The sequence below is a fragment of the Mangifera indica genome, chromosome 6 (genome assembly GCF_011075055.1).
Source record: "Mangifera indica cultivar Alphonso chromosome 6, CATAS_Mindica_2.1, whole genome shotgun sequence".
NCBI classification, from domain to species: Eukaryota; Viridiplantae; Streptophyta; class Magnoliopsida; order Sapindales; family Anacardiaceae; genus Mangifera; species Mangifera indica.
The window spans coordinates 4085488-4156424 of NC_058142.1; the positions used below are offsets into that span (position 1 = coordinate 4085488).

The following is a 70937-nucleotide window of genomic DNA, read 5'->3' on the forward strand; positions in this document are numbered from 1 at the left end:
GTTCCGGTTCATGACCCGGTCTGAAATCGACATTGAACCGTCAATTCTGATACATGATCTTGATTTAAATTTTAAATTATTAATTACAATAATTAAAAATTAAAAAAATGTTTGGATTTAATTTTTCAATTAAACTTCTTACGTATCTTCTTGAGGATTAGAAGAATTAAAGTCTACGTAGTTCTTTTACCTTTGCATAATAAAAAATAAATTATATGATTAATTATGAAAAATAATAAAAAATAAATAAAATTAATTATAGGAATAAATTCTATAATTAATTATGAATTGTATAAAAAAAATAGAAATTGAAAGTAATAAAAAATAAAGAAAGAATTTAATTAAATTTGAGAGAATTTGATTGAAAGATTAAGAGAGTATTAAAAATTGAAAGAATGAGAATGAGAGTAAATGAGAGAGTTTGAAGGATTTAGTGTGGAAGAGTTGAGATATTGAATGGATATATATAGGAAAAAATTTTATAAAAAATTTTAAAAAAAGAGGGGTGAAACAAAATTTACAAAAAATTTAAATCTTTTGCAGGGTCCCTACATATTTGTAAGGAACCAACAATTCCTTGCAATCCTTTTTTTTTTTTAATTGAAAAAAATTCAAAATAAAATAAAATAAAACTATCGGTTCAGAAACCTTAAACCGCCAGTTCATAAACCGGATGTAAACCGGTGGTTTACGATTTCAAATTATATATACCAGAATCGAACCGTCAAAATCCGGTTCCGATTTCGATTTCGATTCTGATTCTTTTGATTCTGATTTCAGTTTTATCCAGACCAGTTTCGGTCTGATTCATGGGCCAAACCAGCCTGTGACCAGGTCTATCTTAAAAGCTTAGAAGATAAACATCATTATATGATATAACATTGTCCAAATTCTCTCCATCATATTAATTGCATGTCTCCGTCAAGTTATAAATTGACTATGAGACTAAGTATTTTCTGAATTACACGGCTGAAAAGCCGACCGCTTTTTCTCCATCATGTTAATTGCAGGTCTTCGTCAAGATACGTCTAGTGTTGATTCTTTCTTCATCCTTTGGCCTACATTTGAGAATAAGAGATCTTGAATGTGAACAAGTCTTTTTGGCTATTGCTGGATACTCTTGACTTTGAAAAAATACATTAATAATAATAGCTAATGACTTTTTCAAAATTAATATATAAAAATTTGTAAATAAATTAAAACGTTTCGGTGTATAATGCTCAATAATTGATCATACCCAATGCACTCCGCCTTCTTTACTTGAAAAGATAGTGCCGGCTCTCGTTTCTTCTTGTTTGGGTGGAATTTCATGAACTTATCAGTCTTTTATTTTTCTAAGGATTGAAATTAAAAAAAAAATCGTGATTGTTTTCAATAATATACTACGATTATTAAAACATTATATTGCAGTCATTTTAAAAAGTTAAAAAATTCAAAATAATTTTAAAGGTTTATGATTTAATTTAAAAATACCTAAATTTTGTCAAAACCATAAATCTTTTATAATTATTAAAATCTATAAGAATTGTTAAATTTTTAAATCTATAGAAAAAATGTGATAAATTTATTATTTTTTAAATATTTTTAGGTAAATAACATTTTCATTTAATTTTAACAATATATTTTAATAAAATAATAAATATTTAAGTTTTTGAAAATTAATGGGTGGAATTTGGTTTCATCAAACCTTGGGTGGGAAAGTCTTTTGGCCTAATGTGAATGTTATTATGGTAACGCGTGACGTTTCCAAATTGATCTCTCCTTAAATCAACAATCAGTCTACATTACTTTCTCTTAGTAATTTGATCTTGAGATAAATGGGAAAGGAAAAAAATTACTTGGGTGATATTTTAATGCATGAAAACAAAATAGTGACCTATATTTTTAGGCTAATTAAATTACTGTCTTCAAATAAGAAGGGCAGCATTTTATAAGCAGGCAAATACCAAGAAAAGAAATGCTACATTAGAATATTTAAAGCCGCCCAAATCCCACCATCGTTTGGGAACAAATTAAATGTTCTTGACGAGGCAGTTGCACGGCATTCATTGGGTTGGCTGGCTGGCTGGCTAACATCGCTATTTCAATTTTCATATTGCTTTGGCATTATTTTTCAGGAACTAGTTAAATCAGTTATAATGTCTATCTGTTTTTTGTTTTTTTAAATAGAAAATCAATAAATAGAACGTGGGCATTCATAAGTCACTTCACATGAATCTGTATGGATTAATTTCTATTTAAAAATGATCATATTGACACTCATACTTGCTTACTTGTATTTATTTCAATCAAATCTATCTGTTTTTTAAGTCTATCTTTATCTTGAAATGTAGAGAGAAGAATATAAGTAACAAATTAAGCTTATTATAATCTTATCGAGAAATAAAACAAATTTATTTCTTTCATGCACCTTAGCGTTATTTTCACGCAATTAGTTAAATAATTATTTTTCACACAAAAGAGCATTAGTTTTCACGCAACTAGTCAAATCATTTATAATGTGTGGCAACAAAAATGTCCCTTTTTCAAAAGAATTTACTCTACGTACCATATACTATGTGAATGCTTATTACAAGTTGGAAGATGGTTATCAATATTTTATATATAATATATATTATATAATATAATATAATATAAGTAAAAAATAATATATATTTTAATATGTATAAGATATAATAAATATATCATATAATACGATATATATCTTATAATATAATATATATTATCAATACGGATTGATATATCTTTTTACAAAAAAGAAAAATGATGATGATAAAATATCATCAAAGGGTGGTTTGAGTGGTAAATAAATGTAAATCCAAGGTGAAGAGTTTGGATTCAATGTTTTTCTAATGATATACCAAGATTACTCGGTTGGACTTAGTTGAATGATTACAAGTATACTCAATTATTTTATGATACGTGATACAAAAATTTAAATTTTTAAACTAAAAAAAAGAGAGAGATGGCAATAGATGATGCGTGGTCTCTTAAACATTATCATTTAACGTGGTTACTCAAACAACGACATATTTATCTCTTTATGAATATTACGATTCTCTACATAAAGTTAGTGGACTACATTCATTCAAATGTCGAAATACACATCAAAATCGACTGGAGATTTTTAAATACCTATATACTTACAAAAATGCATTAATATTGTACGTCTTCATAAGAGAATAAACGTAACAAAGTATAATATATTAGTATCTGACTTTGTATCATTGCCTTCCATAGTATCTTTGTGAGTAGAACTTCCTTGTACGGATATACAATAATGAAGCTAGAAAAGTCCCGAAGGAACAAAGAGAACCCCAGAAAATGAAAGTATTTCTGTAGCAGTGAGATCCAATGCATCGGCCATGTCCATTGCTTTCCTTATGATAAATAAGGGCGGCTAAGTAGCCATAGAGAAAGGAGCCAATTGGGATATTTGCCACCACAACGTTATGGTTCACACTGAAATTCTTTGTACCAAACAGCTCGGTAGTTGTCGCTACAGATAAGGTAGTAATGGCTCCTGTGCAGATGCCTATAATGGCGGTGCTCATACAGAGAGCAAAGTTGGTTGTGTTGAGAAGTAGAATGAAAGCTCCTGCCATTGGCGCCATTAATGCAACTATTGAAGCTGTTCTTGAAATCATGTACTTGCTCCTGAAATAAACAAACAAACGAAAACATATTAAATTACTATGCCTTTAAGTCTCTAGCTAACTGGTATTTTGTGTATAAATGTATTCAAAAAATGAAGAGCAGAGGGGAAAGATATACCTTGAGAAAAAGTACTCGAAAAGGGATGGCAAGAGACGGCCAAAGAAGCCGAATGATGAAGACAAAGAAACCAGAGAAGAAATTCCTGAGAAGCCACGAGACTCGGCTATTTGTCCCAAGTTGTTGAGAAACACAAGACCAAGGGTTGCACCAAATAAATACACAAAAAAATACAACCAAAATTCTACTCTCTTCACCATCAACTTCACCCCAATCTCCTCCATGACATCTATCTCATGATTTTCGATCTCAGCTTCATCTTTTTCATCTTCCTTTACTCCATTTTCTACTCTCTCCACACTCGTGTTGTCGTCTATGGTAGAATTATGCACCTTTGGCTCTCCATTTAGCCACCATTTTGTTGCGAAAACCTCCCTAATCTTTTCTCCAAATGGAATCACTAGTGGGATTAATAGGCAAACTATCATGCCAATCATATTCTTCAGTGGCGATAATACTTTTGACACCCTATCGAAGCTGCCAATAATGGCGTAGATTCCAGTAACTATTGTTATCACAAACATAACAATGAACCCTCCTCTCATTCTTTTACTTTTTTCAACTTTAACACCTCTAACAAGAGGCGCAGTGACGACACAAGTGATTAAAGGAAGGATGGAATTAAGAAGAAGATAAGCTTTACCTCTTTTTATAGGGGAAGAATACATAGCACCGACAATATCTGTATAGATTTTTGCACTTAATCCTAAGTAACTGGTTGTTATTCCTACAGCTACTTGACGATTTGAAGGGAAATTTTTAATGGTTACAACATAACAAACGGTGTTGATCCAACAAATGCTATTTCCTGCTACAACAGTGAGTAAAAAGATATAGCCATATGGAAGAGAGGAGATATGGTTTGTTATGAAGAGATATTGTAAACCATAACCAACACAACCAAGAGTGGCGCCAATCACGAGAACTACCCAAAGGGGCAAATAAACTGTTGCAACGCCGGAAATCCACCCGAAAAGCTTGCCGGCGTCTGAGGCGAAGGCAAGATTGTTGAGTTGGAACTGGGACATGGAAAGAAGAGCTTTGAGTTGGGATGAGTAAGCAGGGAAATTTGTATTTGTTCCGTTTATGGATTGAAGCCATACTGCCCCCACCAAGCTCAACCATTGAAGAAAGGTTTGAGGCATCGTTGAAACCATGTTTCAAGTTCTAAATGGTTTGCATTGCAGTGACTGCAGTGATGGGTATTTAACAAGGTGTAAATTGTTGTGCATGTGAAAAAAACTAAAGGCCACTAGGAGAGCAATTTGTAAAGAGAAATTGAAAAAGTCAGCGATATTGTGCATAGAGAATGACCTGTAAGATGATATAAACCACTTAATTTGCTTAATAAATTAAGAAAATTAAAAAGAAAGGAAACTACCTTCATAATTTTTATTCTATTGTTTTACCCTAACTCGATTACATTGTTGTTAATTTCCAAAATTTGAGGGTTTATTTAATAGAAAGGGCAAAAATTGTCTCCCAACACATGTATATTAATATTAATGTGGCTATGAACATCAAAATGTGGTTTTCTGTCGACCACCAGTTCTACTTTGAGAACATTAATGTTATGGTTGCGTGTACTGATGTTGGATATGATAGATCAAACCCCCTAAAATAATGTTATTAATTTGAATATGAATTTCACCCTACTTATAAATTATGAATCCAATTCATTCACTAGTTAAAATTTAGTGAATGCAATACGAAAACCATTTGTCAAAGATAGTCAGATTGAAGAATTAATATCAAATTAATTTGAATGGTAAATTTCATTTATAAATAACGTATTAGATATTAATTATCAATAAAACTATATAAAAATATTTTTAAGTATATAATTGAATTCACGAATCATATATCATTATTTAATTTGATGATTTAAAATTAAAAATAAAATAACATCTAATCGTATGATAATAAGTCATTGATATACTCAATTATATTATAAAATATATATATATATATATATATATATATATATATATATAATATTACCCATTGATTATTTCTCTATAATATTATGAGTAATATTATATATATATTATTATATGGTTAAATATTATTTATATTTAATTTAAAATTATTAATTATGTAATATATATTTATATTATCAAAATGGGTTGAAATAATTTTATTATAATATTATTCATCGTCTAAAAAGGGTCTTGCAATTTGACTAGGTGAGAGAATGAAGCTGGGCCCTGCAGGTTATAGCATTCGCATGCATGTTTACCTCTACTCAGGTGTAATTTGTTTAGCGAGGATAAACATAAAAATTTGTGAAATAAATATCTAAAGCTGACATCATGCATGAGATCTAGGAAGTGCCCACCGGATAATTTTGAACCACACAGTTGATGGGTCGGGTCCACTTTGAAATGAGATCATTTAAACCTTCAGGTTAAAACTCAAAACAATTCTTTAAATAAAAAATAAATAAATAAATAAAATTATAAGTGTAATTAAATTGTAATTTTTTATTGAGTAATGGTATATGATTATATTTTTTTTATATATAATTTAAATATATAAATAATATATTATTATGTGATTGAATATAATTTTATATTTAATTTAAAATTATTTAATTATAAAATAATATATTATTTGTGTATATAAATGATGTATTATTTTATAATTAAATATTATTTTATTTTTAATTTAAAATCATTCAATCATAAATAATATATTATCTATATATAAATTATGTATTAAAAATATATACAAATAATTTTATTATTTTTTATTAAATGATATAATTATTTATTTTTTTATTTTAAAATTATCAAATTATATATTATTATATTAATTTATATAAATAATTAACCGTGATTTATTTATATAAGTATCATTACTCTAATATGGCTACACTTAAACCTAATGGGTGAACTGGTTTTGATTTCTTTCCCTGTACGGTAGGAAACTCACAATTACAGGCTAAATGAGTCAGGCCATTTTGGACGCTTTCAGCCTTCACCTCACGGCAAATAAAACAGCAAGCCGTCTACATCACAGAACTATTTTAGTGATGAAATCTCAACTCAGCTATTTCATTTAGGGCATGTGCGTTGTGCGAATTGGTATGAAAATGGGAATAGGTATTAAGAATAGAAATGAATGGTATGAAAATATTAAACGAGAATGATTTGGGATCACATGGTTTGTTTGTGGTAAAGAATCTTGAAAGGATAGAATAAAGTTTGTCGTTTTTGTAACCAAAAAAAAAAAGCTTATTATATATAAAGATTTTTTATCATTTAAAAGAATTTTCTAAAAGTCTATTTGTTGGATAAAGATAATTTATTTTCATTTGACAGAAAAGGTAATTGAAAAGAGAAGATCGATCAGCTTTAAAGATGGTGAGAAGTCAGCTAATGGTCGAAGCAAAAATAGTCATTGGAGAAGGAAAAAAAAGTCGTAAAGGTGAAAAGATAATTTTTCAAATTTTAGATAAGGAAAAATTATTAATTTTTTAAATTAAAGATAAAAAATATAATAAAATATTATTTTTTAATTTTTTTGTTAAATAATATTTTTATTTTTAATCTTAACAAAAAAATTTAATAGAATAATAAATATTTAAGTTTTTTAAATTTTGAGCAATACTATGTGTACCCACTTTGGGTACACAAATATATACACACTCATATGTGTCATCATATGATTAGTTATTATTTTATTCTTAATTCAAAATCATCCAATCACATGATGACACATATAAATGTGTATATATTTGTGTACTCAAAGTGGGTACACATAGTTTTATTGTTAAATTTTATAAGTGAGAGTTTGAAAATAAGTCAAAACTTAGATGGAATAAGTCTTTGAGCAATACTATGTGTACCCACTTTGGGTACACAAATGTATACACACTCATATGTGTCATCATATGATTGGTTATTGTTTTATTCTTAATTCAAAATCATCCAATCATATGATGACACATATAAATATGTATATATTTGTGTATATATTTGTGTACCTAAAGTGGGTACACATAGTTTTATTGTAAGTCTTTTGGCCCAAAAAAAGAAAATTAGCTCATCAAACGCAACGCCACACCATTGATTTCAACAATTAGGATCAACCCAAATTAGCAAATCAACAATCACAAGTCCTCACGTATAGACAATTAATAGTTCGTAGTTATTGGTGATTAAGGTTAAATTTAAACTGACCTAATTTAAATTTGAGTTCGAATTCGATTTGAATAAACCTAAAAAGGGTTAACCCCAAAGCTTAAGCCCGAGCTTTGCAACTTCAAGCTTGAACTGTTCGTCAAGTTTGTAAGCTAAAAATTTTGATACAAAACGATATCATTTTGATCAATAAGTATTAAAATGATATCGTTTTTATAATGAGTTAGTTAAAACTCAAATATAACCCTAGTGACGATTCGCCTAGACACTAATGTCAAAGATAGGGGCAAAAACGTTAAAACATTTGAATGTGTTAAAATTTAATATCTCATATATTATTTATATTAAATTAATTTCCTTGTGAGTAAAATTTGAAAGAAGAATTCACATAGGGATGAAGTGGACTTTTTCTCACGCCATTGCTGGTCACGGATTGGATTTTAGAATGAAGAGAAGGCAAGGAACATTGGGTCAGCCCACAACAGGCTACTGGTGGAGACTTGAACCTTACTTTGGGCGAGACTGAATTAGCTCTTAACAACACAATCCACCTTTTGGGGCCACTTCCATGGTTTTGGGTTCAAAAAATTACTAGAATTTAAAACCCACAAAATTTGCCACGAATTTGGATATAATGTGTAACATTATATTTCTAAAGTACAACTTTGAATATTAATAGTGATGTCTTCTGATTAAACATTATTGTATTTTTAATTTAAAATTACGTAATTATATAATAATATATTATTATTAATATTTATCATAAGTGTATATAGATTTATTATTTATTTTTCTTTTAACAATTAATTTGATAAAGCCAATGTTGTCATCTACATAGAATGCAACGAAATTGTTAGACATTTCGAGACATAAGAAGGGTACAATTGACATCAATTACATCTTCAACCAAAAAACTAATGCAATTTCTTAAGGACAAACATCACGTGCACCTTAATACATATGCATGTTTATTTATTTCGAATATCTTTTATAAATTATAAAATTTTTTATCTCGCTATTATTACAAATTGAATTTAAATTAAGTTCACTCAAACTCAATGTCAAATTAGTTTAATCAAGACTAAAATAAGTTTTCATGACTTAAACTCTAGTTTAAACTATGGTTTTAAAAATTATTAAGCTTAACCTCAAAAAAATTTTAGACAGTCAACTTTACCTATTATAAAAAAAGTTAATTTTACAATTTATTTAATCTTATTTTAACTTTTTTAATATTTTATTTTACTAAAAAATATAAATTAAAAAAAATAAATAATAAATTTAATATTACTATAATGAAGAGCAGTATTTTTTCCCCAACAGAAGAAAAATAATTTTAGCCTTCACCTAGGTTCAATTGAGAGACTGAGGTTAGATAAACAAATGGATTCTTCAAATTCTATACAGACGGCAACTGCGCCGATCCCCGTCGATCTGTTCGTTTCCAAGAAACATCCTGGCCTAACGCGTGGAGAGATCGGCTTCGCTGATTCTTCTGGTCATATCATTTTCAAAGTCAACCGCCAATCTTCTGTTAAAAAAGTTGTTCTTAATTCAGCGGGGAATCCTCTCGTTTCCTTGTATCACCAAGACGTAAGGCTTTCTTTTTTCTTCATTTTAATACTGTTACTATGACTCGCGTGTATTCACCGAGTATTTGTTTGTCGTTGACATTGTTAGTTAGCTTGACTGTTGTGGAATCTGATTGAATTTTGGCTTCAATGTCTCATAACTTTACCAATTTTGTTAGAATTGCATCATTAAATAACTTCTGTCTAATTTTTTTAAAATAAATGATGCCAAAGTAGGTGATCATGCTTTGCAGATAATGGTTCGTTATTTCCATGTTAATGTGTTTGGGTAAAATGGAAGTAATGGGATATGTTTCCTGGTTGTAGAAAGGATTGTGGCAAGGTTTTAAGGGGGATGACGGTGGGGAGAAGGATTTAATGTTTAGAGTGCAGAGGACCCTGAGTAGACTTACTAGAACTGAATTTGAAGTATTTTTTGTTGGTGAGAACCGGGAAGAGTCCACCTCTGATGTCAAGCTCAAAGGTTTTCCTTTCCGAAGATCTTGCACCATCTACAAAGGCAATTCTATTGTGGCTCAGGTACTTATATCCATGTTTTATATAGCATCAAGCCTTAATTTAGCACATATAGAGTGAAAAAAATTGAACCATATGAGTCATTTTGTCGGTTATTAGCCGAAGCTACATTTTTAGGACTCGTCATAGTGGAAAGCTCCTTTCTGTGCAGTGATCTATTTTGTCGGATAAAAAAGGCCAAAAGCCTTATTCCACCCAAAGTTTAGTCTTTCCCAGTTCCCACCTATCATCTTTCAAAAAACCAAACATCCACCCATGAGCAGTTAAGTCGGTTAGTTTTAGGGATAAAATCGTTATTTTACTATTAAAAATAAACTAAAATTTTATCTCATTTCTCTCCCAAAACCCTAAAAACTAACATTTTTTTCCCTATGTCAAGTTTTAAAAAATAACATTTCCCCCCTAAGATTTAGTTTTCAATTTTCTGCTTTATCTCCGACAACTGCTCCCTCTTGATGCTTTCTCTCCCTCTGACAGTCTCTCTCTCCCCATGTCTCCCTCGACCGGCCATCTAAGCTTGGAAGACGAGACTCTTTGTCTTCCCACTTGTCATCTTCTAGGAAGACGTCATCTTCTCAGACAAAGTTTTTCATCTTCTTGGCTTGGATAACTAGGAATTGATAACTAAACACTAGGGAAAAAATGTTATTTTTTTAAACTTGGTATAGGAGAAAATTGTTAGTTTTTAGAGTTTTAGGGGTAAAAGAAGATAAAATTTTAAAATTAACGGATTTAATTAACTTTGACAGCCCATAAGTGGGTATTTATTTGAATTTTTGAATGATAATAGATGAGAACTTGGGAAAAGAGTAATCTTTAGATAGGAATAAGTCCTTTGGCTAATAAAAAATAATATAATTTACAAGTTTGAACCTTCGGTAACTTGATATCACGATAAGATGTTTTGTGGATTGCAATGGCAACCCAAATTGAATTCCAAAATTTTAGAATTTGTACAATAAGCTGGTTAATTGGAATCCTTTTTGTTTTCTATATCCATTTCAGGACTTTAATCTTACTGTAATTCAACTGAAAGTTTTTGGTCTTTTTGCTATCATGGATACTTATTTTATGTTTCTCATTCATCCATCTTTGCTTATTCCTTATCACCTTAGTTGCTAGTTATAAGATGAAGTCAGTGTGTTTCCTTCAAGGATTTGCATTAAGATGTAATTGTAGGTTTAATATATTCTACTTGTGTCACATTGTTTTGCTGTCATCCATTCTAGAAATTCATTTCATCCATCATAGTTTCTATCAATTCTTACTCCAAATTCATTTCACTCCATCAGATTTAACTCCCATTATTGATTTTCTTCATTGATGCAGACTAGTCTTATGTACAAGCTTCATCAGATTTATGTGAGACGGAAGAAATTTCGACTAACCATTTTTCCAGGGTCTTTTGATACAACTTTAATTGTGGCTTTGGTTGCAATATTCTTTGATTGACAATGAAAATAATAGAACTAAGAAGTGTTATATTGTACTTTTTCCATATGCCACTTAGTCACTTTGTTAAGGAAATGTATGCATTTGTTGTTATAAACTATATCAAAATGAAACTTATGATAGCCTCTGGTTTTAATCTTGAGAGGGATATGAGGCAGCATTGAAAGCTTTCTTGGTAGCTCAATTCCTTTCCATGGAGATTTCAAAAAGATAGATAATGCCATTAATTGCAGCTAAGAGTAAAACAAGATAGATTAGTTATTTAAATAATGATAGCATTTTAAATAAATCAATAACATATGGCCTAAATTGTTAAACTTTCTCATAACAGCTGAATTGCTTTGAACAGACTGTGAAGGAATTGAAGTAATTTTATATACTAAACGGTAAACCTTCAAAATTATTTTTCTTAAACAAAGAATGGTCATGAATTCAGAGATTAAATAGAAGGTGAAATCATTGCAAATTTGTGTTATATTTTAACATTTTAAAATGGTGAACCTTAAAAAAATATTGCCTAAGTACTAATAATAAAAGAACCCTTTCAATTTTATCTCATGGTCTCCTGCTGTAATAACCCCTGTGGCAAAAGCTTATAGATTGTAAATAGTTAGGCAATGGATTAGGCTATGGGAATTAAGGGTATTATAGTCTATAACATACACATTTGGTGTCATAGCTTCTTGTTCTCGAGGGATTGTGAAAGTTTTATTCTCTCTCTAAGTACTCCTAAGAATGTCCACCAGCGATGATAGTCTTACTGCACCTCCTATGTTCTCAAGAGAAAACTATGATTTTTTGGGCGGTAAGGATGAGAGCCTTTCTTATTTAGCGTAAGTAGGTTCACATATCTTGCTAAAAAATTGAAACAGAAATATATTGGTTCCTAAGATTTAAGGACCAAAACTAAAACCTATCTAATTGGTTTTGGTTTGATTCAAAAATGTTTTAGGTAGTGTATTTCATTGATTACCTCATTTCTTTGATCAGCTATTCAGGTCTTATGCCCAAGAAGTACATAAAGATGAAACATGTTTTAAAGTGAATGATATATTCTCAAATAAAGATTGTTTGTAAAGTGCATTTAGATGGTATATAATTGAGAATGGATACATGCATAGAGTTTATAATTCGATGAAATCTAAATTAGAGGTTAAATATCTCAATGAGCAGTGTAAATGACATGCACAAATAATAAGGTTGGAAGTTCGTAACTACTTCCAATTATGTCGTATGGAAAACTAGCCAAAAACACCTACGGATATGCATGGATTCAAAAATAGTAAATACCTATCTTTATAGTGACTATGAATAATGTATAGTAATTAAATTATCCTAAATCAACCATTTTTAAACCTGATTTTATTATCATTCGATTCTACATATATTCTAACACAAACGCATAAACAAATTTCATCAAAATTGTAAAAGATTTAAACTATTTCACACAAATATAATTGGGAAAACTATAACTCAATACATCCTAAATTTATATTGAAGTTCCTAAATCTTTAGGCTATAAATTATTAAATATGATAAGAAATGATTTATTAAATATTTTTTTAACCATTTTTGTCACTAGAAAACAAGCGAAATCGTTGGATCTTGGGAACGAAATTTGAAACGTGCGATCAATTTCAATATACGGTGTGAGAATGCGAAATTCAAAACTTAGAAATAAATTTGAGGGTTGTTTATATGTATATGTATTTTCGTCCAATTGTAAAGTTTTGATTATGTCCATTTAACACCCCAAAAGTTGGTGTATTGTTTTTAAGTCCCTTGAATTTTAATTATTTTATTTAATTTTTTAAAAAAAATCTTAATATATTATTAACATTGTGAATATTTTACAAAATATACCCAAAAAAAATATTTTAACTTAAAACATGTTATTGTAACTAAATACAATATTAATATATAACTAATAATTTCATTAAAAACATTTAAGTAAATAATATCAACTAAATTTAATAATTATTTATACATGTTAATATTATCAAACAAAATATTAATTTAGACTAAATAATATTTCAAATAAATTATTACTCAATTTGCTGATAAGAAAGATTAGGTTGTGTTTTATATCCCACGGTGGCAAGCAGGAATTTTGGAAGTTCGAAATATCCAATGACAAAATTACCCCTCAGTGTATTTATATGGCTCCTATTTGGTTTATGGTTGATTGTTTTTCAAGTCTTACATTAAACTTAACTGGAAAAGCAATAGTAGGCTTCCCTGTTCAGTCTACCTACGCCTGCGATTCAATTTCTCAGAAAACTCGCTCCCTCTGACGGGCTGTGTTTGAACAAAGCGGTTTCGTTTTTAGAGAGAAAAACAGTATGGGGAAACAGAAAGGAGAAGGAGGTAGAACCAAAGCTCGTCCTTCTAGCAGCAGGTAAAATGTTTCATTTCTTGTTACTTGTCACGCATTAATCAATTTTTCTTTGAAGTTTCGTCTCTCTAATTTTTGTTATTGTTGTTATTTTAATTAGTCTCGCTGCCTCGCTATTGCCGTCTGGTTCAACTCCGGTCGCCGTCGGATTCGGCGGCTATGTCGGCAATTCTCGCTTGGATCATTCTCTCGCTACCGAAGACTCCAGCCCCTATTTGGTAATTTTTGTTAATTTTGATGCTTCTCTTTCATGTTTAGTTCATATCGTGCTCGTTGCTGTGTATATTGAATCGAAATTAGATCATGTAACTAAGAATGAATTGGACATGCTTGTAATTTTTGTATGTTTGTACTGAATAAACAAAATTTGGCACATTCATATTGCGAGATTGTGGTGTATATTGAACCAAAATTAAAATATGTAACTAAGAATGATTTGAACAAGCTTGTAATTTTTGAATGTTTGTAATAAATAAGCTAAATTTTGATCATGTTTTTTGAATTGGCAGGAAATAGATAGTGAAGTGGCACAGCACTTGAAGAGGCTTGCTAGGAAGGACCCTACCACCAAGGTAATAATATGTTGTGTGAACTCTGTCTTGACTCCTCCATGACTGTAATAACTTAGTGGTTGGTGTGTTTCTTCATACATTCTTACTTTATTTGCAGTTAGATTTTGAGGCATAAGCTTGTTTAGGTGATGTAAATACCTTCAATCTGTCTCAGTTTGTCAGAATGGAATATTAACAATAACATAGTAGAATTTTCAAGAGTTTAAATTCAGTCTGCTTAGGTGTTAGTTGGTGTTTTTGAACTTGTCCAATCACCTACTTTCTTTGCTATCAATAGTGGCGTATTGGCATTTCCTATGGGGTGTGAATTTTCATTAGCAGCTAAATCCTTAAAATTGATTATTTGTTAAAGGATAAAACTATGTGTACAAACAATGACGTGTCACCATGTGATTGAGTGTTGTTTTATCTTTAATTTTTAATTATCTAATCGCATGATGACATATTGTTGTTTATGCACAAAGTTGTGCACATAACACTACTCTTTGTTAAATTATATTTTTGTAAAATGATTCAAAATATTATATAATGATATCATTAAGGCTACGTCCTATAATGTGTCGCTTAAAGACAAGTTATCTGTGATTTTTGATAACATGGCTGTGGTTGTTGGTTTACAGCTTAAAGCTTTGACATCTCTATCTGTGCTGCTCAAGGGAAAGTCTGGAAATGATGTAGTACCGATTATTCCACAATGGGTATGCTGTGTTTGTTTGCTTTTATGTGGATGTTGTTTATACAAGAATATGATAACTGAAACACTTTACTCTTCTGCCTTTGCTGTGATAGAAATAGTTGTTTAGATGGTCATTTTCTCATCTTTCTTCTTTACTTTAATTTTGTCCCCTAGTTTAATTCTTATACATGGTGATGTATATTACAATTAACAATCAACATGCCTCTTAACGTATTGAAGTTACTGTATGGTGAACATTGGAGGAGATATGAACTAGAGGAAGTTTTAAGGGAATAGGGAGAGAAGCTATGCATTCTCAAGGTTTAGTGCTATTATGTAATTATGAAACTAATGAGAGAGAGAGAGAGATAGAGAAATAAGCTATGCATGTCTTTTGCTTTTTGATGTTTAATACGTTTCTCAAAGTTTGATTTAATACCCATTGCTTCATTAGAAATCTTTTGACAGTAGTTGGACCTTTATGTTACTCTGATCATCAAGTAATTATTTTAAATTTAGTTGCTACTGTTTTGTATTTATGTTTCAATTGATGAAAATTTACTCAAAGAAATATTGAATTACAGTTTCTATTGCTACACAGTTATGCTTAATTAAGTCCATTTTATTATTGAATCTTGGTATTTTTGCTATTATTATAATATTTTGGTATAACCCCCTGTCTTGTAGGCATTTGAATACAAGAGGCTGTTGTTAGACTATAATAGAGACGTTCGGCGAGCAACTCATGAGACCATGACCAATCTTGTTATTGCTGTTGGGTATGACTAGATTGTTGCATTATGCAAGCTAATATTCTTTTTCCTTTAATATGATACAATCTTTGGAAAATTGACATCTTTATGCAAAAGGTGTTCTTAATTTTATGGTATTTATTTTCTAAAAAACAAAAAAAAAAAAAAACTTTGCTCTTGTACTAGTCCTACTTTTTTTTAGAATATTTTGGCTTGTTGGATGACTGAAATGTCAAAACACAAAATGAAACAAGAGAACTAATGCAGAATCTCTGAGAATAAAATAAAACTATTGATACTTTTATTGACAGCCTTCTGAAACTAATGGAGTTATAACTGTATTTACAGGAAACTAATCCACCTTTTTTAAACTAAAGCAAATATTGAAGGAAAATAAATCAAAACAATCATAGAAAGAATTTGTATTAAAATAAGGAAAAAAATGTATTTGATTGAATTTCTTAATATCATTTTTCTCTAACTTTTTGTCGTAAGAAGTATCTATTTTGGAGTCAATATTTTATCTTGAAATATAGAATAATTTATGTAATTACTCCCTAGTTCTGCTAGTTATAAGATTTTAGTCTTCTTAGGCCTAAAAGTTTATTGTAAGTGTTTCTGTATCATATATGGATGTGCAAGCTTGTTTTGTTGAATTTAACCTCTAAAAAATCTCCTGTTTTGTTGCTTTGGCATGCTTATCTATGCCAAGAATTTTCTCACTAAAATTCTTGTATATTTTCTTAGGAGGGATTTAGCTCCACATTTGAAATCTTTCATGGGACCATGGTGGTTTTCTCAGTTTGATTCAAATTCTGAAGTTTCTCAAGCTGCGAAGCGTTCTTTACAGGTCTGATGATTGCTTTCTTCTGCTGCAGAATATTAAGACATTGCAGCTGAGAAAATACTGTAATTAATTTTGTATGAAAGAGTAAAGCATTTATTTTTTTCATTTTGGATACTGCATAGCAAAACATTTTTTCTGCATTAGAAATTCTGGTACAATATTGACTGCAGAAGCCAGTACAGAAATTGTAATCAGATTATGTGTTTGTGTGTGTTTTCAAAATATGCATAAAGATTAAGATCATTTTTGTCCTTTGCCATTGGATTATTAGATGTGGATATATGAAACTCTAGGTGCAATAGGCACCCAAAGAGCAATAATAAGAGTTGAGCTCTTAGGAGAAAATCCTCTCCATTATTGTGAGCCAAAGCAAAATTTGCAATATTCCTAATAGTGTAAGAAATCCAGCCTTGTAGCAATTATAGAATCTGGCTTTTATAGTCATTACATGGTATATCTGAAAAAAAAAAAAAAAGAAACTTTCATCAAAATATAGTGACCTTACATTTCTACAAGTATTAAAAATATATTATATAAAAATAAAGACTAGGGTGCAGGGATATCGGATATGGGAAAATTTGGCAAGGCATTAGATACTTTGAGTAAAGCTAGAAGTAGGCAATAGATCATCTGTGAACATAGTCTGTTGGAAATAAAAGTGTCCAGAACAAATAAGTCAGAGGCTGTGCTCATTTTATCTTTGCTACTGTCACAGTGGTCTGAGATCAATTTATGGATAGTTTTGATGTTCATAAAGTAATTGGGTGGGGTTATAAGCTCCTTAATAATACTGTCCACACCCCTTATTCCAAGTAATTAATAGTGTAGTTAGAAAAAAGGGTTTGGAGAGTATATATATGGTGCATATGGACCAATACAAAGTAATTTCATTCTTCTTAAAATATTTTTACAATTTATGATATGTAAAATCCCATTCCCATGTCAAATAAACTTCCATGTATCCTGGTTCCTGTGCTGTTGTATTTTGTCAACTTGGTTCTTCATTTTGATCTCCCTGTTTGGTGGTTATTGATAGGCAGCCTTTCCAGCACAAGAAAAGAGATTAGATGCGTTGGCTTTATGCACAAATGATGTGTTCATGTATTTGGAAGAAAACCTGAAGCTTACACCAAAAAATTTGTCTGATAAAGCTGTTGCATTGGATGAGTTAGAAGAGATGCACCAGCAGGTTTGTATTCAGGGTCTTCCATTGATAATATAAATATTTTTTTTAACCTTTTTTACGTTAAGAGAATAGAATAGCAATCTGTGTCAGGAAATTCTATTTTTCAAGCAAGGCCTTTTTCCTGGTTTGCCTATTAAATAACAATAAAACTATGTGTACTCACTTTGAGTACACAAATTGGTACACACTTATATGTGTTATCATGTGATTGGGTGAAGTTAAATTAAAAATAAAGTAACAACCAATTACGTAATGATACATATAAGTGTGTACCTATTTGTATACTCAAAGTGAGTATATATAGTATTGCTCATTAAATAATAATCGGAATGCTTTCAAATGTGTTTACTAAATTGACAATTGTCATGTCTATGATTTCCCATGTAATTTGTAATTTCATTTAATCAAGTCATGAGTTTGTGTATTCTATTGCTTGGAAAGCAGGTGATATCTTCTTCACTGCTGGCACTGGCCACACTTCTTGATGTTTTAGTGTGTGAACAAATAGGAAGACCTGGTTTTGAAAACATTTCTGCTGAATCAAAACATGGTTCTAAGGCTAGGGTGACTGCTGTTTCCTTTGCTGAAAAGTTGTTCTCAGCTCATAAATGCTTTCTAGACTTTCTGAAGTCCCAAAGCCCTGCAATACGATCAGCTACATATTCTGTTTTAAGGAGTTTTGTTAAAAATACTCCTCAGGTTTTCAATGAAGGGAATATGAAAGTTATTGCACCATCAATACTTGGTGTTTTCCAGGAAAAGGATCCTATTTGTCATTCTTCAATGTGGGATATGGTTTTACTATTTTCTAAGAGATTCCCAGACAGTTGGACTTTGTTGAATGTTCAAAAGATTGTACTAAATCGGTTGTGGAATTTTCTTAGGAATGGGTGCTTTGGGTCTCAGCAAGTTTCATATCCAGCTTTGGTCCTATTCTTGGACATTCTGCCTCCTAAATCAGTAGTCGTTGATAAATTCTTGCAAGATTTTTTCCATAGCCTGTGGGCTGGAAGGAATCAGCCACATTCATCAAACACAGATCAACTAGCATTTTTCCACGCTTTTAAAGAGTGTTTTCTTTGGGGAATACTTAATGCATCAAGGTGAGGTCATTAAGATTTTCCCCTGTAACTCTACTCTATCTTCTTGCCACCTCTGCAGTTTTGTTTTATTTATTTATTTTGAGTTCTAATCATTCACTTTTCTTGGGTGCCAGATATTTTGATGGTGATGACTCTGTAGTGCAATTTCGACTCTCTCTGATTGACAATATTGTTGTGAATCTTCTGTGGCAAGATTTCATGCTCTTTACTGGCTCAAAAGATGAGAAAAGAGAAATCTCTGGAATGTCTGTGGATTTGTCTGAGGATAACAATCCTTATTTCCTTAAAAAGACTGTGGAAACAATGAATATAAAGCATCCAATGAGTTACACTCACGAGTTGGGAAAATGCATTATAGGAATTCTCTCAGGCATGTATCTGCTGGAACATAATCTGCTCTCATCTTTCTGCGTGGCATTTCAGGATGACTGCCTGGAGGTGTTTAAGCCAGGAAAAAACACAGAAAGACCTACAGGGAATATAGAGCAGATCATAACATTTCTATTGCTGCTAGAGCAACATGCAATGAAGAAAGGTGAAGCTTGGCCTGTGTATTATTTAGTGGGACCAATGTTGGCCAAGTCTTTCCCATTGATAAGATCACTGGTAAGTTTTTAGTCTAAGCTTTATCATTTTATTCCATAGGTTCCTCGAATATATACCTTCATATTGATTTTAGCTCCAACATATTTATTTCCTTTTCAGAATATGGGTTTTACCTCCTGTTTGTTTGTTTAATGGACACCTTAAAGATGGCCCCCTTGCTCTCATCCTCCACATGGCATTCTGGCAGACATTTTATAAACCTGTAAATTGAATGTGTTCTGGGAGGCCCCTTCCCTGCCCTTTCTCCCAAACAAAAAAACCAAGATGATAATAATAATTATTATGGTGTTAGAGTCTGGAAGTACATAGGATGAAGTAAAAAAATTGTTCTTCTGGAATTATATCTGATCCTATTATGTTGTTTTAGGGATTACTTTCTATACACTTGTGATGCATTTTTAGTATGTGCTCACTTTATTACTCCTTCTTCTACTTATCTTCTTGGTATCAGGATTCGGTAGATGGTGTAAGACTTCTAGCAGTTTCAATATCAGTATTTGGAGCCCGAAAGATTGTCAGAGAACTTTTTATTGAAAATGAAGATGGTACTAGTATTCTTTCTGATGATAGAGACAGAGAGTTGGATCCTGGGCATTTTATGCAAGTTTTTAAGGAAACATTTGTTCCTTGGTGTTTGCATGAGAATAATTACTCAACAAGTGTTCGATTAGATCTGTTGCTTACATTGCTTGATGATGAATGTTTCCATGAGCAGTGGCAGGCTGTAATTTCTTATGCTGCTAATTCCAAACATTTTGGATCTGGGGCTGGCTCCGTAGACTCTAACCGTTTAATTGTATTAGCAATGCTCTTAGAGAAAGTAAGAGATGAAATTACAAAGAGGAAAGTAGGAAACCATTCCAGTTGTTGGCAAGGCTCTCAGCCAGACCATTGGCATCACGAGCTTCTAGAATCTATTTCTGTCGCTATTGCATGTTCATTGCCCCCTTTTGGAACTTCTGACGCACAGTTCATGCGGTATGTTTATAGAATCTTGAAACACTTTCATCATAACAAACACAGAGAGATGTAATCAATACTTATTCAATACTTTATAGGCACTATTAAGTTCATTCTCATCATTTCCACACTGTGATATGTGCTGTCATGTTCAACTCTCAAATTCTATATTAAATGTTACTCACAGTACCAGTTTGGTGCATCTCCACTTCAACTATGCATGATGTGATGCTAGCCAATTGCTCATTTTTGTCAAGCATGTCAGCAGTGGTCCAATACATTGCTTTCGAGGAAATCCATAGCTCCCAGAAATATGTCCATACTGCATCAGTTGTAGATTTTATTTTAATTGTCTGTTAACATGTTCCTTCTTTTCTAGGGTTAACTTTGATAACATTGAAACAAATCGTTTATCTATATAACTAATAAGTTGAATGTACATGGAGTCACTTGTTGTCTATAATGGAACGCATTAAAATAAGTTCTATATCCCTTTACCATGCAAGCATATAATTGCATAATTCAGTGGATTGTTTCCTGCTTTTATATATATATGATCTTCACTTGTCTAAATTATTTATTTGTTAATGATGAAGTCTTATTTTATGTAAATTGCAGTGCCCTTCTTGGTGGCACAGCAGTGGGCAATCAATTTTCTTTTGTCTCAAGAAATGCATTGATTATTATATTCAAGGAAATTTTGAAAAAGTTACTCACTTTTCTTCGGGTGTCCCCTTTCACTTGGGTTAGAGAGGCAAGCTCTTTACTTACTACTGAAGTTAATGATTTTACCATGGAAGTCGAAAATTCTGTGAACTTGATTGAAATGGCTCAATTTGCTATGGACATACTAAATGGTACCTTATTCAGCTTAAAGACACTGAATGATGAAATAGAGCTAGTATCAAGTATTTCAGCTGCTGTATTTATAATTAACTGGGAGTGCAGCATGGTTATGGCTCTAGAGGATACACTTGATGATGAATTAAAGAAGAAAATCAAGGCACGGTTGAAATTATGCGAATCTGTAAATGCTTCTCATTCTAACATAAACGGCCAGTTATGGGGAAGTCTCAGCATTGACAACCAGAAGAGATTAGGAAGTATCTTGGTTCACTCTATTAGAATTGCTGTTTTCAAAGATAATACTCTAAAGACAGATGAAATTGTGTCTTTCTGCTACACATGGATGATTGAAGTACTTGAATGTCTTGGTCATAATCAATATCTAGAACAAAATTTGTTAGACCAGCTTATGAGCAAGGGAGACATGTGGCCTTTATGGATCACTCCAAATTTCAGCATGCCTACCTTAAATAGTGAAAATGTTCCCATCAATAAATATGTGAGTAACATCTCATCCTTTAAGTTTAGTATTAATTTTTTCTGATATTAAATTGTCTAGTTTTAATGTTAATTACTGTGCTATGTCTTTATGCATCTGATTAACAACATTTTCTAATTTGTCACCCAAACATCAGGAACATAAAAATTTACATTAAATTAGGGATCTGGCTTCGGATGCTGTAAAACATAATAGCCCTGCTTTTTATTTTATAGCTTTATTTTCATTTTCTTATTTGAACTGGGATGGTCAGTTTTGATGGCTTCCCATAAACTTGATTTTGTCCCTGTGAAACTCTTTAAGCAGCAGAATGTCTTCTATATGCTCTAGTTAATCTGTACCGAATTGTTTCTACTTAAAAGACAATTTTTCTGTTTTCTGTTTAGTCTGTTCTGCTAACTGTATTCGGGTTATCCTGTCATGATTCTAGGCCTTCTGATTGCTTTACATCATTGATAGTCATTCAATCTACATCTGTTTGTTTTCTTTGTATGCAAACAATAAATAAATGAATAGATAAATAAATAAAATTCTGCTGTGTTCTGCCCTTATGCAAAGTCTTTTTTCGAGACCCTTACATGTTAAGCACCAAGACTGCATGAAACAAGAATAATTGGCTTAATGTTGGTAAAAAAAATGCAATGCTCTGCTAAGTTAGAAAATATGGTATTTGATTGTATTTGGGGCTCTTAACTTCATTATTAGTGAATTTTAAATTTTAAGGTGTGTTCTCAGGGATTGGTGCAATGGCATGTGATTGCAATAAATAATAATCCTGCTCTTCTACATTGGTTTGGAAAAAGAACCACACCGTTATAATTTTTATGCTTCTTTATGAAATGGATCCTGATTCCTCAAACTTTGTGTTGTCTTGAAATAAATATCTGTGTTCATGAAAGTTGGTACAGTTGCATAGTTTTGTAAACTATATAAATTGAGTCCAGTCTTTCATATATAAGATTTAAGAGCTCCATGTACTCATACTGCAAATAATTTGGGTGCAGGCATCTGGGCATCACAAATTTGTTTCCTTAATTGACAAGCTTATCTCAAAAATTGGGCTCGATAAAGTTGTTGCTGGTTATGCTGCAAATGATTTCCCATCTGTACCTGAGGAAACAACAAATAACGGAATTACTTCTCGAGCCTGGCTTGCCTCTGAATTATTATGCACATGGGAATGGCCTGGAGGCAGTGCTCTAACTTCTTTCTTACCTGTACTGAGTGCATATGCCAAGAGCGATAAATATGTTTCTCATGAGAACTTCTTAGATTCTGTCTTTCACATTTTACTTGATGGTGCCCTTGTTCAAGGAGGAAATGGTTCACAGGGTCAGCTTAATCTCTGGCATGCCTTAGATGATAAAGTGGAAATTGAAGAACCCTTCCTGAGAGCTCTTGTATCCTTGCTTATCATTGTGTTTAGGGATAATATTTGGCAAAGAGAGAAAGCTATGACTCTGTTTGAACTGCTTGCCGATAAGATTTTTATTGGGGAGGCAATCAATATGAATTGTTTGAGGATTCTTCCTCCAATCATGAGTGTTCTTATACGAAGCATCAGTTCAGGTGAACGTACTATAGATGTTGATTCTGATACTTCTGAAGGAAATCAGATTCTGGATACCATCAAAAGCTGGCTCAACAGAACTCTAGTATTCCCTCCTTTAATTTCATGGCAGACTGGAGAAGGTAAATGCTATTTGTTTTTAGATGGTATGAAGTTATCTGCTGACAATACATGTGTTTGGTTGTTTTTCTTCTCTTTCTCTTTTTTTTTTTTTTCTTCTTTTTCTTTCTTTTTAAATTGGACACTGAAAAATTTTATGAGAAATAAAATTTTAGTTCTAAGAATAAAGCCAGAATTCAATGAATTATAAATTATCAACAATTTATTTAGAAGACATGCCTCAAAGAGGACAATAAATAAAAAAATTTAAAACCCTAGGACTGTCTAATACCTTTGAATAAAGAGAAAAGAAATTCCTTCAGATTGCTTTGTAATCAATGCCAACAAAGAAGCTAGAATATGAACTCTTTTACAAAGTATCCCCAGGTCGTTATCTTTACCTTCTTCAATGTCATGTCTTTATGTCACTGTTTATGTTAACTGTTAATTTCACTTAAAGATGGTATTATATTAATTTCACTGACACCACATTTTGATTTCTTGTAGATATGGAAGAATGGTTTCAGTTGGTTATTTCATGCTATCCTCTGAGTAGACTGCAGGGAACAGAACCATTGAAGCTGGAGAGGAGTATAAGCAGTGCAGAGAGAACACTCTTACTTGATTTATTTAGGAAGCAGAGGAATGTAACTGGTGTAACTAATCAGCTTCCAGTGGTGCAGGGGTTACTATCAGAGCTGATGGTTATTTCAGTGGGTTATTGTTGGAAGGAATTTAATGAAGATGATTGGAGCTTTTTGCTCTCGCACTCGAGTTGTTGGATTCAGTCAGCAGTTGTGATGATGGAGGAGTTCACTGAAAATGTGAATGATACTGATGCTGACAGCTCTATTTCTAACAATTCAGATTCTATTCTTACGAAGTTTGAACAAATTGTTTCTAATTCAGACCCGTCTCCTATAAATAATGCTAGAAATGCCCTTCTATCATTTTCTGTGTGTCGTGGGCTTTTAGGAAACTATACTGTTGAAGATTCAGATAATTTAAGCTCCTTGAGAAGAGAAAAATGGGGCCATATTAAAGATCGGATTGAAGAAGGTATTCTTCGCATATTCTTCTGCACTGGCATTTCTGAGGCCATTGCAAGTTCTTACGGTCTTGAGGCTGCATTGATTATAGTATCATCACGGTTTGAGCATCTTTCTTTTTGGGAATTGGTGGCATCAAGTGTCTTAAACTCATCACCATGTATCAGAGAAAGAGCAGTTAGGTCTATTGAGTTTTGGGGGCTAAGAAAAGGGGCCATAAGTGCCCTGTATGCTGTTTTGTTTTCTTCAAAACCAATTGCTCCACTGCAGTTTGCTGCATATGTTATTTTGTCTACAGAGCCTGTTTCTCGATTGGCTATTTTCCGTGAAGATGCTGCATTTTGCTTGGATGAGGTTTCTAGTGCTCACCAGGATCCACACAGTCGTGATATGCCATCAGAAGAAAACATACACTTGAAGGATGAAATCTCTTGTTTGATTGAGAAGTTACCTTACGAGGTTCTAGACATGGATTTGGATGCCCAACCGCGGGTAAATTTGCTCTTCATTGCACTATCATTTGTCTTTAGTTTCTAAACTAATTTTTAGATATCTAACGGCTGTCTTTTTTTAATCTCTAATGCACTCCTCTTCAATTACACAGATAAATGTGTACCTTGCATGGTCTTTGGTACTATCTCACTTGTCGTCTTTGCCATCAGTAGCAGCTTCAAGGGAGAGATTGGTCCAGTATATTCTAGATTCTGCTAATCCAGTGATATTAGATTGCATTTTCCAGCATATTCCTTTGGAAATGTGCATGACACAAGGTCTGAAAAAGAAAGATGGGGATCTTCCTCCTGAGGCTTCAGCAGCTGCAAGTGCTACAAAACGTGCTATCACAACAGGTTCTTTATTGTTTTCCATTGAATCACTTTGGCCTGTTGAATCATTGAAACTGGCTCCGCTTGCTGGAGCATTATATGGTTTGATTCTTTGTGTTCTTCCTGCTTATGTTCGTGGATGGTTTAGTGATTTACGTGACCGCTCCACATCATCTTTGGTTGAATCCTTCACCAGAACATGGTGCAGCCCTCCTTTGATTGCTAATGAATTATCTCAGGTGCGTGAGGACCAGAACGGTAGTTAATTTTAGTTCACTGCTTATTTACAAACTTTGCCTCAGCAAATTAATTGATCTTAGAATTGTTAACCTATATTCTCTGTCTAGTTAACTGATACTTGTGTTGTGAATGTGACTGACTTGATTCTATGAAAAAAATTGGAAATTTATCTTTTTTAATTCAAATCAGGCTTTTTGAAGCTGACTGAATTGTTTATTGCAGATCAAGAAAGCCAATATTGCTGATGAAAATTTTTCACTTACTGTAAGTAAATCAGCAAATGAAGTTGTTGCCACCTACACAAAAGATGAGACTAAAATGGATCTAGTTATTCGTCTTCCTGCTTCCTACCCCTTACGACCAGTCGATGTTGATTGCATGAGAAGCCTAGGTATTAGTGAAGTGAAGCAGAGGAAGTGGCTAATGTCGATGATGTTGTTTGTTCGGAATCAGGTACTTTCTATAGCTTATTTCTCTGTTGCTTTTTGTTTCTTCATCTTACATCTGGTGGATGATTTAATCATTCAATGATATACACTAAAACATAGACCTCTAGATGGGGATTTCCTTATATGTGAAACCCCAAGAGATTGGCTTAGGGGGTGAAAAGAAGCCAAAATTGGCATAAATAGTATTCGTTTAGAGGACATCTGGAATAGGAAATAAGTAAATTTCCTTCACTTGTGATGCAGAATGGAGCTTTAGCTGAAGCTATACGAATATGGAAGCATAATTTTGATAAGGAATTTGAAGGTGTTGAAGAGTGCCCTATTTGTTACAGTGTCATCCACACTGTGAACCATGGTCTTCCTCGTCTTGCTTGCAAGACATGTAAACACAAGTTCCATGCAGCTTGCTTGTACAAGTGGTTCTCAACTTCTCATAAATCATCATGCCCGTTGTGCCAGTCTCCATTCTGACGTAAAAGTCAATTTCCATGTGATTGTGGATACTGAGTTTCTGGTTGCAATTGACTTCATGTAAACAAAATATCTGACTTCCACAAAATGAAAGCCAACTCTATACTGCATATAGAGGATGAGGCTGCAGTTCCTGTGTGAAAGACATAGGAAGTGGTTCCAATTAAAGGCCTGGACTGCACATCTAAGTGCAGAATTGTTTTCCTCTCTACCCTCTGCCTCTGCTCCCTGAACGCAAGTTTATGCTTTATGTATTGTGCAGCCTCTTTAGTATGATTTTGAAGCTTTTCTCTGGGAGCATAAACTATGCCTGCCACTAGGTAAGCTCTCACTACCCTGTGTATTTAGCTAACATTGCAAAGGCTATTTTTGTTCCATCAAATTTTATAAAATTTGGTTATACGTGCGTGTTTCAGATTCTTGGTTTTATCTTTTGATCTCAGGGGAAGTTAAGAGAATTGGGCACAGCTCCAAGTACATAGTTCTTCTGTTTGGTGTTAAATGTTTGTTTTGAGATCATGGAACCTTAATTTTTAATTTCTTTACTCTTTAAAGTTAATCATTTCTACTGTTACTGGGATATCCAAATTAATATTGCAAATTGCCATTCCTCATGCCCTTCAGTCTTGTCATTGGAGGGCTGTCACCAGTCTTCTGGTGTTGTGTTGTTTCTTTCTGGATATGTAGCATTGATTTTGTTTGGTTGCGGATTATGCAAAAAAGATTATTCTGATATAGCAAACCTCACGTGTGCATGAGATCCTTGACACTAAACCTTTCGGTGCCTGTTTGCAAAACACGAAGTTATGTTTTATATTTTGGCATTTCCCAATTGATTCATTTGCTGATAATCTAATCATTTGTTCGGTATTTTTTCTTCTAATTCAGGCAGTGCAATAGCTGTTTTGTGATATACAGAGCTTGATCAAGAAAGCATGACAAAATTGTGTAAAGCAGTCGAGGTAAAGAGGGTTCCTGAAATCAATATTTAAGGTTGTCTATAGAGCAGAACTACTTTCTTTAATTTGCCTATTTTTTTTAGTAATATTGTTTTTATAAATTTATAAACTAAAATAATACAAGGAAATTTCGTTTTCTTTATTTGTTTGTAACTCTAGGTAAAAGACCAAGGGTTTACAATTTCGTTGAGTTCAAAATGCATAGATTCAATACTATTATTAAAAACTTCGCCGGCCCATATTGTTTCAAATCGGTTAAATTCAGAGATTTCTGGAAACTTTTAAGAAACCCTGATCGGGCTTGGCCTGGATTTTTAAAATCCAAACTCAGGCCTGGAATAAAAAGGCTCATATTTGCACCCTTGCTTTATGGCTGGGTATGGATGACATAACTAAGAGTTTTGAGAAATCTTTTATTACTCAAAGATAGATTGTTATGACGTTATTAAATATAAATTATTATTAAAAGATTATTAAATATAAGTTATTATTATTATATTTAATAAAAAATTATAAGAATGTTTAATTATTGTATTTTATTAGATGTAAATAAAAAATTATTCAAATATATTTTATTAAAATATTATTTGATATAATTATTCGAAATATTATTCATATTACTTATTATATTAATTAAAAATAATAACAGTATTTTTAATTTTAAAAATTAATAAATTTAAAATTATAATAAAATTAATATCATTTTTATAATTTTTTAATAATTATAATAAAAGTGATAATCAAATTATTTTTTATATTATCTATTATATTATTATTAAAGATAAATTATTAGAATAATTTTCTTTCACATATTCAGAAAAGTTTGCTTTATTGGGCTAGAACATAGTATTTTATATCATTAAAGGATGAGTGAATATAGTTTATCCGGCAATCTGAAATAACATTTCGGGGACTTTAGTAATTCTATGTAAGGTTAATCACAACAATGCAAACAAAACCGGATAAAAAATGGTTTATCTTATGGTAAGAATACCACTAAATGTTATGACATATATTTATTTGTAAACAATTTCCCCATGTTATCACCTCCAGGATCAATCCATTATAAATAACATCTTACATCAAAATTTCCGATGAAAGGGAGAATACAAAATGAACAAGGCACATGGCTTCACGTGGGCCTATAGCCGTCTGAAAAAAAATGATCTCAACCAAACAATTAAACCGAATATTAGAATCTATAATCACAGAGGTATCACAGCGGTGAAGGAAATTAGAGAAAGTTGTGGGAGCAAATGAACAACATTTCAATGCATTATAACAGGAGCATCGTCATTATCATTGTCATTGCATCATCGGAACCAAAGATCTCATCTCTACTCCATTCCCATTGGATATATAGTACACCTTCTTCCAATTTTCCTCTGTGAATACCTCCCTGCTTACTAGTCTCTGTCTGCACAAGGAGAGAAAAAGAAAATAAATGCATACTGACTGAGACCTCAAATTATTATTGAAGAGGTAAGAATTTGTACTCCTTAGGTAGTAAACAACATAAAAAAAAGAAACATTCTTCCTAAAACAGTAGTAATTGATTCGGCAATTATAACATAAATTTTGATACCCACTGATGTTCTTTAACAAAACATGTCATCAGACATGACCTAATGACGTTAAGTTCTAAACGGATATTTCTAAACTATAAATCTATGGTAGAAATTGCATGATCAGAAAGATGGTAACAAAGAGAGACAACAACCCTTTTATGTAATCTGAAATCTAGAAAAGTCTGTGACTCCTTAAACATACCTAAGGTAGTAATGGCAAACTGCTGCCGCTTCATCAATGCTGTAGCGAGGCAAATTATAACGAGCATCCACAGGAACATCTGGTAAGTCTTTGCGAAGCTTTCCAACAGCAGTTGAGTGAGAGAAAGCACCAACCATCATTACATCATGCATCATAGACCTAAATGCATTCACCTGTTGAGAAAAAAAAAAATCGGTAAGCCTAAAACAGTGAACAGAAATCGTACAGATGAGGGACAAAAATGCATAGAAGATGGAAAAACAAAAAATAAAGGTACACATATCATCTAAAGATGTTTTGAATAGCCATAAGATCTTAATATTGTTTTAAAAAAAGAGCTTAAATTTAATACAGTAAATCTTCTAAAAAAGTATTATTAACCTAAACACAACAATTTATGAAGAAGAAAAGGGGTACTAACCATTGTCAATTCTCTAGAATGCACGGGTCGACGAGAATGCATAGTGACTGGCTCTCCATATTCACTGAATGTAAACCAGTTGTTATACTGCAGATAGGTGAAATGAATTAATTCATTTAAACAGAACGCCACAGCAAACTGCAATAGAGATATTAAAGAGGAAAAAGAAAACTGACTACAATTTTAACTAAGAAATATGGAGCTGGTGCTCACTTGATCAATTGCAATAAGAACAGGGATATCTTTCACAAGTGCTAACTCTTTCCTTAAACGAACAACTGCACTAACAGCCGCATGTGTTTGCTGAATTCCCATTTGAACTAGATCATATAGAGTTGAACCTTCGGGGATTTCCTTGGAGTCAACTCCTTTCATATATCCAATACCAGCACCCTCTCCCAATGAAATAGGATCAAGTATTTGGCATGGCAATTCTCTTAAGCGGGATTCATTGTATTTCAAAAAATCCTGTAGAACCAGCTATGAAAATACAAAAACAAAATGAACCATAGACATGCCTGAAAAACAGAGAAATCCTTCTAAATTTGTTTCCATTAAAAAAAAGCAGTGACATCTATCAGCATAACTTACAATCCAAAAAATCAAACAGACATTGTAGCCATAAACTCAATAAATATTTTATAATAGTGCAAGATTATGGACAGGGCTTCTTATACCACATGCCTCCAAACAAAATTTTCTAGTCTTATGCATCTATCATGACATTGTCTAGCAACTTGCACATGTAATTTCTGATGTTCACTATAAAAAGAATGAATATTTGCAAACACCTATCAGCAATATTAGGTTTAGTCAATATGAAGCGACATACCAACGGCTGGTAAAAAATGACTAACAATTCATCAAACCATAATGGAAAGAATTCTTGCCTTTAGAACATTTTCTGCCTGAAGAGGAGTGTCCCAAAGACCAGTTTGAGGGTTTTTATTAAAGTATCCACCATGAGTCCACTCCCAACCCTTAGGAACATATAATACCAGCCAACCTTCATCACGAGCCCAATGAACAAGCATTGCAAGCATAATGCTCTTCCCACAACTACGAGGACCATCCAAGACAATCTGCTTTCTAACTTTTGGACCTGAGAGAATTAAGTAACAAAGTAACTGTAATCTGTTCAATATCACCCACCATAATCTCACACTCAACTCTCCATCCAATAGTTATCACATTTCTAAGATTTTAGGTGTATGTCTCCGTTATTATTAAACAATTCATAACAGCTAAATCATAAAGAACTAACAATTAATCTGATCGATATCATCAGAAAACATTAGAAACAATAAAAGTTCTTGATGATACAATGAACTACCAGCAACATGATATTTTAAAATCAAGAATAAATTGCACAGCATTAACATATAACTTCCACATTACTAAAACTTAATAATTATTTTTTAAAGGTCATGTTACAACCAGGTGACTCTCATGCTCAAACATATTATAATTTTGACATGCTACATGATATATGTGTCATTTAACAAAATTGACATCACCTTATCAAAACACGATATAGTAGAAACAACAAAAGCAACTAAAAAACACAGGTAGTTTGATACCATTAGAAGACAGCATTGGAGGATCAACTATTCGCCTGAAATTGTCACGAAGATCCAAAAAACTTTGTCTCACAAGCAAAGCATTCCTCATTGATTCTTTAAATTCTTCCAACATCCCCATTGGCAACCCCTCAGGCAATACCTCATTCAATTCTTCTTCACTACACATAAACAATCCAATCAATAAATAGTACTACGCTTGCAAAATGCTACATACCAAGATGCAAAACAGAGACAATATTAGCAGATTCTCGTTACATTTACAAGGAAAGCCAAGGGCTTGCTTTGTAAAACATGAATTGGTATTGAATACCAACTTTTCTAAAGTACAATCGCATTAAATTCAATAGTCAATTATTAGTGTTATAAATACTTGTCACAACAGCCTAAACACGAATATATGTTGTGATAGAATTTGTTAAGCTGTCGAGGGAACCTTGCCCACTACCGTAGGACGACTCATATGATACAAGAATCTATTATATTAGAGGTTCAACTATAATGCACGCCCGGTAACGTTTCAGCGAAAACAAAGAGTTCCTTTTTATTTCCGTTTCATTTCAACGAATTTCCGGTAACATAAACCGTTATAGTAAGGAAACATTATACCTGAATTTGAAGTAAGTGCAGGTGTCTTTGCGCGTGAGCAAAGAAAGAGTAGGAGTTTTAGTGAAGAGAGGGCAGTTGTTGGGGCCCACATCAAGGGAGGGATCTCGATCATCTTCCGCTAAGCGGCGAGCGCGCGCCTTAGCCAACTCCATTTCTTCGGATGACATGGCAGACTCCGATTGAACGGCGGCGGCGGAGGCATCGGAGGGTTTGGACTTGGATTTCTTGTTGCCTTCCGGCTGCTTTACCTTGTTTTTTGCTTTTGATGAGAAATGGTTATGGTGATGGGGATTGACAAACGATGTCACAACAGCGTAGTTCTGGGGCTTGGAAAGCACAGTTCGAGAGATGATCCGCAACATTGCGCTGAGCTGGAGAAGAGGATTTTTGGCTTTGGTTTTGTTTTGGGGGTTATGAGGTTTTGTGGATGAAGAGGTAATTAAGATTCCAATTTTAGGGCATTGTGGTAATTTACTACTGCTTGATTGGGTCTGCAGCCTTATTATTTATTGGCCCATTTGGATAGCCTTTTTTGGGCTCTTGATTCATGTTTGATCCAAAAATATTTCAGAAAGCGTAAGTTGTATCAATTTTAAATTTAATTTAAAAAGTAAAAAAATAACTGTAACTTCCAAATAAAAAAACAATATATTTTAATAATTAATAAATAGTGGAAAAAATTGTAACAACATTGTTACTCAAAAATATAAGACGATATATATCAATATTTAAAAAAAAAAAAAGAAATACTATCCATTTACTTCAATTATACTCCTAAATTTAAGTAATAAAACTATATATATTTTAAATATATAAAATAGATATACAGATAATGTATCATCATGTGATTGAGTGATTTTAAATTAAAGATAAAATAATATTCAATCACATGATAACACATTGTCTGTACATTTATTTTGTATATTCAAAACATATACATATAACATTGCTCAAATTTAAGTGTTTTTTTCATGTTGCAAAGTCAAGGAAATTCAATTAAGAAAAGGGAAAAAGACTATTTCCTACCTAACTTTTAGCCCAATCTTAAACCCACACCTACGGGAGATGAAAAACCCAAACTTCCACCCATGACCAAATTTCTGTTAATTTTTTCTATTAAAGAGAGGGGTAAAATAGTTATTTTACTATTTATATTAAAAGTTATAAAGTTTATTACTTTTCGCTTCACCAAGGTTTTAGAAACTAATATTTCACCTTTACCTAAAGTTTTTAAACTTTTAAAAGTAACATTTTCACCTCCAAATCTAGGGTTTCCATTTTTTTTAAAACTCAACCACCCCTCCTAACTTTCAAAAATAGCAGTTTCACCCCACTCTTCAACTTTATATTTCGGCATCATTTTGACCTCCTCCTTCTCTCGGTGCGATAAAGAGATCTTCATCTTTTCGTCGCATGATGCGATAAAAAGACAAAGATCTCTTCGTCGCACAACCCAGATGACAAAGGATGACACTTCATTGCATTGTCTAGACACTTCATCGTCCTTCATCTGTTCTTTCAAATCTGGACAAGGCTTCGTAGTCCAAATTTGGGTGACGAAGGTTTGTCCTTTGTAGTCGAAGAAGGGAGATCGGTGGAAAGCGTCGGCCGTCGATGGTGGCCAGAGAAGGAAGAAAACCCTAGGGGTGAAATCTAAACTTTTCAAACTTAGAGGATGAGTTGAAGTGTTAGTTTGTAAAACCTAGATGGGGAAAATGATAAATTTTAAAGTTTTAAAGTTTATAGGTAAAATAACGATTTTACCTTTGTTTGTAACTGAAAATTTGAACAACAGTTTGGTCATAGGTGGAAGTTTGGGCTTTTCATCTCCTATGAGTATGACTTTGAAATTGGGCTAAAACTTGGGTGGGAAATAGTCCTTTTCCCTTAAGAAAATGTTTTTTTTTTTTTTGGGATTCCAGTTACAAAATTGTGAAAGCACAAAGAAATTTATTTAAGGTTGGGCTATTAATTAAAATGACCAAAATTAAGGGGTGTATAAAATTGTTTAACTCTTTGAGGGTTACATGGATATAACCACAACCCAAAATTAAATACCTTGTCCCCCTTCCATACTAACCCTAGTGCTGTATGCAAAGCAAAATCACAAGCAAACCCTAAAAATTTTAGAAAATCTCATTTTCATACTTTTACTTAAATTTCAACATTGTGATTTAGAATTTAAATGCCGGAAGTTACTTCCGGCATTTATACGAACATTGATTCAAGGATTCTTTTAAATTACAATATAATTTTAAAATAAAGAAAAATAAAAATAAATCTTTTAAATACCTAAATTACATAGATATGAATTTTAATAATGTATAATTATATGTATGTAATTTTTTAAAATATTATAAGTGTTAATAATTTTTTTTTAGGGTTTCTTGAAATTTAAAATTTAATATCTTATTATTAGTTTCAAAAATGACAATTATACGCTCAAAGAATAGAATATAACAAATTAGAAGTATAAACGTTATATTACAGATTATTGGAATCATATAGTATTTTTAAAATATATGAAACAAATATGATAATTTTCAAAAAAAGTGACGCCAACTAGGGTTGCCAAAATATTTTAGGGATTGATTGTGAGCTTTTAAACTTTTTAAGAGTTGAATATCATATTGAAAATATTTACGTCTATATGTGGAAGAGTTATTTTTTATTTTTTTTTTCAAATAAATGGATGATAAAATTTATATTTTGCTCTTGCTTTGTTAGTATTTTTTCAATCAGAGTTTGGTTTTAAGTGAAAAAATGTTATCTATGTTATTTAAGGGTGGAAAAGGATTTAAAGGCAAACGCTGGGTGAGGAAATGTAATTTACTCAATTAATAATTAGTAGTATTATATACATAATTTTTGTACATAAATAATATTGTGTCCCTATATGATTAAATAGATAAAAATTAAAAATAAAATAATATTTAATCACAGAATAACACGTTATTATTTGTGTATAAAATTATATATATAGTTTTATTAATTAATAATTTATCTTATTAAAGATGCATAGACATTAGAATGATTCTTCTTGGACACGTAATTGTAGGCATGACACCACCACATTAATTAGGAATGGCAACACTTGTTTTTGTTAATTTTTCTATTATTAACATTAGATATAACATTTAAGATACGATTTCTTAGTAGCAAATTATAGAAAATAAGAATTATAGAAAAAATGATCGAACATTTACTCTCCATCTAGCGATGGCCTAGAGCTGACAGAAAAAATTCTATTACTTAGAGATAAGGAATTCTGCATGATAGCATATACCTTTAGCATCTATAAGATTTCTCAGAGATCACGTTGCCAATACAATTATCCAACTTTGTACAAATAAATCTCTTAATTATGTTTGAATTCAGAATACTTATTATAAAAAATTATCACAAAAGTAAGAAGGGAGAGAAGGAGAAAAAGAGAAAGAAACCGTCCAACAACTAAACTTTTCAAAGCTCTTCTGTTAGTCATATGGTGTTTTCTTTTATCCACTATAAAATAATAACACAACTGTGGAAGTAAATTTTTTTTTTGTCTTTATTATTCTCATTTCGAACTTTGAATTATATTTAATCATGTTATATGGTGGATAATATGATTATTTAATTAACTCTAGTCTTCTATTAGGTCATGTAATCAACATGATAATGCTAAAGAATTTCAATGGGCAGCTGCTGTCTCATTTGTCACTAAACTGAAGAGAAGCAAACTAAACTCAGATATTCACTCATAACCTAATATAAGTATCCAGGGAGATCCATTTAATTATTTGACCTAATTAACTATGAACAATAATAGGCTCGAAGAGTGGAAATATCGTAATTAGTGGCTGCGGCTGACTCATCCCCACACAAAACAAGCAACTCAACCCACCAATAACCAAAATCTCTTTCTCTATATAAACCCTTCAAATCCACATTCATTTGCAGGAAAACTTCAATACTCTTCCTCCATTACCCTAAACACAAAGTATTCTTTTAAAACAACATCATTTGATGTGTATTTCAGCACTGGAGAAGCGTCTGGAGCTAGAAGAAATAAACAAAAGGCTAGTCACAACCCTATACGATGCCTTGAACGCTCGTGATGTTGATACCGTGCATCGCTTGTTAACTCCTGATCTTGAGTGGTGGTTCCACGGCCCTCCGAGCCACCAGCATTTGATGCGCATACTCACTGGATCATCGTCAGACGACAGTTGTTTCATTTTCGTGCCTCACTCCATAGTTGCCTTCGGATCAACGGTCATCGTCGAGGGCTATAACAAAGAACTCTCGGTTTGTTGGGTGCATGCATGGACTGTAAGTGATGGGATAATTTCTCAGGTAAGAGAATACTTCAACACTTGGGTTACAGTCGCTCGTTTTGGCGACACAGGGGCATCCCCGGATTTGAGCATATGTAGTTACCAAAGCGTCTGGCAAAGCAAGCTTTGTGATGATAAATCTGTGCCTGGTCTTGTGTTGGCACTTTAAGTTAATAAATCTGAAGGCAGTGATATTGTAATCAAAATCCTGGACTATTTTATATAATATTGTACTTGTGTTACTCCATACCACAAATATTATATATATAAATAAATTATACTAACTTATTTATATAAATTGAGGTAATTATATTTGATTAGATAATTTTAAAATGAAAAAAAGTAAACAACCGTATTATTTAATCATAAGCTAGCATCTCAATGTGTACAAATGAGTTTGTATAATTTGTTTATCCGAATAGTTTTGCTCAATGTTTTTAAAATCGGATCAATGGTTAAACTGATGGTAAATTGAAATTTTTAGCCTTTTTTTAACCATGTATACATATATGTCACTTATTATAAAGCTTAAACAAATATATCACAACAGTAATCTATTTTCTCAAAATACCCCTCTTTAATATTTCATGCAGAGATTCTCTCTTTCTTAGCAATTTTCTCTCTCAACTGAGGAAGAAACCCCTGTAGCATGAAAAAGATAAAATAAAATATTGATGGAATAAAACATGTGATTGAACAATAAAACCTATGAAAAATCTATTATAAAAAATTCAATTTAGACATAAGGCAGAGAGAGACAAAAAACTTCAGTTATATGATTTTGCTTCAGTTGAAAAAAACTTCAATTTTTTTTTATTTAATTGAAAAAAAAAGTTAAAAAAGGCTGGCTCAATACGCCAACCTTTTAAAAATAAAAAGAATGGTTGACGTTGACGTCAACCCTTAATTTTCCCCAACCCCTTAAACTTTTACCGCCAACCCCTTATTTTTACACCAACCCCCCCTTTCAAATCTTTCCAGCCAAAATTAGTTTTTTGACAATTTTTTTATTTTTAAAATTATTACACTAATAATTCCTTGCAAGTCAATTTATTTCCTGCAAGATTCTTCTACAATAAAAATTATTCTCTCATGCTTTTACAAATTTTTCCTTCCAAGATTCTACAATTCATTTTTGCTTTGATTCTTCAGATATATATATATATATATATATTCTTTGCATATTCAATACCAAGTATACATAAATATAAATTTTATTTTAAATATTGATACTAAATATTTATATATTTTCTCTCTCTACAGTGTATTAAAAGTAAGTAATACTGAAAACTTAGTTTTGGTTTCTCAAGGTTGAAGATAAGGGCAATTTAGACATCTTATCTTATAAAATGGTAAAAATGTTTAAAGTGTAAAAAATGTGGTATAAATGTATATGTAAGCTCAAATAAGGGTAAAAATTTCAATTTTCCTTAGTTGATTATATCATTGATTCATAGTTCAATTGATACAACTTATTCAGTCAAGTAATTCTATCATATACTGATTAGGGGTGTTCAAAACCGGTTAACCGAACCGCTTTGCCCATTTTTTAAACCGAACCGAATTTTTGGTTTGAAAAAAATCATGAACCGAAATCGAACCGATTTAAAAATTAACCGATTTTGAATCGAACCGAAAATATCAATTAACCAAACCGAATTTTGAACCGAATTTTAAAAAATCATCATATTTTATTATTTTTTTCTAATTTTTTGAAAATTTATTCAATATTCTATTAATATTTTATTAAATTTTTATTCGATTTTTTAAAAACCGGTTCGGTTCGGTTAACCGGTTTTGAAAATTTGGCAAACCGGTAACCGAACCAAAAATTCGGTTTTTATATATTTTTGAACCGGTATCCGAACCGATTTTTCAAATAACCTATTTTTCGATTAGGGTTTCGGTTTAAAAATCGGTTCGATTCGGTTATCGGATATTTTTGAACACCCCTAATACTGATTGAATATTTACCATTTGACCTCGGACTAGATATTGTGAAAAATTTATTTTCATACTTATCTATCAAAATTAAAAATTATTTTTACCACACAAAGAATATTTTAGTTTCTTTTACACTTTTAATAATATATACAAATTATATTTTCATTTTAACTACTTCGTATCTTTTCCTCTTTTCTTTATTTATTTCATTAATTATTCTCTTTTCTCTCTTTTTATCATCTTAAAACACCGAAAGGGAGCGTGAGAAGTCAACAATGAAATAAAAGAGGAGTGAAGGCAGGGCAATTGACAAAATCTAATAGGGAGAAGTCATTAGAGCAAGAGAAGAAATCGGCGGAAGAAAGTCAACAATGACAAATATGGGCAAGAAATCAAGGGAGGAAAGTTGCATGCCGCCAGGAAACGTAAGGAAGAAGTCGAGAAGCGAGCAATGGTGGTGGCACGGTGGCGTGGTGGTTGCGAAAGTGTGATGAGGATGTGGTGGTGATAGTAGTTTGGTGTTGGGTAGTCTAGTGATATTATTCTAATTTAATCATCCGGGACTTTGTTTATTAGAGATGAAAATTTTAATATAGTTTTTGCGGGTAAATTGTTATTTAATTTTAATAAAAATAATAAAATAATATTTTTATTTTTTTTCTTTAAATCTATCAAAACCCTAAAGGATTTAATTAATAAAATTAAATAATAGATAGATAAATTATATTGTCTAAACTTTAAAATTGGGAAAGTGTCTTAAGATAAACATCGGATGAGAAACACGATCTAATCAGTATTATATTTGATAATTATTTATTACAAAATAATTTCAAAATGAAAAAGAAAAAAAATATAATATAATATAAATTTACTAAACAATGGTGTGATTTAAATAACAAGTTATATTCTAGATGTATTTGAACGAAGATTATTCACTTTTAACATTTTTATTCTTTACGTTTATAGTTCAAGAGTGGGAATGAATTGAGAAAAGTAGAAGAAGACAAGTGAAGTGTGATGAGCAAATGAGTAGTAAATCCAATAGCGAGTAGAGTGGAAAACAGCTAAGAAAGACCACTAATTTTTAAAGTGCCAAAAAGATGCATATTACGTGCACCAATTAAGAATTAGGGATGCATATAACAAGGGTTAGAGCTTTGCTTTTAAGTATATAAATTGATTGAATCCGCAGGCTCGTATATTTTTAATTAACTTGTTTCATACAAGATGACATAACAGTTTATATAGGTTGGATTTAAACTGAATCTATTCGAGTTTGAATTCGAATTTGACTCAAACAAACTAATCTTATATAAATTTGTTCGAGCTCGAGCTACTCACTAAATTTATTAATTAAAAATTTAGATATAAAATAACATCGTTTCGATCAATATGTAATAACGAAATAGTTAAAAATTTGAGTTCAAAATGAGCTGAGTTAAATTCAAACTAAGTTCAAGGCTAGCTTCTATGAGTTTGAACTTGACCTCTACTACATATAAATCGAGCTGAGCTCGAGCTCAATTCGTCTCGAATCTAACCCTAAATATATAATAAAATAATGTAATTATTTGCCTATCCTTATCTTGATTTACATGAATAAATTAATAACAAAGATTTTTAGTCTGATGTTATTGTATTCATATTGTGGGAAATACAGCTTACTTATGGCTGCTATTTGAAAAAGTTGCTTACTTATGGCTGCTATTTGGAAGAAAAATGAAACTTTTGGGGGAAATGTTAAGTTTTTAAACTTAAGATTGGGAGAAATTATTAATTTTTAAAAATTAGATGAAAAAAGAGATAAATTTTTAATTTTTTTAATATTATATTTTTAGAATTAACGAATTTTTTTAATAATAATAATTAATAGATAAGTTTTTAAAATTTAATACACGTGAGTTTGATAATAAACTAAGACTAAATCTAGATGGGAATAAGTTTTTCGGCCTATATGAAATAAACCCAACACATCGTCAATTATCATTCTTCACAAAAATGGCCTTTAAAGCGGTGTCATCTCTCCCCGAGATAATGGCAATGCAGCGCAAAACTCCACAGCTTTGACAATATGGGCCAGACTTTCGTAATGAAAAGCCCAACAAAATCTGCGTAACGTTAGGCTGGCACGAATCAGAGTTTCTCCATTTCTTTCCCTCCCTCATTTCACAAAAATTTCTCTCACTCTGGTTTGGTGGGGGATTCTAAGCTGTCACGAATGGCCGTGATTTTCTGGAGACATCCTCCCAATCAAACTATTTACATTAAAAATCTCAATGAAAAGATTAAAAAAGAAGTAATTGTTCCACCCGTCCGCTTCTTCTTCCTTTTTTCTTTTTCTTTTTTTTTTTAAGAAAACCAGAGCTACAAGAGACTATACATTCTTGAACCTCGTATTTTGAATCTCTTAATCATCTTAAAAACTCAAGACTTAACTTATCCGAGTGGGTGTAATATTTTTTGCTTTTAGGGTTTTAGTTTTTTTTTTCTTCTTATTATTTTTGTAAATGCATTGTTTGACAAGTTCTGTTTGTGTGGTTTTCCCAGTTTTATTGTGCTGTAAAGAATAGAATTTTAGTGGTGAATCGTTGGTGAAGCGGAAGAATTTGAAAAAAAAAAGGAAGATTTATGTGGGTATAAATTTATGGTTTAAGTTTGGTTTTCAAGGTATTGAGATATTCTTGTTTTGTGATTTGATAGATTTGAAGAGGTTCATATATTGTTTATTTTCTCAGTATGGAAGGATTTTGGATGTTGTTGCTTTGAAGACACCTAAACTTCGAGGACAAGCGTGGGTTGTGTTTAGTGAAGTAACAGCGGCAAGTAATGCAGCGCGGCAAATGCAAAATTTCCCCTTTTATGATAAGCCTATGGTGAGTTTTAGTGATTCCATTTGGTTATGCACTTTGTATTTACTGTGGTGTTCATGTATGGTTTGTCAATTTGCTTGTTAGACTCTTTAACATATTGATAATAGGTCCAACCTGGTCTTCTGTCTCAGTCATGTAAATTGAATGAGTAGATGTTTCATTATTTGTTAAGACTGAGAGAGGATGCTGGTAACTGAGTTACATAGTCTTATTTTTATCTCTTCAGTTGCCATTCCTAATCATTGTACTTACTCCTGTTTAAATTAGATTGGGTTCTCAAGGAGCTTTCATACTTCCATTGTGCAAACATTTATGCGCTGAATACCTTGGTTAGAAATTTGGAGATATAACTGCAGGAAATCAATTTAATTCTGTTGGGTGATTATGTGTATGTGAATAAAAGTCATGTTGATATGTTTGGCCACTAATTTGAAATTATCTTTTGCTTTAGGATTGTGTATTTACATAAAAATAATGGAAGTAGCCATTTGGTATCTTGTGATTCTTCTTCACATAGATCTTGCTACAAACAATGATTTTTGAGTGATTCAGTATACTAATACATTTGATTACTTGATTTATGGTAATGGCTAACATTGGTGCAAAACCTTCTTTCAACTCCTGCAAGTACTACTAGTGGGAGCTGACATTGTGGAAGTATAAGGAAGAAAGCTTGAACATAGCAGCGCCCTCAGTTATGTTCAGAGGACTGATCTTCACAAAATAAGTTACCTTCTGTAATTCTCAGTGGTATACCAAACCTCTCTGAATTAGGTACTTGAGCTATCATATGAGTGGATGGAATTCCTTATATGATTGGAAACTTGCAATCTTGAAAGTACTCACTCATGTCTTTCTGAACATTTTTTATGCATTTGCACCTATCTGATAACAACTTGAATCATCTGTAGGTCAGCTTCAGACACTATTAGCAATGCATCCATCTGTAAGGGCATCTTTGCAGTAATAGTGGTGTGATTTGTGCTGAATTTCATATGCAAAAGCTTTCTAGACTTGATATTTGAATTTGACGTTGTACTTGAAATGTGGTGCAGAGAATACAATGTGCAAAAACAAAGTCAGACTGTGTCACTAAGGCAGACGGAAGCTTTGTTCCAAGAGAGAAAAAGAAGCAAGAAGAAAAGGGTATGTATAACTTGATCTTCTATTTTTATACGGCGCTGATATTTTCACTGACATTTAAAATGTTATTATTAAATGTTCAGTAATACTTCTCTCTGTTCTTGCGATACTGAGTAAATTTGTGTGGTGGTTTAACTTGTTTAAGGTTTAGTGTTCAAGATTACATGATATATGGATGAATTGACTTGAAATTATATTATGGTTGTAAGAACAAGGATATATATTTGGATGTTCCTTTTGAGATTTCTGATATTTAGTCAAATTACAATGCTTGGTTGGCCATATTGCCTAATTGATGGTATGCCAATATGCAACAAAAGAGGCTTTAATGGGCTTTCTTTTGTTTGGACATCATATCTTATAAGGCAATTCCTTTACTGTTTTTCATCCAGAAAAAATTTATCATGACTAATGGACCTTTACATGCTCCAAATATGTGTTTGAACTGCATAATTCACTAGAAAAAAAAAAATTATATTTTTGTAACAAACCTCAAACAAAGTAGTGGTGTACTGATATCTTTCTTCTGGGAAAACACATCTTTGTTAATTTTGATATCTTGAAGTAAAAGGATAAACATCTGTTAATTTCTTTTCTATAGTTTTAATGGCTTTTACATGTGCAATTTTCTTGAATCAACTTGCATCTGCAGCTGAACGAAAGAGACATGCAGAAGCACAGCAATCTGGTATGGTTAATGGTGCAGGCACTGAAAGTAATGGTGGCCCAGTTGTAAGTATTTTTTTTTTATTTGCTTAATGCAATTGTTCATGTCTATGTGCATTTGGGTCTGAGATGGGTGTTGGGATACTGTAGCTACTAGAACTTGTATTGATGATTAAAGCATTGCCCCACTTGAGTTTCATTTGCTTGAGCCTGGAATGAGTTCTATTTAAGATGGTTATAAGTTCATTTTTGGATGTACCAATTAGCTCTAGATGTCGTGCTGGAATGATCATAGATTTCACTTGCAACTTCATCCTTGTAATACATCGACCATGATTGTAACATTCGTTCTTTGAAAGGTGATTCTCTGCATACTTGAGTACACTCCTTCAAAGAGTTTGCTTACGATAGATATTGTGTACTTCTTGCAGGCTTCTTTCAGAAATGCAGGTTCACAAGAAGCTGTTGCTCCAAATAGTATACTCTTCATACAAAATTTGCCTCGCGAAATCACTGGCTTCATGCTTGAAATGCTCTTCCAGCAGTACCCAGGATTCAGAGAAGTCCGAATGATTGAAGCAAAGCCAGGTATTGCTTTTGTAGAGTTTGAAGACGATGTTCAGGCCCTACAGGGTTTTGAAATTACCCCTCAGAATCCCATGGCTATCACTTTTGTCAAGAAATGATGATCAATTTCGTTGCTTTTGTTTCCTCCTTTGGTTTTGGCAAAGCTGTGTAATTGTATTAGAGTTTTTAAACATCGTAGTTATGTAGATGTTGGTTCTCCAATACATCTGATTTTTTTATTTTACATGGAGGTAACAAACCAGCTGCTGCATTGACAACTTTTAGAATATTATTGAGTAGGGCTGGATTCGAGCTCAAGTTCTGCTTGAACGAGCTCATCTTAAGTAAGGTTGAGTCTAAAAGTTCAATAATTTCAAACTCAAGTTTTAAGGGTATTCAACTCGTCAAGTCTATGAGTCTAAAAAATTTGATACAAAATGACGTTGTTTCTATTAATATATATTAAAATAATATCATTTTAGTAATGAGTTTAAACTTAAATCAAATTTGAGTTTGACAATTTTGAAACAAGTTGAATTCAAGTTTAGGTGAATTCAAATTTGGTTTTGTTTGAATCTAACAGTATATTATTCATTTTAGAAGTTGTAAAGGTACAGTTTGCAATTATATAGTTGTATGAAATTGAAATCATTCCAGTCAATTTGATAGACTTAATAAATGGCTGGAGAGATTTTTATCTTTATTCCTTTTGCATCAAATCATTCAATATAAAATATTCTTCTATCATTATTATTTTTTAAATTATGTTTAAATTCTAAGTCAACCAAGTCCTTAAGGGCACCATGGTTTCTAGATAATAAAGATTATCTTGATTATTTTTTTTATTATTTATGTTAATTTGTTTGGTTTGTCAATGATAAAAGTATAATAATTTTTTATTATTATGGTGATATAACAGATAATGTAATTAATAATTAAATTATCAATTTTATTTTAGGTATTAAAAAATTATTAAGATAATCTTTAATTTTATTATAATTATATTTTTATTTATTAATTTTTTAAAACAAAAATAATTTTATTTTTAATTAATATGAAAAATAATATAAAAAATATTTTAGAATAATATATTCAATCAAAATTCATCTAATAAACTCATTTCATGAACCCGATTTCCTTCTTATCCAAGAAAAAAGACCAACCAAAATTCCTGAAACCCATACTCACTCTTGTAACCCCTTTGACATTCTCACAGAAGGGATCTTTTCTACCATTCTTGACCATCTTCACGCTCACCCTTTTGCCAAAAAGTCACAGATGATGAAGCTTTTACCTTAGTCTTAACCATTCCTCTGCAGTATCTAGATATTCCCTGAATGATTTTGCCTATACTTCTGCAGGTTTGAAGTCCATCTCAAGTTGTTCAGAACTTCTGAACTAAAGGAATCCTCCTAATGTTGCCACTACAATGGACTACGGTCTATACATAACCCTTATATTATCTGATGCTTAACCACGTCAAAAAATAGGACTTTATAAATGTTGGGCTATTTTCTTCTTACTTAAATCAGAGGTAAAATGAACTAGACCTTCAGTTTTCAATTGAGTTTACTGTTTTTTTAATCTGTTGAAACTTGAAAGTTATTGATTGTTTTGGAAAAGTGGGTAGTTGCATTTTTTAAGTAGATTAGTTAACTAAATGGGAGACACAGGGGCCTGCCTTTTGAGACCAATCTGGCACAATTTTAGTTCAGATCGGCTGCTTCAATGTGAAAGCCCTGTTCAGCAATTTGTCATGTCTTATTATAGAATAAAATATAAATGCGAAGCAAACAGTGAAATCAAAAGAATATTATTATTTTCCTTTATTTTATGTGTAAAGACGAGTTTGACCTTTTCTTATTATTATTATTTTTTTTACGATAAAATTATGTATACTCATTTTACATACACAAATATATACACATTTATATGTGTCATCATGTGATTGAATAATTTTGAATTAAAAATAAAACAATAATCAATTATATAATGACACATATGAGTGTATATATATTTATGTACCTAAAATAGATACACATAGTATTACTCTTTTTTTTAATAGGTTGGATTTCATTTCACACGTTTCCATCCCAATCAACGCGTTTACCCATTCAACTCGCCAAATCCAACTGGTCTAGTCTAGGATTCTTGCTGTTAGCCACGTGACTTTTTATCCACTTAATTTTTTTTAATAATATCTTTGCAACATCATCAAAAATACTAAAAAAGACAAAAAAAAAAAAAACAAAGACCTCTTATCAAATTAAGATAATAAAATCTGTATACTACTAAAATATAAATGAATCCATGTCTTATAAAATATAAAATATCTATACAGAGGTAAGAGAAATCTAAGTAAAAAATCTTGAAAACTCATTAAATATCTTAAACACACAAAACTCTCTTGCAGTTATTATATAAACTTTATCAAAATATTCTTTCATAAATAAATAACATAATTCTGGACACATATAGGCTTTCGAGCAATAGGTTGAATCATATTAAAATTTTTTTTGATCTTTATTATTCATTCATACAAAATCTTGTATAATATTTTACAGATAATCTTTATATATAGTAGATAATGAGATTATTTTATAATTCTAATATTTATTATCATAATCTTTTTTATGTAAGGTTTTATATTGTATACTTTCAGTTGATGACAAAATAATTATATCAACAGTTTGGTGTTAAAGGATGACCATCACTGTAAGTATTTATTCATTGTTAATCTATAGCGTATCATTCCTTTAATAGGTTGTAAGAGATGACACAAAATAGCCCTAAGTGACTAGACCTTTGAAGTTTGTAATGCACTGGCTAAGATCTCATATGGTTATACACATGATCCTAAACAAATAAACAATATTGCCTCAACAACTATGCAGTAAGCAAAATACCCAACACAAATAAAAACTATTAGGTGCTGGATTTTTTGTTCCAGTTCTTACTCAAAACCAACTTTCTCTCAAGTCAATTTTGGTTTAAAATTTTATGAAACTGATTAGCTTTAATTTCACTCAACAACCTTCTTCGTATAACTCCTTCTAAGGAAGGCAGGATAGTAATCAAAGAACCAGAGTCAAATGATGTAGAAGATATTAAAGATTAGATGTTTAGCCCAATCCTCAACCCTAGTTGCGATCAATCTATCCGTCAAATTGTCATCATGCCTTGCAACCTCTAAGAGTGAGGCTCCCAGTTGATTCATCATGCATCTAGCATGTTGACTCATTCTCTCTCAGTCTTAAGTTGTCTACCCAAGTCAAGCAACTAAAGACATGATCGATCTAAGTCATCTATTTTCTTCAATAGATGCTCCCTCTAAGTTGTTGGCTTAACACTTAACGCCTCAGCCTCAGCATGATTCATGACCTCTTGTTTTTATTTCAAGGCTATGAGCTTTCTTTTCAAAGTTGTCACCTCATCTTTAAGCGAATAGTTCTTTCGCTCATGTGCATCATTTCTCACGAGAGCAAGATAAACCTTATTGTAGATGAAAGGCGACATGCTCAAGATATTGAAACAAGACAATAAGTTGTTCTTAAATAAATGCTTAGAAAAAAGATCAAATGGAAACAAAGCACATGTGCGAAATACATTACCATGATATTATCCTGCACAAGCCTCTTAAGCTTTGCAAGCGTAACCAACACCTGAAACTTATACTCAGCCATATTTTGAGACGTATTCCCTCACCATTAAACTCACAGAGGCCAATTCAAGAGGCATCTTAGCATTATTCCCACTATTTTAATGCCAAGAAGAATAAGAACGTGGACTCATCTAGGGCGTAAGTAGCTTCTATAAGATTACCTTTGAATATAATATCTATTTGTAATATTCTTTTTTTGTCCTATAAATGTAAATAACCTATACAAAAATAAATGACATCTAATTGAAACCCTGAAAACACATTAGATATTTGAGATACACAATATTTTCTTGTAATTATCACACAAACTCTAGCATAATATTCTTCTAGATACATATAGATAATATTTTTTTTTTTTTGTAATTACAATATAAACTTTAACTAAATATTTTTCTTGAACTAAACAATATAACTATAACTATAAATATAAATTCATAAACAAAAGATAAAAATTTCTCATATATTTTTTATTCGTTCATAGATAATCTCATATAATATGTTAATGAACATTATAAACGACTAAATTAGTATTTTATAATAATAAATTAATGATTTAATTTTAATATATCATTAATAAAAATTTAAACTTATATTTTTATATATACGAAATCTTTTTTTTTTTCACTTAAAATACTATTAAAGATTACACTTAACCCTTTGTTAGAGACAAAAATGGTTCCATTTGTTTTGCCTTTTGAAATCATAGGGGATTTTTGACCGTTGTTAGAAGAAATTATAATTATATAAGATATATTATTTACGCACGTGTGAGTAAATAAATATAAAATAATAACACTTTACGCGTAGAAAGTAAGAAGGAGCAAAAGGCACAGCTATTTGATTATGGAGACAGGTGGCTTCACAGCTTTATAACAATTTAGAACCTTCTACCGTTTATACTTCTCATTTTCGATATATTTTGGAATTTTTGAAAATTTTAAATTGGTCAAAATCATGGGCCCCCATCTTTATGGCAAAACTTAAATTTCCAAAAGGGTGGCGTGGGCAGTAAGAAGATGCAGCCCTGATTACACGTTTGCACTTGGTAGCCTCATCATCTTCTGGATGCTTTACCACTTTCATTCTTGGTTTTTCAAAACAAATTGAATTAACCAATTCAATTGATTAAACCGTAATTTATTTATAATTTAGTCTAATTTTTAAATTTAATTTGATTTATATATAAATATTAATTTATTTAATTGATTATCAATTCAATTTTAAAAATACTATTTTTAACTCATATTTTTTTAATTCAATTTACACCGCATCATATTATTTTTTTGTCTCATCATTATGATTTATTTTGTTACCCAAAAAAATATATAAATTTTAAAAATAGAAAATAAATTCATAAAAGACATTTTAAAGTATAGTATAAAATTAAATTAATGTCGGAAAATAAAAATTAATAGCCGCCCAAAATCTAAGTGCAGCAAAGTGTACATGGGGTTGGACAAAAAGTATGCGCAAAAACCTCAGGGGTGAGAGTGAAAATGTCCCGTAATAGTCTTATAGAAAGTATTACGTGTGCCAATAAAAAGATATCTGCGTTTGAGATTGAGACTTAGATGTCAGCCGCCACCCGTTCAAACCCGCAAGCTTTGACCAAAAATTAGCCATTGCCCCTCAATTTTCAACGGTCAAACCATTCAGTTTGCTTCCTCGAACCCTCCTGTGTCCAATTTTTAATAATTTCCTTCTGCTTTACGTGACCATCTTCTCCTTTTCTTCTTCATATCACAACTCAAACTCAAACTCGACGCAACCCTCTTCTCTCTTTGCAAAGAAGCCTCTCCATTCATGGCGTCGTCTTCGGGTAGCTTGGATACGATTGCCAATTCTTCCAACTTCACTTTCTCCACTCATCCTTTCATGTCCACCACTTCTTTTACTGATCTTCTCGCCTCCCCCAATCCTCCTGATCATGAGAATGATTATGAACTCATTAACGGTCGTGGCTTAGCCGATAGAAATAGCTCTGGTGTCCCTAAATTCAAGTCTATTCAGCCTCCTTCTCTGCCCATCTCTCCCCCTTCCATTTTCTCTCCCTCTTCTTTCTTCGCCATCCCTCCTGGCCTCAGCCCTGCCGAGCTCTTGGACTCCCCCGTCTTGTTAAACACATCTAACGTAAGTTAAAAATTTCTGTTGTGTTTGCTTTTTGAGTTTATATGATTATAAGAAATAAGCTTTGTTCTTGGGGATGACTTGGTTGACTTGATAAATATGGATGGTTTAATGTAAGATTCTGTTTTTCTGTGTTGTTTTGCTGGTGAATTATTGATTTTTTTTTTTTTTGGTTTTCGTTTTGGTATGTTTGATTGAAGTTTGCGATGATTTGTTAACTTCGTTGGCATGTTTTGGTTTATGTGTACAGACTTTGCCATCTCCAACAACTGGAACATTCCCTTCTCAAGCCTTCAATTGGAAGACCAATTCTGGAAACAATCAGCAAAATGTCAAAAAAGAAGACAAAAGCTTCTCTGATTTCTCTTTCCAGACCGAAACAAAACCTAATTCAACCATGTTTCAATCTTCTACAATCACTGTTACAACTGTATGTAAACATTAGCTCAATTTCCTCTGTTTTTTATTCCTTTATTTGCTTATATTTTGGTCTAAAATTTGTTCATTTTCATAGGCACCAACACAACAACAACAACAATGGAGCTACCAAGAATCAACAAAGCAGAGGTTTTCCCCTGAGATTGCAACTCTTCAAACCAACAGCAATCAAAGCAATAATGGGTTCCAATCAGAATATGGAAACTACCAACAGCAGAGCCAGGGTCAGTCCATTAGAGAGAGCAGAAAATCTGATGATGGATATAATTGGAGAAAATATGGGCAAAAACAAGTGAAAGGAAGTGAAAATCCAAGAAGTTACTACAAGTGTACTTATCCCAGTTGTCCAACAAAGAAGAAAGTTGAGAGATCTTTAGATGGACAAATAACTGAGATTGTTTACAAGGGCAGTCACAATCATCCAAAGCCTCAATCGACACGGCGATCATCTTCTTCATCGGTTAGTTCTAATGCAGTTCCGCTTTCCGGTGAAGTCCCGGATCAGTCATTTGCCACATACGGCAGTGGACAAATGGATTCTGTGGCAACCCCGGAGAATTCTTCCATATCGGTCGGGGATGATGATTTCGACCGGGTATCACAGAAGAGTAAATCCGGAGGAGATGAGTTTGAAGAAGATGAACCTGAGGCCAAAAGATGGTAAATTTAGACATGATTAATTATTTGGTGCACTTGTTTGAGTTAGTATTATTTGAGATGACAATTGATCTTGATTTCAGGAAAACTGAGGTCGAAAATGAAGGCATTTCAGCTCCTGGAAGTAGAACAGTGAGAGAGCCTAGAGTTGTGGTTCAAACAACAAGTGACATTGATATTCTAGATGATGGATACAGATGGAGGAAATATGGACAAAAAGTTGTCAAAGGAAATCCAAATCCAAGGTAAATTTCACTTACATTTTATATCATAATGTTTTTCATTGCTTTATGAATCCCAGAAAGTAGATTATATTTAAATTATCCTTTAAAGGGATTGCTTTAATCTTAACACTTACTTATTATTCTATTTTGCAACATATATTATCCCCACTTTTAGGATTCCCTTTCTATACCAAATATAATTACGAAGTTAGCTTTTTTCTTTATCCATTTATAATAATATTGTTGGATTTTGCTCTCAGGAGCTACTACAAGTGTACACATCCAGGATGTCCAGTGAGAAAGCACGTTGAGAGAGCATCTCATGATCTGAGAGCAGTGATCACAACCTATGAGGGGAAACACAACCACGACGTTCCCGCAGCTCGTGGCAGCGGCAGTCGGGCATTGCCAGAAAACAATAACAACAACAATAACACCAATGCTGCCATGCCGATAAGGGTTCCAACTGTGAACCATCACACTAATAACTCCATCAACAACCCTCTACGCAATTTGAGGCAACCATCATCGGAAGGCCAACCACCCTTCACCCTGGAAATGTTGCAAACCCCCGGGAGTTTCGGATTTTCAGGGTTCGGAAATTTCATGAATGAGGCACAAGCTACCGACAATTTGATGTCAAGAGCCAAGGATGAGCCAAGGGATGACATGTTCTACGAGTCATTGCTATACCAAAATTTGTGATTAATTAGAATCAGAAGAATAAGAAGTTCAGGCTCATTTGTTGATTTATTTCTATATTCAGTTCGTTTGTTGTCGTATATTTCTACTTAATTTAGATACGTATATGCGCCAGTGTAGGGGGCATAGAAGTCTCTAACACTTAATTTTTTCATTGTTTTGTGGTCTCTCCTTGCCATAACTGGAGAAGCCTCAATTCACTGTTTTTGTATGAATATGTTGGTGAATTATTTTTCTCAAAATATTTTCTTGAAAAGGAAACGGAGATCTCTTTTTCCAATTGAATGTTCTATCAAAATAGTCAAATTATGAATTATATTATATAATATATATTAAAAAATTTTATTTTTTGTATTATATATTAAATATTATATCCTATAATATAATTTTTAAAAAATAAAAGAATAATAAAAATAATTAAAAAGTATATATTATTTTAAAAATATTAAAAATATTAAAAAATAAATTGATTTATATTGATGATATATAACATATTATATGATACATTTATTATATTATATTAATTTGATATATTTATAATATATATTATTTTTTATTTATTTCATATTAATAATTATAAACGGGTTGTATTTTAAATATAAAATATAATATTAATTTAATATAATAATTATATAAGTGTAAAATTGTTATTTTATTTTAATATTATTTATCTGAAGCTATAAATATTACGTCATAAGTGGTGGGGCTATGTGGTTATGAGTTGAATGTTTGGGAGGTTTGACTAGTCAAAATTGGTAGCTGAAGATAACTTGGTTAACAAGTTCGTCAAAGTCAACTTGCATTTTCTAAGTGAAAAATTCCATGTGGTGGGCCGTCGTTTTTATTATGGTGAAATTATAATATCATCCTTTGTTCACATTATTATGCCGTTGATGGCTGTTAGACCATGAGTGTCAGTTTTGTACATTTAATATTACAGGGACAAGACTTATTTATTCTGGGGAAAATATCATCGATTTCCCCTCATAGTTTTATGATTACAATCAACTCCCTATGCTATTAGATATATCAGAAACACCCTTTTCATTGTATTAAGAATAAAGTAGGCCATTTTTAATTTCAGTCTAAAAATGATTAATGAAGTATTTTGTTTCCTTTTAAAGGAGGAGGAAAAGAAAATAGGACTCGTGCCTCAAAATTGAAATTATAAGGAGTGTTGGAAATAAACCAAAATATTGAAAATAAAAGTGATATTTTCTATTAATTCTGTTAAGGAAGAGAAAGATGTGAAGGGACGTTTCCGTGATAAACACGGTGCAAGACTGCATTTTATAAAGTGATGGCGATGGGTCCCACTGGGACCACCTAACTTTTTTATTTTTCTATCTATGAATAATATTTTTAGATTTTTTTTACGGCAACGCAAATATGATTAGATGATGCACAGCTCTGTTCAATACCGTTTGATTAATTCAATTAGATTTTCGGTGATTTTTAATTTGAGAAACCACCAAAAAAAGAGGTAATGTGAAGGTTGACCAATGATCTTTTTAGAATTATTGTCAGATTTGGAAAAAAATAAATCTTAAGAGAAATTTTTTTAAAATTTTAAATAAAAAATTATTAATTTTTTAAATTAATAAAAAAGATAAAATTTTAATTTTTTTTGTTATATAATTATTTTATCTCTATCTTGATAGAAAATTTTAATATAATAATATATATTTAGATTTTTAAAATTTTATAGATAAGAATTTAAAAATATATCAAACCTAGGGTGGGAGTAAGTTTTTGCACCCCCCCTTTTCTTTTTCTCTTTAAATTTATTTTCGTAAAAACAACAATATAATAAATAAAACTTAACAATTAAAATAGTTTAAATGAAAGATGCACTTAAAAATTAAAAAAAAAGTAGAATTTTATACCAATAGACATTATTATGATTGAATAAATTCCAAATAAATATGATACAAAATAGAAAAATTAGAAGAACGACAAAAATATATATTTAGAAAGACAAGAATCATTTTTGTTTTATATAAAGATAGATAAAGAGACACTGAGAGAGAGAGATTGATCAGAAAGGAAAAAAAATGTGACCAGAGATAGCAAACTTTATTGTTTTTTATGACAAAAAATACTTATAAGAAAATTGTTTTTTTTTTAACTTTAAATAAAGAAAAATTATTATATTTTTAAACTAAAATGAGAGGATATAATAAATTTTTAATTTTTTAAATATTTTAATTTAAATAATATTTTTATTTTTAATTTTAATAATAAATTTTAACAAAATAATAAATATTTAAGTTTTAAAAATTAATAAATTTGAATTTGAGAATTCAATGTATCGAGGGTGGGAGCAAGTCTTTTGGCCCCTTGTATCATCTATAATCCATCAACCGATGCGCAGGCAAGAGGGGAAAGAATAAATGAATAGGTCACGAATATATATACTAGTTTTACTTTAAAAAAAAAAAGAAAAAGAACTTGAATCTTGAAAAGATTGAACCCTTTCTTTGGTCAATTACATAAAAAATTCGTATTCCTTAAAGTGATAAACAATATTTTTGGAAAAACTTTTTCTAAATTATTTTGTATAAATGATTTTATATACCCACTTTATAAAGGTAACATTTCATAGCTTCCAATAATAAGGATTCGATTTAGATTACAAACTCTCGTATTAGTAAAGTGTTTGAATGAAAAGATAGTTTCAATGATAAAATAAATGAATTTTAAATATAAAAGTAAAAGTTTGAATTCTTTTTAATTGTATTTCAAAATAAAACTCTTGATTTACTTAATATAATATTTATAGGATAATTATTGATATTTCCATTTAAATAAAAATTCCCACAGAAGAAGAGTACTGACCCAAGAGACTTGTAGTTTAGCCAATAAAAGAAATACTAGAAAGGGGATGTCTTTTTATTTGGATTTCGTTAGATGCAAAACAATACACAACATGCTTGAAGCTCCACTGAAACCGAGATTTAATTTTCACTAAGTGAAGTAGTTATGATGTTTGGTTGATGAGAAAATAATGTTGGAAAATTAGAGAGGGAATAGCACATTTATAACTTGTAATTGATATAAATGGATTGATTGGTGATAATAATTGAATTAGAAGGGCCATCCTTCTTTTATTATGTTTGGTGATTAAAGGGGGAAAACAAAGGGTCCTGAATAGTTCTGTCAATTTATGCTTACTTTCAAATTATTTAATGCACGTACGTATGCAAGGGAGACATATATTTTTAGACTAAAAGACTTATTCCTACACAAACTTTAATAAACTGAAAATTTTCATCCATTAATTTAGAAAAAGCCAAATATTCACCCAAAAATAATAATCTCCAAGGAATATGTGGCCTTTGACTCAGTTGACGTTTCAATGCTTAAATTTATTTATTGACGACTCTTGTATTCAAGCATAGCATTAGGTTGATAAAAATTTCAGTTACCCCATTCAAGTACATACACATTAAATAGCTTTGACATGTGCGTTTTCCTCTGAGGACCATAATATTAGAGTTGAATTTCCATTGACTCATTGGCTAATGATAATTATAAATTTAATGTTAATCAATGGGTGAGATTGAGGAATACTATGCTTAGTAAAATAGAGAAAATTTTAAAAATTTTAAATAAAAAATTTAGATTTGATTTGCTCTCATGTTTGTAAAAAGAAAAGTGAGATTAAGACTAATATATAATTATTAAATATTTGTTAAAAAAATTATAAAAATATGTTTAATTAAAAAGTTAAACGGGCCAAAATTTTTAACAGATTGACCACTTAACTTGTTATAAATTTTTTTTTTTTTTTTGGTTAATATGGGGAATTCTTTTGATTAAGGTTGAAGGTTTGTCGTCACTTAAACTTATAATTATAGACTAAACAAATTAATAGATAAACTTTACAACTATAGACTAGATAACAAATCATGAGGTAGACTATATAAACTATAGATTAGACAAATAAAAAAATAAATTTTATTACAATATATTACGTTAGAGTCATCAAACCCTAAACATTTATGAATGATTATTGACCCGTCATTATTGAGGTCAATCCTAGGATTACAAAAATCCACTTCCTAGAAAGGGTTAATGCCGTTTTATCCGGTCGGTCCGGTGTTGTGAATCTTATTTCAAAGGCTAGAATAACAGTGTGTATTTAGAATACTAATTGTTGGACCCAAAAACAAAGGACCAGGGCCTAGGCCCAAATTATGAAGAAACAATATAAGTCTAAAAGTAAAACGCTCTGGACAATTACGATAAAAAGCCCAACATCCTAGATGTTAGAACGGGGAAGTGAAAACAAAATTGGTGTGGGATTAAACGCGGAAGCAGACAAATGTGCCTCTTTTTTCTCTCCTTTTTCATGGGCTTATGTCATATTTTTTTAATCTTGATTTGGGCATCTAATTATTTTAGTCTAATATTCACGATTCCTACAACAATTTCCCTAAATTATTTATTCTAATTCCCTCAATTCTCTTTGCTTTTTGATTTTGTTTTATTTAAATTTTCTTTCACACTTTAACATATTCGCCGGGGGCCAATTACACTAGATTAGAGCTAAGAAACTAAGATTATTAATTATTAACCTTTGTTTAAATTTTGCCATGATTAATTCTGAACTCAAACTTCACTAGCTATATAATTCGAACAAACAATCTTCAATTGATGGCTCACTAGAAACGTGATTTACACACTATATTATTGTGTAGAGCAATACTATGTGAAATTACTTTTGAATACGTAATTGAATACATAGATGATACATTATCTTGTCATTGGGTGATACTTTATCTTTAATTTAAAATTACCCAATGATATAATGACACATCATCTATATACCTGATTATGTGCTAAAAAATATGTACTTAAAAGTATACACATATAATTTTTTTGTTATTGTGTATCAATCCTATCGAAGAATTTTGTTAAATGCCCAAGTAGGATTTAGTTTGTGCATAAGATGTAAATAAGAATGGGGATAAAAATGAAATGTTAGGGTTATGCCCTAAAAGTATAGTGACTTTATAAAATAATGTAACAGATGTTTTATAAATAAAAGTGTTTTATTTATGAAATAATATCCTTCATAAAATGTATTAAGATCTTTTTACATCAATGATCAAGGATTAGGAGCTACTGTAAATTGATAATTTTCACATGTATATGAATTAGTTATAGATGGGAGACATAAGATTTAACCGTAACTCAAGATTTTATCTCGTTTGTTAGTATGACAATATCTTGTCTAATTAAGATTATAGTTATGTGGATTTAAGAATACTATTCCATACACGATAAATGATAAGTTTTGACTGAATGTTTAATTATGAGTTCATTAAACATAATCATTTATTGATGTAAAACTGAATGCAAGAAAAATGATGTATAATCGTGAGGCTATATTGGTAAATTGATCCAATTTTGATTATTGGTAATTTATAGGACACATATGTAGTTGTCAATGAATGGATGACTTTATTCAAATATGAGTATAAAGATTGTGAACACAACGGGGTTGGACTACGTAGAATTTGAAAGAACATACATGATGAAGTGGTAGTGAAGGAAAGAAAGAGAAATTCCAAGCCCAGAGAAAGTGAGGTTGAGAAGCATCTCTCCAAACGCACAAGGGTTAATAAGCATTTCTGCGTTGATGCAATTACAAAACTAACCTCCTTGAGCTAACTGAAGATTACCAAGCTGACTTGGCTTCAATAAGCTAACATGGCTTCAGTGAGCTGCTGCTAATATGATAAACAAAGAGAAAGGAAGAATAGATTCAGTAATCACTTGGTTCTTCACGATAACCGCCTTAATAAGTGCTCGCTTTCATCTACTGTGTCAAACACATTCAGGGTGACAATTAAATCCTCTTATAATACAATATTAACTCATGATTAAAGTAATTAAATGCCACAAACTTAGCCATAACCATAATGAACAATACGGTCCGCACAAAAAGTCAAGACCAATAAGGATTATTTAATCTTTAAACTAGTCTCTAAATCTTGGGATTACTACTTAAACATGCATCAGAGGCCATGCATGTGCTTTTACGTTAGTAGATAGATCACATTTAGTGGTTAATTAATTATAAAAAAAATTTATGATAAGATCAATGTGGACTCAAAAAATCTCAACGAAACAATTATTTTTAACACATGAACTCACTGTTTATATGAATAATATGTCTTCAGAAGATAAAAGAATTACCGTGGAAAAAAAGACTTGAATAATATTGAAAACTCACCCATTAGAAACCCACAGCGATCCAATCTAGAGAGATTCAGCGAAATTCTTCTCCGTGAATTGGCGACTGAACCCGTGAACTCAGCATCAAAATGTTATTTTTGTCCTAACTAACCTCGCACAAGGCTCGATATCACTTCATTGGGATCTTCCGTCGGTACTTTAATCAAACGACCATGCAATGTGATACATAATTTCAACTCTATGAATAAGTCTTGTCTAATCTAGTATGATCGGTTTGGTTAATATAAATAAATTAATCCTCATAATATGGTTTACATGATTAAGTATGTGAAATTCCCAAATGGAGAGTTTAGCTTCCAGGCTTAATATCGTCATATCAAGATCAATTTCTAATTTATTTGATATAGAGATTATAAGATAAGTCATTAAATCAAAAATTCTACCTGCCTTTTCGAAAAATTGTGTGATTGATATCTTTTTTTTTTTATATATAGAATAAATTAAACCCTTTTAGCAAAAAATTTGGCCTCGTACAAGGCAAATGGTGAACATATTAATCCAAGAAATAATAATTTTTGTTAGGAAAAAGAGATGCAAAATTAACTTGAAATATGGGAATGTATAATTTATTGGACAAGAACAAAGTAAGGCATATGGTCCAAATGAACGTAGACATAATTTATTGGACAAAACGAAGTAAGGCATTGGATAAAGACAATGTAGATGAAGACACTCCAATGAAGATGATTTTGTCTTTGTCGGAAGCAAGGGTTTGATCGATAGAGAGAGATAAGTCAGGAGGGAGAGTGAATACAATCAGAGACAACGAGTTTTTCTATCTTTAGTGATGGTTTTAAAACCCTAGGGGGAATGTTCATTTTTTAAATTTCAAATGGGGGAAAATTATAAGATTTTTAAATTTGAAAAGGAAAATATGATAAAATTTTAATTTTAAAATTTTTTTTAATAAATAACAGTTTTATCCCTAATCCTAATTAAACTTTTTAATAAAAATGTATTCATGGATGAATGTTTAAGTTTTTAAAAGTTAAAGAGTGAAACTTTAAGATTTTACTATACTTGGGTGAGAACAAGTCGTTTGGCCTAAGAACAATAAATAAATTGATGCTCACAGTATAGTTTGAATGACTAAGTACATGGAATTCTCAAGTGGAGGGCTTCGATTCGAGACTTGATAGTGTTATATTAAGATTAACGCCTCGACTTAACTGATGCAGTTATTATACAATACGTCACTAGATAAAAAATTTTACTTGGTTTTGTAAAAAATGTATGATTTGTATCCCATATTTTTTTATATAGAATAAATGAAACCCTTTAAGCAAACAATTTGGCATCGTACAGAGTGAATGGCGAACACATTGATCCAAGAGATAAACATTTGTGTTGGAAAAAAGAGATGCAAAATTAACTTGAAACATGGGAATGTATAATTTATGGGACAAAAACGAAGTAAGGCATATGGTCCAAATGAACATAGACATAATATATTAAAGTGTAGAGCTTGAGAAAGGGATGTGAAATTATTATCTATTAAACTTTTTTTATATAGAGGAGAGGGAATCCATGTGAAGATTGAGTTATTCGATATGTGTTTAAGGGAATATGATATGCCAGCTTGGTTTGTGTTTATTTTTATGTTACCGTGTAGATTTCTCTGCGAGTGAATTTTTGGAGTTATTCTATTTAATATGGAATATCGATAATAATTTAAGAGTTTGGAGCTTTTGGCCTTCATCCGACACCTACCTAGCATGCATTTTATTGTCCTCAATCAAACAACTGCTCTCTCTCCCCTTCAAATCTATCTACTGGTTAAGGAATGATAAAAATAAATTGCATATAACCGGTATTCAAATCATCTATTCACGATCTTTTCAACATGCTTTTTGGTCTCTTACCATTATGAATAATGATCATTTTCTAGCAAATCAAAAGCATACTATCATCCATTTTCATTAACAAAATTTGCTCAGATTCATCATACTAGGGTTTTAGTATTCAATTAGATAATTATACATGTAACTATTCTTCTTATTATATAAAATTAAGATTTGTACAAAAATTTAGGGATGACGCTTTTTACATAAATATTGTTATACTATCAAGTTATAATTAATATAATAGTGAACATAGACTTTCAACGTATACCTCTTGTTCCATTTATTCATCACAATTTTATTGTTGTAAGTTACTTTCACTAATTGCACTCACAATTTTGGTATATTTCTTGCTGGTAAAAAATTCTACAATAACACTTATCATAAGAAAAACATTCAATAGGCTTAGAAAAATATATTAAAATCTAGAATATCAAAGGTACAATACCACCCGCACTTGTTGGCCCCTGTCTGATGATAAGACAAACCAGAGAAAAAAAAAATGATTGTAATTATACTAGCATTGTTTAAGGAATGACATTAGTCATAGAACAAAATTTTCCAAAGTTTTGAAAGATTTTAAGACAAGAACAGTTGTTCAAACAAATTATTCCTTCTTGTTCTCACAATTTCAAAGAAAGACTAGAACGCCTGCTCAAGTCATAGAAAGTTGTTCGTTATAAATTGAAGTTAAGAACAAGTTTGTTCTATTTTGAAAGGGTGAATAGTTCCAAAAGGTCTCAAGTCATTTCAATGAAGAATTTTTTGTGCCTGTTTGAAGACCTAGAAATTACAACGCTTATTCCATGAAAGATGGCAAAAAGAAATTTTCCATTGGAGAGTTGATTGAGGATCTAATTTTCAGAAAAGGTAAAATCTTAAATTTAGAAATGCTCTTTCCTTTGTGTAAAACATTCGTTCCATAAGAGTATGTGCTCTATTTAGAGCTCTTTTTCAGAATCAATAGCTCTATTTTCAAACCAACGGGTAAGTGGACTTCCAGAACAAAAAATTAGTATAAAAGAAAACCTTCGGAGTTATTCAGTGGTTGGAATTCCATAAAAGAGATGATTAAGAGAAATAAGACAAAAGAAAACATACTAAAAAGCTTTTATTCATCGGTAACATTTACTCTTTTGGTGCTTATATCAAATCTTTAGAAAGTTTATGTAATCACTTATATGTCAGCGTAACTAGAGGCACATTTGTTTATAAAAAAAAAAAATTCATACTCAAATCTTATCGGGAGTAATCCTGTATTTACTACTGTATTGGATGAAATCTTAGATAAATTAGTTTGTGGGGAAAAATCATAGTAAGGCATTTCTCATAAGAGATCATCTTTATAAATTTCTTGCTTTTTTTTGTTCTAGTTAAAACCTTGCAATAAGCGATCATAATTTGTCAAATAAGAGAAGAGTTTGCTATACATTAAATGCAAACACAATACATCTTATCAAGTTGTATTGATGAAAAATATGCATTGTCTCATTAAAAATGATGCTCAATCCTACCATGCACATTTCCAAAATATTTTAAGACTAGTTTAACTTAATCATTAACCTTAATTTAGAAATAGTGAATTGGTTTTGTTATTTATTTTTAAACTAACCATACCCGATATTCCTTCATTTTGTTGGCTACCGAAATGACTCGTTTTTTTGAACATCTTTTGACCTTTAAAATTGAAACTAATTAAACATTATCTTCTTACTATGCTAATCATGACATTAAACATACATTAATCATAAATGGTTTCAATAATTTAAATATAACAGCATATATTGGCCTACCCACGCTCAAGTTCTTTGTACTAGATTCATGTATTAACAACTGGTCGTCAATCTGAGAGGCATGACACCTTGTCAACCCACGTTAAGATAATCATAATTAATTACACAACATGAGCTGCCCTTGAAACCCTGTATAAAAAATTTGAAATATTAGTTGGGCAATTAAAAGTCAGCTCAACTGTAATTACAAATTCTAATTGGCATAATTAATGTCAAAGCTCATGGTAATCATTGAGAAGATCTAACTTTAAACTCCTTAGTTGTAATTAACCAGTAAAACGCTTTAAACTAAATTTAAGGATCTATGAGAAGTTCAATCTTAGTTTTTGCTTTATTCCTAAATCAAGTAACAATTAATGGCAAATTTTTATTTTTAAATCATCAAAAATTTGTATGTCAAAAGCCAAAATAAAATGTCTCCGCACAGATAAACAAATGCATCTACAATCATACAAACTTAAAGATAAATCATTTTAGACAGCAAATCAGAAAGTTTATATGGGAGAATTTTTTTTTTCTTACTTACAGATTGAGGGTGTAAATACAATTACATTACTGGGAATTTTAACATTTCTCTTGTTTTCATAAACTTTTGTTGAACCAAATAGATCATTGATCACCTCAATAGTGGTTGAAATTCCAAATCTGCCATAAATTATAAGCAGACCCGAAAAAACTAAAAGAAGTGAAGCAAAAAATATCCACAAAACAATAACCCCACATACATTGATAAAAAAAAATGGCCATTGAATCATTATCCCTGGAGATGTCAGATTCCGGTACCGGAGAATTGTTAGTCTTCTGAAATGCTTTCCAGACGAGGCTGCCATACGGTGATACGCCCACGACTGCGGCGATCTCGACGTGATGACTTCTTTTCGGATGTAACATCGGTTAGGTGACGATCACAGGGTGAAGTTTGATCGTCGGTGTAGCTTTTTTTGGTCTTCTTTGAGGGCTTTCTATTATTGGTGTTGCTTTTTTTCTTTTTTTCTGGCAAAGAAGAGGATGGAATCAAGAAGTAAATGCTGCCTCGTTTGAGCTCAGAGTCCGGCGAAACGATTACGATTCTTCGGACGACGCCTTCGGAAGAAGGTTTGCTCAAGACATGATTAGGGTTTGCTTTAAGAATCTCACCGGCTGTGATTGGAGCCGTCATTTCTTCTACGAATCCGTTCAAATGGACTATTCGGATCAAGTCCAGAGCTCCAAAGGGAAGAACACAAGCTAAACAGCACCTTAAACTATTTCCCATCGATATCTCCCTCTGTCTCTTGAATCTTGAATACTCTGCAAATTTTGATGGACTCTTTGATTTGTGCTTCTCTTGCCTTTTCTCTTTTTGAAGGTGACCAAGAATAGACGATTTCTTATATAGGAGCAACCGTACTCATCAGAGGAACAAGGAAAATTTTATTATTATTTTTTCTCCAAGTTAAATTACCGATGTGTCTAGTAAATGCACTGTATTTTTATTAGATTTATTTATATTTTATGAAATAAAATAATATTTAATTATATAATTATATATTATTTAAATATTATATTTAAACCTAAATATAATACATTTTTATTGGATTTATTCATTATTTTTATGTGATAAAATAATATTTAATTATATAATTATATGTCATTTAAATATTATACCAAAGGCTCGTGGTGCATTAAGTTTTTTCTCCCCGTTATGAGCTTTCTTGTATGTGTAATTAACTTAGGCCGCCTTGTGAGGGACTAACGTAATAATCTTAAGAAAAGTGATTTAGGGTTTTTTAATTAACTTGTTATTATTAGAAAGGTTGGAGAAATTAATATCCCACTTACTACTCTTTGGGGATACGTGCTATAGTCATATCACAAACTTCAATAGAATTTTGCTTTAATTTCATTTTTTTTTTACATCCATAGTTAGAGATGCACAATCATGCACAATTTAATTAGCATTAAACTAAGTTACTTAGATGAGAAAACACATATATAAAAACAAATCACAGTCACAGATTTTTATATGAACTTAAGACGTGGATTCTTGTCATCATATGAATCCAAGCGAGCCTGCAAATGTTAATGTATTATTTTAGCTATTAAGTAACAATTAATTAACATTAAAACTGACATTCTAACTCAAACTTGCGTCTTTATTAGATCGAGACATGAACCACGTACAGACAATTACTATGTTCGAATTCATTAGATTCCACATTATAAATACTCATAAAAATAATACAAATTTTTTACCAAACATAATATGTGGACATAGGCTATCTTACCTACTAAATGGATTAAAGTAAAGTTAGATTCAAATTAAATTTATTTAAGCTTAAATTAGATTTAAACGAACTTAAAATGAGTTCAGTTCAAGTAAGTTTGAATTCGAGTCTAAAAGTTTAATATTTTCAAATTTGAGTTTTAGAGTATTCAACTTGTAAGTTTAAAATTTTAATACAAAATGATATTATTTTGATTAATATATATTAAAATGACATTGTTTTAATAATAAGTTAAACTAAAAACTCGATTTGAGTTCGAGTTAAAATCAAACTTGAGCTTTGTTTTATATAAATCGAGTCAAACTCAAGCTTAAACTTAAATAAGTTCATGTTAAATTTAATTCGAATTTAACCCTAAATTAAAGTGGGATTATCCAAATTATTTCTTATTTTAAAAAATTGTTATAGCTTAAACCTTTATACATATTCCTAAAAATCTAACTTCCAAAAATGAGTTATTTAATATAATTTCCTTTAAAGTATTTCATAAATTTTCTCTAAATTAGTCACTAAAATTTATTTTTAAGAAAGCATCTGGAATTCATCAGAATTTTGCATGTTCAGCATCTGATTGTAACCCAATTACAAAGGTACTTTGAAGTTAGGTTAAGTGTTAATTGAATTAAGATAAAGTTAGAATTAAGAAAAGCAAAACTTAATTAATTAATTAATTAATTAATTAATTAATTAATGTTGTTGTGTGAGTTGAAGTTGGTCCCACAACGTGCCCAATTACGAGTTATCGCGATTTTAGGCACGGGATGAGAAGGAGCAAACTCGAAGCCCCAAATTAAAAAATTGGGTTAGACTGAAAAATATTATAATTGAGTAATTAGGTACGGAATTGAAATTATAGAGTACAAATTTAAAAATAAAGAAGTAAAGAAATTGAAGGGGACAACTTATAGTTTCATTTGCTGTCATCTTGCGTTTTGGGTCACAGCCAGATGGCATTGGACAAGTCTGGACAATAACACATGGGCCCTTCACATTTATCACAGACTGAACTCCCTTGGTTCCTCAGCTGTATTGGCTTCTTCTCACTGGTAAAAACTTTCTTATACTCTGGCGTCGGTCAATATTATCAGACCATGATTATAGCGGTGTGAATATATACAAATTGAGTTTGAATACCTTTTATGTTGAATTTGATATAGATAAAACTTAATTTAGTTTTGAATTTGATGCAAGTTTATTGAATCAAAATTAAGTATAATTTTAGTTTAATTTAAGTTTATAATTTAAATTTATGATTCAAATATATGATTTAAATTTATAATTTGAATTTATAATTTATTAAAAAATAATATTATTTTATCTAATAAAAGATAAAACAATATAAATCATAAACCAAATTTATAATGAATCAAGTTATTTATCTAACTTATGAGTTAAAATCTCTCTAATTTAAATTTGATTTAGTTTTAAAAATAAAACAAATTTTACTCGAATTTGATTTAAATTTAACCTAAACAAATTTAATTTGAACTTAATTGAGTCAAATCAATTTTTAAATTATTCTTTTATATATAGTTCACGTCAAGGTTAAAAACTTTCTTTTGTTTATTTATTTGTTTATATGGAACTACAAGTACCTTCCTCTCTATTTTTTTTTTTATAATTTTCTAGTTTTCTCACAATCTCCATGAACTAATTTTCGCTATTGCCATAAGCCCGTACTCAAAGGACAAAGAAGAATCGACACCATTTTTTTTCCTGCCCTTATCTCTCCTTTGAAGTTCTAAATACACAGAAAAATTTGTTCCCATATAAACTGTACAAATTATTAAAATATTTTATTTAAAAAGTTTAGATGAGTCAGTTTTATTAGCTCATTTGACTAGCCAATATAGATTGTAAAACCATCTAATAAAATAAAAATATTAAAAAAACCACTTTTTATGATAATAATTTTTATTTTTAATAACAAAATTTTTTATCTGAATTAAACTATTTCTTTCAAATTAAATCAATTATTCCAAATATAACTAATAATAGTGATTATCGACTTAGGGATAACGTGTAATTACTGATGACTATCAATAACATAGGATAATAAAAACAAATTTACAAATATATGATGATGTATACCGATAAATTCTTGAAGAGTCTTATATTAACTTATATAAGATCGGTGATTTTATTCCATTTTAATATTTGTCTTTATTTATTCTTTATTTTACATCCAAGTTCTTTGTACCAAACAAGACATTTAACAGTTTGAACATACAACCTTAATGGTTTTGTAATAACTTTTCAACTCATAACTTAGTTTGTGAATCATTGTTTTTTAAGACCAAAAAAATTTAGAAGAGAAAATAGTCTAGTGAATACAAGAATTTTGGGAATTGAATAGCATGATGACTAATTAAAATTTGAATAATATTATTTACTATTATTTTTAAGTGAGAAAAAAATAGAGTTAACAAATACCTCATCCAATTATAAATTGTTGTTTTAATTTGTATAATTTATTTATATAAATAATTTTATTTTTACAATTTTTGTTGCATGGATCATGCGGGAATATAGAAGGAAGGTCGTAGCGTGGAGCGGTGGAGGTTTCAGGCACCGACCATTTGGCACCTTGAAGCTTACTAATTGAAAGAGTGTAATTTAAAGCAAAGCGGCAAGATTCCTACTGTCAGATTCAATCAAAACTGAAGAAGAACAACGTGAGGCAACTCTGTCCTCGCACTGAAGCCAAGGTGTAACCCATTTTATTATTATTATTTTTCTCAATGATTTTATTTTCATTATAATTAACAAAGACAAATTATTAGAGGAAGCTTTAGCTGATATCAACGTGATTAATGATGTGAAAGTTAATATAATAATTAGTTATTGAAGCTGTAACAACTGCCGTAGTACTTTTCTTACCCTAATGGTTCATCTTAATTAAATTAAGTATTTAATAGGTTTTCAATTAAATAGGTATATTCATTTTGACCCTTAGATTTGTGTGTAAGTTTGTATAGCTGGCAGCCTTCTGGGGTTGTACACGAGACCTAGAGCTTAATTAAATCTGGTTCAGTGAATCCAACTTTGATTTACTAGAACTATACATAGAACCTGTAACTAAATTCAGCTCTCTATCTACATTGACTGCTTCTATTCCATATTTATCTATCCATTTGGACAATGGGAGTACTTATCTACAAGATTTTATGTTTTATTATGAGTGGAATTGACACTCAGTTTTGGCTGTAAATGGAATACATAGATTATATTTTCTTTTATCTAGAAATTAATTAACTTTGTGGATGAAAATTTGGATCTAACATTGTGCAGAGATTACAAATATCATATTTAGAGGTAGGAGTCCAATGGAGGGGCCATGACGAAAAGTGAATATTGCACATCCACACAAATCTGTATCAAACGAAAAGCAAAATATAAGAATTATGAGGTTGAATATGGATAGAGACATTGAAATCAAAGCAAGATAAAAAGGAAAGAGCAAAAAGACTAATATATTCATTAGCCACCACAGGCATGCCTCAACATAAAGAGGTAATGGGAGTTCCACGAAACCCTCATTGGCACCATGTAAATTGATGACCTAATTACTTACATATTTTATATAGAAATCATTCATAAATTTATGAAAATTGAGCTGGAAATTTCACATTCAAACTTTGTTAGGATTATGCAGATTTCCTGCAAATTAATTTCATAGTTTTTTAAATTAAAAATCTGTAGTGGTTGAGATATAACATCTCAAATTCAGCATTATATTCAACTTAATTTCTGCATGTAAGTTAAGGTTAAACTCAAGAATGTCATTATTTTTTATACTTGCGAGTGGGATAATGAGAGATTTGTTGGAATTTAAAACTTTTTAGCTAAAATAAATATACTGAAATTTAGGGTTTCTGACATTTTGTGGGCGTGTGGTTATAATTGAATCTGTTATAAAATTTATAAAAATTGAATTGTTCAATATGTTCTTGGCATCGGATTTCTTGCAGGAGATCTCAGACGTCAAAAGCTCACGGGCGTGATTTAAAATATTCATTAAATTATGATTTCGTAATCTTGTTTTATTAGTTTCTAAAATTCAGTGCCAGAACTTCAACTTTGAATCGATATTTTCTTGTCAGACTGATCAAGAGATAAACAAATTAATGAGCTGCACTGGTTAAAGATTGATCACACGCTCGTTCATCATGAGTAGATTTTTAAACATCGAAAAAGTACAATTGATTATTCAAATCAAAGTCATTATACCGTTGATTTTCTGTATCATTTATATATTCAAGTAAAAAAAAAAAACTCATTTGTTATATACTAAATTCAATTTTTATTATAGAAAAATGTTTATTAATTAATAATAATGCTTTTAATTTCGCAAGTCTCTACTGCACTACTATTAGTGAAATGGTCTTTTTTTATTGAAAGGAAAATTAAATAAAAATGCAGCGTTTCCTGTTTCAAGGTTTGGGAACTGTTGAGATTCTTCGGAAAGAAATATTGCCGATTTGGTTTCCCCTTTCTCTGCTTCTTCTTTAAGATCCTCTTTTCTCCTACAAAAATGAAAGGAGAGGGAAGGGAAAGAGACTGAGGGAGAAGAAGAAATCTAGAAAGACTGGCCGATAATCTGAAAAGAGATAATTGTTAAAGAGAAGGAGAAGAAAATCTTAAAAGAAAAATAGTTACTTTTTTACTTTTGAATTGAAAAAATTATTAAATCTTTAAACTAATAGAGAAAAATGTAATAAAATTTTAGGTTTTTAAATATTTTTTCATTAAATAACAATTTTACTTTTAATTCTAATTAAAAATTTCAACATAAAGATGAGTGTTTGAATTTTTAAAACTTCACCAGTGTAAATTTGAAAATACACTAAACCTTGAGTAAGAATAAGTTTTTTGGCCTTTATTTTACATTTAAAGGTTAAATATTTTTTAAGTATCCATCTATCCTTTGTTTTAACAAAACAAATTAATGAATTTATAATTTCATAAAAATAAAGGGAAGACTTCATTCTTTAAAGCTGGAAGAACATAATTTTTTTAAATATTTTACATAACAAAAAATGAATATGATTATTTCTTCAGTATCACATTTAACAAATTTATGTACCAAAATTTACAAAGACAAAGACCTCTATCAATACAATGTAACGTATCTCTGTTCACTGGTCACTATTTTGGTTCGTTCTATGCTGCTTTGTGGTAGTCCTGAATGCCCATGAAATCATATGCTTTTATAGTTTTTTAATGTTCATGTTTAGTAATTATATATTTCAAAATGCAGATATTGATTTTAATTCAATCGATTGTCAACGCTTAAGCAACTCTTTAAACTCTTTCATATTCTTTAACTTTTCAGATCAGGTCGGGCCGAGGATTAGGCCCATTTATGTGGGGATGAAAAATCATCCTTGTCCTCGTTATTCTATATTGAAATCTCGGCCCAAATGAGATGGGGCAATTCTCACGTTCAACTCTGCCACCCTTGAATGGATTCTACATTGAAGTAGCTTTCTTTACTTCTTGGAATAGAAAGGGTAAAAATGAAAAGAAATAGAATTGAATGAAGGATTTGATTTATTAAACTAATAAGAAAATGTTATATTTCAATTTGGCCCTTAACTAAATGACATATATTTTAGGCCACAAGATTTATTCTCACAAAAGGTTTAATTTATTGACAAAGTTTTACTTGTTAACTTTGAAAAATCTAAAACCCATCTGTCATCCAATTTTGTTAGTGTTTTTAGTTAGTTTAATGGTAAATTATTAATTTATAAATTTTAGTATAATAATAGAAAAATATTTTTTATCATCTTTTATAAAATTTGTTATAGTGACTCTTTCAAGAGCAAACATAAGTTTAAAAACCTAATCTATCATTGCACTAATATCATTGAAACTAGGCAAACTGATAAATATATACAATAAAATGGATAATAAAAGTTGTCCCCAGCCATTTGAGCAGCCTTAAACATTTTCTTTTGTATTTGGTCTTCTAAACTCCTACAATCTCATATAGACATGACCTGTGTTTTTAGTTTCAGAAACGTTGGGTGTTGAGGACTCAAATACACGCCTTTTTTTTCTTCTAATATGCATCCTACCATCAAGGATGCAAATGATAAGTAAGTTATTGACCATTTCCAACAGCTGCAAGCATGAAGATAACCGGAGATAGTAAACACGCTCTTGACGGGGTTTGAGAGAGGTCAATGCTTTATTCTCATTTCATCACTTAATTCTATATTAAATTCAAGTATTACAAAAGAAATATTTTTATGACAATATATTGTAAATAACTACTCTTAAATTGAATTTGAGATAGTTGTAGTCATTCTTGCAAGCAGATCTGGAAGTCCAAGGGTTAATAAAAATAAAACTCTATATATATATATATAGGGTTTATAAAATAAATACACAAACAATATATCATCATATAATTAAATAATTTTAAATTAAAGATAATATAATACCTATTTATATAATATTACTTTGATTGAAACCCATTTATCCTCTGACACATTTCAATTCATGCATATAATCAACCCAAAGAAATGGACGGATTGGGCTAAGGATGAGTTGGGTCGAAACTGGTAAAGGGTAAAATAGGAAATTATGGAGTAATGTTTTGAAAACCCGTATTCGGCTTTGTGGTTACGGTAGACCCACAGTATTTGTTAAATTAAACATTTTGTTTTTTAATTGAATAAAGCAAATCCAGAGAGAAAACTTAAAGCATGTTCCAACACCTGGGTCTGACTAGTAATTTATGAAATTAGATACATTTGTACAAATATGATAAGGAGTTATGAATAATGGATTTTATAACTAAAACAAAATTTAAGCCGGAGAAGAAGATGAACGAAGTAGGTGTAAGAGAAAAAAATAAAACATAGAAGAATAAAAAGAGAACTTGGGAGGCGTGAATTCAAATTGTTAATTGGGTGTGCCTACAAATAGAGGTGGAGGGTCTTTATATAACTCACTGTCCCAAATATCCACATTTCATGCTTATCTTCCCTTAGGTTTAATACATTCCTACAAAACTTTCAAATTGACCACGTGGTGGAAATCCTTTATATATATATATATATATATATATATATATATATATATATATATTATCTTTTAGTTGAACAAAACAAATCCCAAGATGAAATTAAAGGCACCTTCCTTCCTAACACAATAAATACGCATGTGAGACCATACAAGCATTCAAAGAGAGTGAGAGAGAGCTCTACTTTTTTTTCTTCTATTATTTCAGTCGCCATCTTTTCCCTTATATATATGTATATATTTGATAAGTTTCTCATTCTAACACCCTCATCAAACTTCTCTTTTCCTCTATGCATTTTGTTTCTCCGCTTTTAGCTGTTTCCTTTTCTTCCTCTAAACTTCTCTCTAATTCAATCTCTCAGTTAAAGAGTTTAAATTGCTGAGAATCCCACTTCAGTTTGATTTTCTTTCAATAAGTCTAAACTTGTGTAATTTCCGTTTAATCTTTGTCATT

At 30.9% G+C, this 70937-nt stretch overlaps 8 protein-coding genes and 1 pseudogene across 17 annotated transcripts; 6 read left to right on the forward strand and 3 right to left on the reverse strand.

Annotated features, from left to right (window-relative positions):
- Window positions 1-2983: 2983 nt before the first annotated feature.
- LOC123218294 (protein NUCLEAR FUSION DEFECTIVE 4-like) lies at window positions 2984-5006 on the reverse strand. The gene is made up of 2 exons (XM_044639664.1): window positions 3775-5006; window positions 2984-3657 (listed from the first exon to the last, which is right to left on the reverse strand). Exons 1-2 carry the CDS (start codon window positions 4929-4931, stop codon window positions 3225-3227), a joined length of 1590 nt encoding a protein of 529 aa, XP_044495599.1. The 5' UTR covers window positions 4932-5006; the 3' UTR covers window positions 2984-3224.
- A 4220-nt stretch (window positions 5007-9226) lies between these two features.
- On the forward strand, window positions 9227-11615 carry LOC123218377 (protein LURP-one-related 7). The gene is made up of 3 exons (XM_044639824.1): window positions 9227-9512; window positions 9818-10030; window positions 11357-11615. Exons 1-3 carry the CDS (start codon window positions 9303-9305, stop codon window positions 11477-11479), a joined length of 546 nt encoding a protein of 181 aa, XP_044495759.1. The 5' UTR covers window positions 9227-9302; the 3' UTR covers window positions 11480-11615.
- Window positions 11616-13668: 2053 nt separating this feature from the next.
- LOC123218695 (E3 ubiquitin-protein ligase listerin) lies at window positions 13669-27724 on the forward strand. The gene is made up of 17 exons (XM_044640246.1): window positions 13669-13877; window positions 13975-14092; window positions 14384-14446; window positions 15067-15144; window positions 15810-15901; window positions 16622-16724; window positions 17758-17910; window positions 18352-19010; window positions 19124-19616; window positions 20068-20594; window positions 21195-21921; window positions 22926-23613; window positions 24098-25131; window positions 25244-25702; window positions 25926-26156; window positions 26396-26943; window positions 27512-27724. Exons 1-16 carry the CDS (start codon window positions 13822-13824, stop codon window positions 26621-26623), a joined length of 5709 nt encoding a protein of 1902 aa, XP_044496181.1. The 5' UTR covers window positions 13669-13821; the 3' UTR covers window positions 26624-26943; window positions 27512-27724.
- An 896-nt stretch (window positions 27725-28620) lies between these two features.
- LOC123218023 lies at window positions 28621-32380 on the reverse strand. 3 transcript variants are annotated; one of them, XM_044639184.1, is made up of 7 exons: window positions 31963-32380; window positions 31354-31514; window positions 30664-30875; window positions 29987-30241; window positions 29774-29860; window positions 29353-29525; window positions 28621-28999 (listed from the first exon to the last, which is right to left on the reverse strand). In XM_044639184.1, exons 1-7 carry the CDS (start codon window positions 32322-32324, stop codon window positions 28888-28890), a joined length of 1362 nt encoding a protein of 453 aa, XP_044495119.1. In that variant the 5' UTR covers window positions 32325-32380; the 3' UTR covers window positions 28621-28887. The 3 variants fall into 3 exon arrangements, with proteins under 3 accessions (XP_044495119.1, XP_044495117.1, XP_044495120.1); XM_044639182.1 differs by having other exon boundaries at window positions 29987-30253; XM_044639185.1 differs by lacking the exon at window positions 29987-30241.
- A 3536-nt stretch (window positions 32381-35916) lies between these two features.
- On the forward strand, window positions 35917-36523 carry LOC123219824 (wound-induced protein 1-like). The gene has a single exon (XM_044641819.1). It carries the CDS (start codon window positions 35971-35973, stop codon window positions 36448-36450), a length of 480 nt encoding a protein of 159 aa, XP_044497754.1. The 5' UTR covers window positions 35917-35970; the 3' UTR covers window positions 36451-36523.
- A 3713-nt stretch (window positions 36524-40236) lies between these two features.
- On the forward strand, window positions 40237-43733 carry LOC123218528 (U2 small nuclear ribonucleoprotein B'' 2-like). 8 transcript variants are annotated; one of them, XR_006502708.1, is made up of 8 exons: window positions 40237-40669; window positions 40773-40855; window positions 40961-41098; window positions 41724-41869; window positions 42007-42067; window positions 42151-42241; window positions 42891-42970; window positions 43336-43490. XR_006502708.1 is itself a non-coding variant. In XM_044640002.1 (8 exons), exons 5-8 carry the CDS (start codon window positions 42030-42032, stop codon window positions 43588-43590), a joined length of 438 nt encoding a protein of 145 aa, XP_044495937.1. In that variant the 5' UTR covers window positions 40264-40669; window positions 40773-40855; window positions 40961-41098; window positions 41724-41869; window positions 42007-42029; the 3' UTR covers window positions 43591-43733. The 8 variants fall into 8 exon arrangements, 7 of the variants coding, with proteins under 7 accessions (XP_044495935.1, XP_044495933.1, XP_044495934.1 ...); XM_044640002.1 differs by having other exon boundaries at window positions 40264-40669; window positions 42007-42041; window positions 43336-43733; XM_044640003.1 differs by having other exon boundaries at window positions 40264-40669; window positions 41733-41869; window positions 42007-42041; window positions 43336-43733.
- A 5113-nt stretch (window positions 43734-48846) lies between these two features.
- Window positions 48847-51541, forward strand: LOC123219341 (probable WRKY transcription factor 25). The gene is made up of 5 exons (XM_044641239.1): window positions 48847-49262; window positions 49510-49689; window positions 49774-50357; window positions 50438-50599; window positions 50839-51541. The coding sequence occupies exons 1-5, from the start codon at window positions 48936-48938 to the stop codon at window positions 51281-51283; spliced, it is 1698 nt and encodes a 565-aa protein (XP_044497174.1). The 5' UTR covers window positions 48847-48935; the 3' UTR covers window positions 51284-51541.
- Window positions 51542-61113: 9572 nt separating this feature from the next.
- LOC123219564 lies at window positions 61114-62519 on the reverse strand. The gene is made up of 2 exons (XM_044641571.1): window positions 61907-62519; window positions 61114-61310 (listed from the first exon to the last, which is right to left on the reverse strand). The coding sequence occupies exon 1, from the start codon at window positions 62434-62436 to the stop codon at window positions 61975-61977; it is 462 nt and encodes a 153-aa protein (XP_044497506.1). The 5' UTR covers window positions 62437-62519; the 3' UTR covers window positions 61114-61310; window positions 61907-61974.
- Window positions 62520-70792: 8273 nt separating this feature from the next.
- Window positions 70793-70937, forward strand: part of LOC123217896 — a 6740-nt pseudogene continuing 6595 nt past the window's right edge.

What these genes read in the sequence shown, in the direction of transcription:
- LOC123218294 (XM_044639664.1), bottom strand. Translation starts at nt 4,931, where the DNA reads ATGGTTTCAACGATGCCTCAAACCTTTCTTCAATGGTTGAGCTTGGTG. An exon ending in TTCGAGTACTTTTTCTCAAG is followed by an intron (nt 3,658 to 3,774) that starts GTATATCTTTCC and finishes TGTTTATTTCAG; the next exon opens with GAGCAAGTACATGATTTCAA.
- LOC123218377 (XM_044639824.1), top strand. Translation starts at nt 9,303, where the DNA reads ATGGATTCTTCAAATTCTATACAGACGGCAACTGCGCCGATCCCCGTC. An exon ending in TTTCCTTGTATCACCAAGAC is followed by an intron (nt 9,513 to 9,817) that starts GTAAGGCTTTCT and finishes TCCTGGTTGTAG; the next exon opens with AAAGGATTGTGGCAAGGTTT. An exon ending in GCAATTCTATTGTGGCTCAG is followed by an intron (nt 10,031 to 11,356) that starts GTACTTATATCC and finishes TCATTGATGCAG; the next exon opens with ACTAGTCTTATGTACAAGCT.
- LOC123218695 (XM_044640246.1), top strand. Translation starts at nt 13,822, where the DNA reads ATGGGGAAACAGAAAGGAGAAGGAGGTAGAACCAAAGCTCGTCCTTCT. An exon ending in CTGCGAAGCGTTCTTTACAG is followed by an intron (nt 16,725 to 17,757) that starts GTCTGATGATTG and finishes GGTTATTGATAG; the next exon opens with GCAGCCTTTCCAGCACAAGA. An exon ending in TTCATGGCAGACTGGAGAAG is followed by an intron (nt 23,614 to 24,097) that starts GTAAATGCTATT and finishes GATTTCTTGTAG; the next exon opens with ATATGGAAGAATGGTTTCAG.
- LOC123218023 (XM_044639182.1), bottom strand. Translation starts at nt 32,324, where the DNA reads ATGTTGCGGATCATCTCTCGAACTGTGCTTTCCAAGCCCCAGAACTAC. An exon ending in AGGCAGAAAATGTTCTAAAG is followed by an intron (nt 30,254 to 30,663) that starts GCAAGAATTCTT and finishes GTATTTTCATAG; the next exon opens with CTGGTTCTACAGGATTTTTT. An exon ending in GTTTGCCATTACTACCTTAG is followed by an intron (nt 29,000 to 29,352) that starts GTATGTTTAAGG and finishes CTCCTTGTGCAG; the next exon opens with ACAGAGACTAGTAAGCAGGG.
- LOC123219824 (XM_044641819.1), top strand. Translation starts at nt 35,971, where the DNA reads ATGTGTATTTCAGCACTGGAGAAGCGTCTGGAGCTAGAAGAAATAAAC.
- LOC123218528 (XM_044640000.1), top strand. An exon ending in CCTTTTATGATAAGCCTATG is followed by an intron (nt 41,099 to 42,150) that starts GTGAGTTTTAGT and finishes AATGTGGTGCAG; the next exon opens with AGAATACAATGTGCAAAAAC. An exon ending in AAAGAAGCAAGAAGAAAAGG is followed by an intron (nt 42,242 to 42,890) that starts GTATGTATAACT and finishes TTGCATCTGCAG; the next exon opens with CTGAACGAAAGAGACATGCA.
- LOC123219341 (XM_044641239.1), top strand. Translation starts at nt 48,936, where the DNA reads ATGGCGTCGTCTTCGGGTAGCTTGGATACGATTGCCAATTCTTCCAAC. An exon ending in CTACAATCACTGTTACAACT is followed by an intron (nt 49,690 to 49,773) that starts GTATGTAAACAT and finishes TCATTTTCATAG; the next exon opens with GCACCAACACAACAACAACA. An exon ending in GAACCTGAGGCCAAAAGATG is followed by an intron (nt 50,358 to 50,437) that starts GTAAATTTAGAC and finishes TCTTGATTTCAG; the next exon opens with GAAAACTGAGGTCGAAAATG.
- LOC123219564 (XM_044641571.1), bottom strand. Translation starts at nt 62,436, where the DNA reads ATGGGAAATAGTTTAAGGTGCTGTTTAGCTTGTGTTCTTCCCTTTGGA.